Source organism: Oryctolagus cuniculus, chromosome X, assembly GCF_964237555.1.
Source record: "Oryctolagus cuniculus chromosome X, mOryCun1.1, whole genome shotgun sequence".
Lineage (NCBI taxonomy): Eukaryota > Metazoa > Chordata > Mammalia > Lagomorpha > Leporidae > Oryctolagus > Oryctolagus cuniculus.
Genome location: NC_091453.1, coordinates 119,850,901 through 119,922,989, shown reverse-complemented (window position 1 = coordinate 119,922,989; position 72,089 = coordinate 119,850,901).

The following is a 72,089-nucleotide window of genomic DNA, read 5'->3' as shown; positions in this document are numbered from 1 at the left end:
TTTTCCTGTGGTTTAGTTGGCAAAATATAGCATGTATTCATATCAAAATAATATAATATTCTCATTCACTACTAATAAATTATTATTATTTAACTGGATATTTGAGGTTGAAAAAAGTATTTTATGTCTTTTACCATTTATAAACTTGGTTCAGCCAACCAAAATAAGTCAAATCAGCAGTCATGCAGCCAAAATGAGTGATAATGGCTTAGAAGAAATATATTACTAGTAGGCAATGTCTTTATTTTTCTTTAACTTTACCTTTTGTCTTATGTTGGTTTTTGATTATGGTTATTCCCTCTTTTGTTACCATATCAACATTATCATTATAACCTCTCATTTAAAATAAAACAACATGAATATCCTTAAGGAAGCCATAAATTCCGTGTGGCTGTTTGACCCATCACACTGTGAACTTTCATATAACTAATTCAAGAATGTCTGTTTAGACATTTTGGAGTAGATTCATCTGCCATCATTGTATTTATTGTATTGTATCTACCTGCATAACTAATAAGACTACAAAGACAGCCACCCAGAACTCATTACACTTCTGTTTTAACAATACTGAATTAGGAAAAAAAACACTTCATTAAATGAAGGGAAAGGTGTCTCTATTGGCATCCCTATTGCTTATCACGTCTATGATTCCATAAATGTTTCCAATCCCTCCTCACTTCTCCCAAGGCATCTCTGTCTTAGGTTCAAGCAAGCTGTAAAATATTCAGTTTCTTACCATCTGGAGCTACCAGTGTTTGTCGTTCACCAATAGACCGGAAAACCCCAAAGGATAATATGTTAATAAAGTAGAAAACGAACGTGTCCTCAACCAATCCACACAACAATTGAGAGCACCGCATGAAGAATAAACTGCTCTTCTCTCTCTAATATGATCTGCTAATTAAGAAGATGGTAGGGGAAGAGATAAATGACCTTCATATTGCACAACAAATTAAAACTCCAGCCAAGTGCTAGCATTCATTATCTAGCTTCTTCATTCACTATTGCTTTTTTAAAAATATGAACACATTATATATACGTATATATATATACATGTCTAATTTTTTGCTGATGAATCTCAGTTAGTTCTAAAGTTCTTTAGATAGAAAAAAATTTGGGACAAAATTGCATTTTAGTGCCTAGATGAGAATACATAATTTTAGAAGAGTGTTCAACAAAGCTAGAGTTTTTTATTCAAGTCAGGATGAATGCATCCATTTGTATTCCCCTGTGCACAATTCACTGAACTTCATTTGAAAATGTCAAGGATAAATATTCTTCAAATGCTTCCATTAAACAGATGATAACCATAGTAACAGTGTGTAGTTTGATTTTACGTATATCTCTGAATTCCCTCTTAAAAATAAAATGATATTCAGAATGATGTTTCAAATGAGAAGCATTTATATGTTTTTTCACACCCTATTTGGATAGGGATATTTAAAACAAAGACACAATATACTTTCTAGTGCATTACATTTCACAGTTCCTATTGTAAAAAGGACTTTTACAGTAGCCTTTTTATTGTAGCATATTATATCTTGAAATCAACCATCTTTTCAATTGGAAATATAGAGAGACAGCTCTTTTCCAAAACAAAATATTAGCTATCTCTCTTACACATGCAATACAGAAAATAGATAAGATAGATTTATTGTACTTTAGGTCTAGCCACAGTATGTTGAAGTGGGAAGAGAACTTACAAATAATTTAATTCTCTATAATTAATTTTAGAGATAAGAAATGAGTTGGCAACTGTTGGAACCTGGTGGTAAATCATCACCTTATTTCAAAAGAGGAAAGTGATATACAGAGAGTAATGATCAAGCCATACAAATTTAGAGACTACCTTATGTTTTATATTATATTCATGATATAAAATGGAAAATTATGAAAGACTCTCTGTATCTCCTGAAAGATACAGAGCAGGACATCACAAATGATGGAGTGGCTTCTCATCAAAAAGAGGTGCTGCTTTTAAATTCCTCTACAAAACAGCTGACTTCATTAGTCAACATTTGCACTGGTTACTGAAGCCCTTTCTCAACTATCATCTCAGATAATTAGCACATGTCAGGAATATTCTAATTGAGGTGAAATGTGTTTTATTCCTTCTCTTCCATCCTGATATGAAGCTAAGACATTGCTAGAAATGTAATCTGAAAATTCAAAAAGCAAGATTTTAATCTGCAGAGCTACCAAGCAAGACTTCCAAAATCCATATGAAATCTGTGAAAGAATTTTTTTTATTTTTTTATTTTTTGACAGGCAGAGTGGACAGTGAGAGAGAGAGAGACAGAGAGAAAGGTCTTCCTTTGCCGTTGGTTCACCCTCCAATGGCCGCTGCGGCCAGCGCGCTGCGACCGGCGCACTGCGCTGATCCGATGGCAGGAGCCAGGTGCTTCTCCTGGTCTCCCATGGGGTGCAGGGCCCAAGCACCTGGGCCATCCTCCACTGCACTCCCTGGCCACAGCAGAGAGCTGGCCTGGAAGAGGGGCAACCGGGACAGAATCCGGTGCCCCGACCGGGCCTAGAACCCGGTGTGCCGGCGCCACTAGGCGGAGGATTAGCCTAGTGAGCCGCTGCGCCGGCCCGTGTGAAAGAATTTTATCAGATCAGATAAGATGCAGAATACATGGACAGGGCTACAAGAGCTGGCAGCACCAATAAAAGCCAAAGAAGAGTTCTCACATTGAAAACCATTGTCGTTTTAAGAAAAAAAAATAGCATCTTGCTTAAAACTGAAGCTATCTGACCAAGGAATATTATTCTGTGGAGACTATTTTTAAAATTAAACAATATATCCATGTGGTACATTTTTCTGGATGAAATGTCAGAATGGATAAAAGCTCCAGTTTTTCAGTAACTAAAAAGTGTTGTCATGGGTAAAACAATTAAAATAATTTTTCAACAACTGGGCCTTGCCTCTCATATACTCTTTTTAGATAGTGCCTATGGAACACCTGGGTTTTTTGTTTTGTTTTGTTTTGTTTTGTTTTTTTTGTTTGTTTTTTGTCCTAAGGATTCGAAAACAATGCCACATATCAACTGATAACTATTATTTAAGCCATGACACTCGAAATGAAAAATTGTCTCTACTGATTTTCAAAGCAATTAAACACTGACCTTTGGAGCCAATCCTGTCATCAGGGTCAGAGAATGTGATCGTGAGTTTCCCTAACCCAAGAATACCTGAGAAGAACAAAGCGAAAGCAGAAACTGTGAGCAGAGTCTCCATCTTCGCTGGAAGCTGATTAACCTATGGTGATTTGTTTCTTAGTATCATAGTCCACAACTTCATTCCACCTGGATAAAGTGTTGAGGGCATTTTGAAAAGGTCATGGAAAAATGGCGCAAAGAAAATTTGAAACCCATGCACCTTTTTTTCATAATAGACATGTTCTGTGACGTTTTTGAAGCATTCAAAAATATGGAAACCACGTTAGAAACTGTGCCAGTTATCCTTGCTTAATGTTTTCTCTATACAAAGACTCTATGCTGTTATCACATTCTGAAGGGAAACGTTCTCTGGAATGTAAATCTAGTCCAAGTATATGCCTAACAATCATATCTTATTTATACGTCGAAAAGGGTTTGTGCGCTGATAACTGATGACTAAAATTCTTCTCCCTGAACATTTTGCACAGTAGCATAGGATCGTAGCAAAACCTCTGCAGTGCTAGAAAGAATTCTGGACTGAGATCTCAGAGAGCTGGGCAAGTCCCAGGGCTGGGGGAAATGTCCTTGGAATCTGGACAAGTCACTTCTCCATTTTATTACTGCAGAGTAATATATATTTTTTTATTTTTTAAGGATTTATTTTATTTATTTGAAAGACAGAGTTACAGAGAGAGGTAGAGAAAGAGAGAGAGAGAGCTTCCATCCGCTGGGTCATTCCCCAGATGGCCACAACGGCTGCTTCTGGGTCTCCCACGCGGGTGCAGGGGCCCAAGGACTCGAGCCATCTTCTACTGCTTTCCCAGGCCACAGCAGAGAGCTGGATCGGAAGTGGAGCAGCCGGGACTAGAACCGGCCCCCATATGGGATGACAGCACTTCAGGCCAGGGTGTTAACCGGCAGACTATCATTGCAAGTGGTACTTGTGAACTTTTGATTTACACAAGATCATCCAGACAGCTTGTTTCAGTTGCAGGTCCCTGGGACCCACCCCTACAGACTGCTTTGATCAGATTGACTATGACCTCAGAATCTGAAACATAATAGGGAAACATCAGCAATAGATGTTAGCAGTCTGCACTTTGAAAATCATTGTACTAAAATGTTTTATTGCTTAAAAGTTCCATAATACTAAAAAGGAGAGTCAAGAAGTAATGACACTTGGGGCCGGCACCGTGGCTCATTTGGTTAATCCTCCACCTGCGGTGCCCGCATCCCATACGGGCTCCAGGTACCAGTGCCGGTTGCTCCTCTTCCAGTTCAGCTCTCTGCTGTGGCCCGGGAAGGCAGTGGAGGATGGCCCAAGTGCTTGGGCCCTGCACCCCATGGGAGACCAGGAGGAAGCTCCTGGCTCCTGGCTTCAGATGGGTGCAGTGCGCCGGCCGTGGCGGCCATTTGGGGGGTGAACCAAAGGAAGGAAGACTTTTCTGTCTGTCTCTCTCCCTCACTGTCTAACTCTATCTGTCAAATAAATAAATAAATAAATAAGAAGTGATGACACTTAAAGACCATAGGAAATAAAATCATTTTAATTTACTGTACTGTGCCATAAGCAACTGGGAAGAAGCAAACTTGTACAATGTGCATTTATCTACCAGACCAAATCCTACTGACAATACACAACACGTTCACACAATAACCTCCTCATGGATTAAATGACAACCACCTTTTTTCACTGCAGAATGCTAAATGTAAATATACCGACCAACCTGTGTCATAGCGCAGGATTAAATGTAAAGTCCTAATGTGAATATAATACTCCATGCCACTAGCACTTTCTACATGATTAAGGGATTTAATTTTATTTAGCAAGGGGGCTGATAGCTTCTTTTCTTTATGGGCTCCTCTGGACCAGGGAGATAATTTCCAGAGACTCCTGGGCAGGCAGTGTTAGTGGTACTACCCTTGACCACAAGGCAAAATGAAACCACATAAGCTAACCTGAGAGCATGGCCTCATTAGCTCTACACATCTGGGTGGTAATAACAATTTAATATATGCAGATGACAATCACTTTAGAAACTAGTCCTTTTATCTGAAAAAGAGACCATCGCGATATTTTACTGTCTGTACTCACTAAGGGAAGGAGATTCATGTCATGCTTATGATCTTGATCAATGTCAAAACAAATCTCATCCTTTAACTTCTATATAATCCCTTTTTTCACTAAGCCTGTTATTTTTCTGTTTGTGTGAATCCTGCTCATAGGTCTAACTTAAACATCCAAGGTAGGACTGGCCTCTGCTTCCTTTAAACTTCTATAGCACGGAGAGTCATTTCCAGTTAGCAATTTAAATCCTTATGATCCTTAATTTACTTATCTCTGGAAAACCTTGATTGAACTGGGGGATATTTGTTGTTTTGAGTTGCTTCTTAAATGGTGCTATTATTGTTATTTATGTTATTTATGTTTCATTTTTTGCTAGGTTTTGAGGTCGCTAAAGGCAGGGTTTATTTTGTATTTTATCCTATCTGTAGTATCTTGTTTAGAATCTAGACTATAATTAGAATTTTTTTTTTTTTTTTTTTTTTTTTTTTTTTTTTTTTTTTTTTTTATTTTTTGACAGGCAGAGTGGACAGCGAGAGAGAGAGACAGAGAGAAAGGTCTTCCTTTGCCGTTGGTTCACCCTCCAATGGCCGCCGTGGCCGGCGCGCTGCGGCCGGCGCACCGCGCTGATCCGATGGCAGGAGCCAGGAGCCAGGTGCTTTTCCTGGTCTCCCATGGGGTGCAGGGCCCAAGCACCTGGGCCATCCTCCACTGCACTCCCTGGCCACAGCAGAGGGCTGGCCTGGAAGAGGGGCAACCGGGACAGAATCCGGCGCCCCGACCGGGACTAGAACCCGGTGTGCCGGCGCCGCTAGGCGGAGGATTAGCCTAGTGAGCCGCGGCGCCGGCCTAGACTATAATTAGAATTTAACAAATGTGTTTTGAAGGAAATGAACTAATGATGGATTAAGTGAATACAATTATCAGAGGTAAAATTCTTTCCAGAATTTTTTTTGTTAAAAGTTAACATTGAACTTAAAATATTCCCACGCAGCCAATGGAGTGAAAATATTGATCAGAGATAGGGCTGTCATGAAGTCAACATGCCCTCCGCAAAAACATCCAGGGCATGACTTCCTTCAAAACTTGGTGCTGAGGACACATAATTCCAAACACAAATATGAGAATATTCTCCAAAGCTAAGTGAGCAAATGTGAGGTAAAGTGATTTAACTTTCATTTGACTGCTCTTCAAACTCGCTCCAGAGTGACAGTTCTACTGCACGAAGCATTGCGGCGCATATCGCGAAGCCTGCAGGGAAAATTCCTACAATTGTCCTATCTCTGGAGGCGGCAAAAGTTAATTCCCCTGAGGCCCATTTAACTGCCACACAGCTAAACATTTAGCAGCATGGTGCTGGCAAAGCCCTTCAAATATACTACTTATTTTCCCCTGAACTAGGAGAAAACTATTTTGATGCTAAGGGCTACTTTTGTGGTTAGTGAAAACTATAAGGTTCAAATACTGTCATTTTGTTATATATTAAACATTAATTTCTTCAGGAATTACACACTAGTAGGTGGGTTTAATTGCCCCAAAACACATAAAAACTATTATGAAGAAACTAACAAGAAGAAAAAATTTCTACTTTGAAACTGTATTTTCCCCTTTACAAGCTTTGTTAAAAGAAGAGAAAAACATACATTGAAAGATCTCTATCTGTCACACACACAGAGGCACATGGGGGAACAATATGAGACAAATAAAACCCAAAATAAATTTGGAGATATTGATTTCCAGTTTAACATACAGATTGTGAGATCTGAAAGAGATTTGGAAATTAAATGTGAATTGTCTAATGTTTTAAACAAATTTATTAGGACATATTCTGGAAGTTTTTAAAAATTATAACTTTTTTAGGTAGTGAGGATTTGAATGTTGCTTTCATGTTGGTAAAATGGTAACTTCTAAAATTTATTTTACACAAAGAGTTACATCAGAGATGAAATGTACTATATTACTTTAATTCAGAAGGTATGGATAAATACCATATACATGAATGTGACTATATATGTATGTAAATATATGCATGTATACTTGTATATATGTACATATACACACACTTTTTATATAAACATCACTAAATTACAATTTTGATCCTCTGTTACTCAAAGTGGGAGGATTTCTTTTTCCATTTGCAATTTGAAATGGTAAGTACATTATAAATCCTAAAGCCTAGACAAATTATTCCCTGAAGTTAGTAGCTACTAGTTGAAAGTAACTACAGATCATATCTAGAATAATGCAACTTCAACTTTATGGTAAGTTTTATATTTAATATTGAAGATTTGTTTAATTAACAAGACTGGGACATCCATCAGAAAAAAACAATCAGGAGCCTCAGGGAGAGCGACATGGCAGAAGTTCTGAGCTAGGATAATTAGGGAATTCAAATGAGTCTCGAGCCCTAGCCCTAAAATGGCCTAAGTTACTCCAAAATTTTAATCATTGTCATCATATTCATCTCTGGACTGGTAGTTTTCAATTCATGAAAAACGAGTTTAGGAACATGTATTTGCAAATTACTGAGGACAGTATCCTACATGGACACAATGCTGTGGAAATTTTAGTTTTAAATAAAGATTAACGTTCAGATTGATAAAACTACAAGCTATTGCAGTCATACAATCCACCCTAAATAATATGAGGAATATACAGTCACAATTTATTGTGCAATTAATAAGTGTCTTACTCTGTGCTAGGAACAGGCAGATGGATGGTAGGACTTAACTGTCACTCAATAATTTTTATATGCATAGCTATAATACACACACACATATATTCCACAAAGGTACTTCAAAAATTTCATAAAAATGGAATTAAAAGATTTTTTGGTGCAAAGATTTTTTTCAAAATTTCATGGGTAGATTTTTCATTTGCTATGAACTTTTGAATATCCTGAATGTATGTTTTGTCTATATTTATATACAATTACTGTAATAATTATTGAGCATCTTCTGTGTGTCGAGAACTATAATAGAATAGACTCAGTAACAAGCAAAAGTGACATATACTGTGCCCTTGTTGAGTTTGCAATAAAACAAGGAGAGTAGGTGCTAAACTGAATATTAAAGAGGAATATTCCAAGAGATCAGGAAAGCTTTCAGGAAGAAAGAATTCACCTACATGTGAACTTCAGCCACATCTGCAATCTTATAAACATAAACATGCTGTTGCCCCACAAGTACTGATAGGGTGTGCATAGGGATTGTTTTCTTATAGTTTGGATGGATCAACAATGAGCCTTCCTTCAGTGAATCTCTTAAATAGACATACATATTTACAGGGTACCCAGAGTAAATTAGGCTGTGACACAGTGCGAGAATAATTACTTTAACTCAAAATTAAATCAGAAACTTGTTCCTCTTTGGTTCACTTTAATTGAGTTAATTACTGAATAGTTGAGTTTGTGGTCAAGCTGGGCACACAAGATGTTAGTGAACTTGCATGCATTATCATTTTTCAAGTCTCTAACCAAACTCTAGAAGTAAACAAGACAAGTATTATTAATATACTTTAGCAATGAGGACACCCAGACACAGTAAGTAATTGACACCAGGTCAAAATCATGTCTACTTATTATGAATTGTGGGCTCTCAGTTGACTCACAATGTTATTCATATACTTTGTATCACTACATAAAAGAAAACCACTCAGTTCTGGGCACTTTAAAGCTTTTAGTTATGTTATATACCAAAGACATTATGAGATTAGATTTTTCAATTCAAAAATAAAAATTGCATTAATATTCATAAACTTGAGATATTTACTTAATAGTCAGCATTACTCAGCAAGTAGTCATGCAATATATGCTTGTTTGATCTTATCCATCAAAATAATAAAATTATGCTCTCTTTACAGAGAAAATATTGATTTGAATCTTCCGGTTGTTAACGACAGAAAAAAAAAAAAGAATTCCTATATATTTAAATAACAAAACCAGTAATCTTTCTGCTGCTTAAGTATGTGTCCCAAATGAGTGCAATGGAAATTTAATTAGCAAATATCAGCACTGAAATGTGTGACTAGATCACTGAAAACATCTAATGTGCAAATATCTATAACATCTGTGTCTATAATATCAAGGATCTACAATACAGAAGACCAACAGGAGGCATAGATTTACAAGAGAAAAAAGGGCCCTGTTCATTGCAAGAATTCTAAAAAGAATGGGACTGTCATTCCAGGTTGACTGCACTAAACATAAGTCAGTCTGAAAGATGATTCTTATGTGTTGTACATGCACACATGAGTGCATCTATACATGTTTTCCTATTTTTATTGATAACAGTAATAATCATTGGAAAAAGTTTGGAAAGTAAAGTGAAAAATTAAAAATTGTACAAATATTCAGAAATAACTGCTACTAACTTTTCACTGCATTTCTTCGCAAATTCACAATTACATAGGTGATATTTCTTACACATTTTATAATGATTATTTCCTCATCATCATTTATTATCTGGACCATATTTTAACCACTCTACTATATTTTATTTACTAATTCCAATATTGTTAGATGTTATGTATTTCCAAGTTATTTTTCTTTTCAATATTTGCCAGTTTGATGATGGAAACAATCTCAGTGATTCACATTTTGTTTATTTGATTAATAGTGATATTAAACATGATTCTACTTTTTTTTTTACTATTTTCATTTCTTTATTAGCTGTTTTTTGAGCATGATCGTTATTTATTTTGTTAAAGACAGTATAATAACTACAACAACAAAATCAAAAGAAAATCACTCAGAAAACATATTTGTAACATATTTGGCAAAAATATTGCGATGGTATCATGAAAACCCTTACTGCTTGATGAATTAGAATTTTTTCTTCTGTAGTAGTCTTGAGTAACAAATGTCTACTTTTCAAATTCAAGCTCAGGGGTATGATGATAACAAGAATCCATTTAGAACCAAAGTATGCAAAGCAAGTCATTGTGGCCATCTTCTGTAGGCAGACAATATCAACTGCTGAAAGCTGATCAATTCACACAAATTGGAGCTTTTCCCCATCAGTAATTCAGCCTGCTGACCTTTCATATTCATATTAACAGTTAAAGTCAACCAGAAAGTACTTATGAATCAGAATTTGATTTTATATCAGTGACTCATCTTAGAAATTTATTTCTGACACTTCAGGACTGATGTGTTGGAAAGCAATGAAAAAGAAATCCTTCATCTGCCATAAGCACAAAAATCTTTTCAATGATGAGAAATTTTCTGTACTACCATTGTATATGCTAATAATAAACATAATTCATATTAATCCCTAACTTTCACTTATTTAGTTTTGCAGCAAATCAAAGATAGAAAGAGGAGATACTTTCACATCCTTTTTATAAATAAAGAAATTAGGGTCCAAAAGACATTGAGCAAAAACACAGTATCATGCAGTTATTTAGTATTCGAGCTCTACCCTCTTGTTTTCCTATCTTTTTCCCCTCATTTTCCTTAACACTACTATTTCATCTTCTCTTCTATATCATTTTGTCATTTTCAGAGCTCTTAGATTCTATTATTACCACTTTTGACCTACAGGTGATGTTCAAGTGCAGCTCTCTGCCATCAATCTACAGAAGATGCAATTTCTTACTATTATGTAGAAGAGAGGGATTTTCATTTGAAAGTATTTTAAATTTATCTATTTTAATTGATGCGTAATAGTCATCTTACATTTATAAGTTCCTGTGTGATTTTTGTACATGTATAGAATATGTACTGATCAAATCAGGGAACTTAGTATTTCCATCTTGTTATCATTGCTCTGTGTTTGAGATTTTCACCCCTCTCCTCTAGTTTTTCATAAAAAAAATTTAACAGGCTATTGTGAACTATAGCTGCCCTACTGTGGAATATAAGACATATTGCTTTCTATCTTTTGGTACCTGTCCCTGTCTCTCTCTCTCTCTCTCCTCTTCTCTCCCCTTTCTTTTCTCTTCTCTCTCTCTGTCCTCTCCCCCTTTCCTTGCATCTGGTGACTATTTTCTATGCTTCTATGAGATAGACATTTTTATATTTTCCATATAAGTGACACCATGGGTTATTTGTCTTTCTGTGTCTGGCTTGAGATCTTCCTAAGGCAACTAAGAGAACTGAAATATATTTTCAAATAAGGTATGCAAATGGTAAGTCTCTGAGTTAGCCTGACTTGATGTACTTTGCACTCTAAATCATCCATGGTATTGTTCATACAGATCCCTGTGCCTGGAATGAAGGCTATCATTCATTCTTTCACCTTCTTCCCCTCTTCCTCTCTCTGACCTGCTTTCTTCCCTACTACTTAACTTCAAAGGCCCACCTCATATGCCATCAATGTTTCCCATTATCGCCAACAAACAAAATGTGATAGTTCTTGCATCTGACCAAATATGACTATAACTTTGTCTTTTATTTCATATTTGTATAAATTGTTTTACTCTGTTACATTATTATTAAAGTTTTATGGTTCTGTCTGGCCTATATAAGTGTTCAATATCATTGGAGAAAATAATGTCAGATAGACATCTATACAAGTACTAGCATAGATTACTGACATTGATATATGAGCACCTACAATGAGTACGTTACAACCCCAGAATAACCAGTGAGTATTAAAGAACCTACTTCATTCCCAATCCTCGTATGCACTTGTGAACTATTTCTCCAAAGACAGAAATAATTTGTAGTGAGACCCTTCAGAAACTGATCACATTTCCAGAATGCATCCAATTTTGATTTAATGACCTCTTCAATTGCTATTTCTATAAATTCAGTGATAGCAGTGTGTACCATTGCCTAATCTTAATTGAAATTTTCTGCCTTTTTAAATATGTTCAACATGTAGGTTATGTAGATAGCAGCAATAGAAACAAAAATAATCCGCTTGTGTCAAAATGACATTTAGAACTGAGGTCAGAGTCTACTCTAGGTTTTACTCTAGGACACTGCTATTTTATGACTTCCTTAACATAGATATTTCACTTTAGAAAGATCCAATATTTTCAGTAAATAGTGATCGTGTTGAAAATAACTGATAAAATGTCAAGTGTGATGGAGTTTCAAGACTATAAGCAAGAAATTGCATACAAAGACAAGATTCCTCCTCCTTTCTGGAACTTTGTCAATCACCTCTATGAAAGTAAAAAGATATTTTCAAAATTAGGAATTTCTAAGTGCTTTTGTGTAAAAGTAAAAAAATAATATTTTTTCTGTAACCCAATCCCGTAAAATGAAATCTTCAAGACTCAGTATAATCTATTTATCACACAGATAATTGTTGAGTTTTATGATTTATGAATACATTTTAAATCCTAATTATAATGGAAAATGATATTTTGGCCATCTAGAGCCATCAAATAAGGGTAAATATGTTCAGTTGTGCAAGCCTAAGGATAATAGTAACCTTCCAACCTAGCTAACACACTTATGCCTCATTATTCATTGGTTTTCCTTAACTCTACCCTTATATTCCTTTTTTTATTTAGTAAATATAAATTTTCAAAGTACAGTTAATGGATTGCAATGGATCCCCCCCCCCATAATTTCCCTACTACTCACACCCCTCCCATCTCCCGCTCCCTCTCCCATTCCATTCACATCAAAATTCATTTTCAATTCTCTTTATATGCAGAAGATCAATTCAGTATACATTAAGTAAAGATTTCATCAGTTTGCACCCACACAGAAACACAAAGTGTAAAATACTGTTTCAGTACTAATTATAGCATTACTTCACATTGGACAACACATTAAGGAAAGATCCCACATGAGAAGTAAGTACACAGTGACTCCTGTTGTGGACTTAACAATTTGACACTCTTGTTTATGGCATCAGTAATCTCCCTAGGCTCTAGTCATGAGTTGCCAAGGCTATGGAAGCCTTTCGAGTTCGCCAACTTCGATCTTAATTCCGACAGGGTCATAGTCAAAGTGGAAGTTCTCTCCTCCCTTCAGAGAAAGGTACCTCCTTCTTTGATGGCCCATTCTTTCTACTGGGATCTCACTCCCAGAGACCTTTCATTTAGGTGTTTTTTTTTTGTTTGTTTTTTTTTTTTTGTTGTTTTGTTTTTTTGCCAGAGTGTCTTGGCTTTCCATGCTTGAAATACTCTCATGGGCTCTGCAGCCAGAAACGAGTGCCTTAAGGGCTGATTCTGAGGCCAGAGTGCTATTTAGGACATCTGCCATTCTATGAGTCTACTGTGTATCCCGCTTCCCATGATGGACCGTTCTCTCCCTTTTTGATTCTATCAGCTAGTATTCGCAGACACTAGTCTTGTTTGTGTGATCCCTTTGACTCTTAGACCTATCCGTGTGATCAATTGTGAACTGAAGTTGATCACTTGGACTAGTGAGATGGCATTGGTACATGCCACCTTGATGGGATTGTATTGGGATCCCCTGGCATGATTCTAACTCCACCATGTGGGGCAAGTCCGATTGAGCATGTACCAAACTGTACATCTCCTCCCTCTCTTATTCCCACTCTTATATTTAACAGGGATCACTTTTCAGTTAAAATTTAAACACCTAAGAACAATTGTGTGATAATCACAGAGTTCAACCAATAGTACTAGAACAAAACAAAGAGAAAATACTAAAATGGATGAAGTCCAGTCAGGACAAGAGCTGATCAAGTCACTGTTTCTCATAGTGTCCATTTCACTTCAACAGGTTTCCCCTTTGGTGCTCAGTTAGTTGTCGCTGATCAGGGAGAACATATGATATTTGTCCCTTTGGGACTTGCTTAATTCACTCAGCATAATGTATTCCAGATTCCTCCATCTTGTTGCAAATGACCGGATTTCATTGTTTTTGACTGCTGTATAGTATTCTATAGAGTACATGTCCCATAATTTCTTTATCCAGTCTACTGTTGATGGGCATTTGGGTTGGTTCCAGGTCTTAGCTATTGTGAATTGAGCTGCAATAAACATTAATGTGCAGACAGCTTGTTTGCCAATTTCATTTCCTTTGGGTAAATTCCAAGGAGTGGTATGGCTGGGTTGAATGGTAGGGTTATAACCCTTATATTTCTAAATAGGATGTTCATACACCTTTTACAAATTTCCTCTGTCTCTTGCTAAAAACCTGGCTAGTATGGACTATGAGCTTCATCAAAGCTTGCATTGTTTCACTCTATTTTGTCTAGTATGGTGCTAACAGTATAGAACTCTCTGGCCTCCAGTAAACATAAAATAAATGTTAAAGAAAAGGAAAAATAAACAGAAGGGCATGAATAAAATTCAACATCAATTTCTAATTTTAAAAACATAAAATAAGAAATAAAAAAGCCTGATATTTTCTTTTTAAAAGATCCCAGTCATTAGCCATCTTCACGCTGAAAATAAAAGTAGGCATGTTTCTGTTTATAGTCTATTTAAAATGTCATGGAGATAAATGTAAATGATACAAGAAATCAAACAGGGCATCAATTAGAATTATTTTCAAATCATGCAATTATACCTTTATAAAACCCTGATAAAAATGTCCAATATTCACTAATAAATAAATGCATTAGAAGTTCATCTTATAAATTGGCCAAATGATCCTACTTTTCATGTAGAAATGAAAGTATAAATTTGGAAATTTAAAAATAATATGTGGTGGGATATTCACTTTAATAAACAGTAATATGTGTATTTATATATATTTCATACATATATATAAAATAACTCTCAACTAATAAAAAAAATTGAAAATCACATCATGTATCTTTTCTGAACATAGGGAATAAATCTGGAAATTAACAACAAAATAAACTCCAGATATTATACAAAAATCTGTAGAATCAGCCACAGGCTCTGAAATGAACTAATGATCATTGAATAAGTCCGAAAATGAATGAAAAAACTTTCTTGAAACCAATGAATATGGAAATACAGTAAAAGAAGTGTTAAGAGGAAAGTTTACAATATTAAGGCCCTACATAAAAATGGAAAGGTGTCACATAAATAATCTAACAAAAATCTCAAGGACCTAGATAAGCAAAACTAAGCCAAACCTAAAATTAGTAGGAGGAAAGAAATGATAAAAATGAAAGAAGAAATGAAAAATAAATTTTTAAAAAAAACAACACAAAAGATTAATGAAAAGATAAACAAAATTGAGGAACTGTTAGCCCAGCCACAAAGAAGACTCAAATCAATGGACTCAAATATGAAAAAGCAGCTATTAAAACTGATACGACAAAAATTAAAAAAAAATAATTAGGCACTGTTATGAACAACTATATGCCAACAAATTGAACACGTAGAAGAAAAGGAAAATTGCCTGAAACATAAAATTTATCCAAATTGAATCAAAATAACACAAAAAAATTAAAAAGACCAATAGTCAACAATGAAATTGAATCAGCAATAAAATATTCCAACAAAGAAAAGTGTAGGGCCAGATGGTTTCATTGTTTAATTTTACTAAATGTTAGGAAGAATGAACACCAATTCTTTTCAAACTATTCCAAACATAGAAAGGGAAGGAACCATTCCAAATTCATTTTATGAAGCTGGCATTGCCTTACATCTAAAAGCAGAAAAGGGTACAATAAAAAAGTGAATTATAGGAAAATATTTCTGATAAACTTAGACGCAGGAATCCTCAACAAAATACTAGCAAACTGAATCCTACAACATATAATTCACTCTGACCAAGTGAGACTTACCCTGGAGATGCAGGAATGCTTCAACATATGCAGATCAATAAACGTTACACATCACAGCAACAGAATGAAGGATAAAAATCATGATCATCTCAATCATGCCAAGAAAACATTTTATAAAATACAGCATCCTTTCATAATATAAATTTTAACATACTAGGTATGGAAATAACACGCCTCAACATAATGATGGCTAATATGACAAGCCCACGGCCAGTATCATATTGAACATGGAAAAGCTGGAAACATTTCCACTAAGATATGGAACCAGAAAGAATGTCCACTCCCACTACTCTTACTCAATACAGTTGTGAAAGTTTTAACCAAAACAATCAGGCAAGAGAAAGAAATAAAAGGTACAGAAATTGGAAAGGAGGATCTCAAATTATCCCTTTTTAAGTATGGCATTATTTTATATTTAGAATAACTAAAATACTCCTCCACCAAGAGACCATCAGAACTAAGATAATTCAACAAACTTACAGAAACCAAAATCAACATACACACATCAGTAGAATTTTCATATATTGACAATGATCTTTGCTGAGAAAGATCTTACAATAGCCACAAAATTAAATGCCTTAAGATGAATTTAGCCAAGAGGTAAAAGACCTCTTCAATGAAAATTAGAAAACACTAATGAAAGAAATAGAAGATTCACAAAACTTTCCATGTTCATGGAAAATTAATAATTAATTAATTAATATATTATAATATAATATAATATATATAATAATATAATATTATAATATAATATATATAATATTATTAAAATTTTACTACTCCCCATAGTGGAATAGCCTTTTGTTAGCTAATTTTCTTTTTTCCCTTTAGTGATTACTATCATATCTCTTTTTAAAAAAAGATTTATTTATTTATTTGAGAGGTAGAATTACAGACAGAGAGAGGGAGAGAAAGACAGAGAGATCTTCCATCTGCTGGCTAACTCCTCAAGTGGCCTCAAAGGCCAGAGGTGAGCTGATGTGAAGCCAGGAACCAGGAGCTTCTTCTAGGTCTCCCTCGTGGGTGCAGGGGCCCCAGCATTTGGGCCATTTTCTACTGCTTTCCGAGGCCATAGCAGAGACCTGGACAGGAAGAGGTGAAATAAGGACAGGAATCGACGCCCATATGGGATGCTGGTGCCACAGGCAGAGGCTTAGCCTACTACACCACAATGCCGGCACCAATCACATCCCTTTTTAAGCCTTACCTGAGAGAAGTAACGCCATATTTTTTTTTTAAAAAGCATTACTGAAATGAAATTATGCATAAAGTAATTTTCCTCTACTTATTCTGTACTTTTCCCTCAAAAGTGATATTGCTACTATGAGAAGACAATCAGATGCTGCACATTGAATTGCAGAGTGCGTTGCCACACATCTGCCTGTGCATCACACAATATACTGACTGTAATGGTGGGTGACACAAAAGTGTCATGTCTGCCATGGCAAAGCTTAAAACAAAGGGCATTTTTAACCCACTGACAGCTTGTTTCATTCACCTGGTGTCCCACAGAACTTTCACAGGGGCTTGTTACCAGGAAAATACAGATTCGAAACCAGCAATAGCAACAGTACCAACAGCCTGTTCTTTTTGGAGAGATGTTTAAATGATTTACTGTTTGGGACAATCTGTTTCTAAACCTAACTTGGTGGCAAGATCATGTGTATTTATAAAACAAGGCTAGTCATATTTAGGACAATTGAAAAAAAGCTGGAAAAAAAGCAAACGACACTGAAGAAACCTCAAACATCTCTTTTTATTTACTTATTTTTACTTTTTGATTTATTTGCAAGCATTTCATAAATACAGCTTTAAGGACATAGTAATTCTTCCCATTGAGCTGCCTTCCCACCCACACTCCCACCCATCTTCATTTTCCTTCTCCTGTTCAAAGTCTTGTTTTTTACTAAGATCTATTTTCATTTAACTTTATACACAGAAGATTCATTCTATTCTAGGTAAACAGTTCAACACTTTGAATAACAAAGAAAAGGAAAAAGAAAAAGAAGAAGAAAAAAACCTGTTCCTCAACAGTCCAGACAAGGGCTATTCAAAGTCATTGCATCTCAAAGGTAATTTCATTTTTTTGAAACTTAATTATCCTTAAAGAAAACACAAGAGTGATACATCTTTTATTAAAGATTTATTTATTTATTTGAAAGGCAGAGCTACAGAGAGGCAGAAGGAGATGGGGAGAGAGAGAGAGAGAGAGAGAGAGAGAGAGAGAGAGATCTTTCATCTGCTCATTCACTTCCTAAATGGCCACAAAGGTCACAGCTGGGCCGATCCAAAGCCAGGAGCCAGGAGCTTCTTCTGGGTCTCCCACCTGAGTGCGAGGGCCCAAGGACTTGGGCTGTCTTCTACTGCTTTCCCAGGCCACAGCAGAGGGCTGGATCAGAAGTGGAGCAGCCAGGTCTTGAACTGGCACCCATATGGGATGCTGGTGCTGCTGGCCACGGTGCCAGCCCCAGAATGGTAAATTTTTTGCAAGCGCTTATACATAACTAAAACTTACGAGCCATGGAATATCCTCCACTTAATACACTAAAATGAAAAAAATCTTTAAGAACAAATTTTACTATTAACTCTCATAATAAGACTCTTTGAGGACAGAGGTCCTGCATGGGAACTTAGTGCACAGTGACTCCTTTTGTTAATTTAACAATTAACACTCTTATGTATGACATCAGTGGTCACCCGAAGATCTTGACATGAGCTGCCTAGGCTATAGAAGCCTTTTGAATCCACAAATGCCTTCAATATTTCAACAAGGCCATAAGCAAAGTGGAGGTTCTTTCCTCCCTTCCGAGAAAAGTACATCCTTCTTTGGTGGCCACTTCTTTCCACTGGGGTTTCACCCACTGAGGCCTTTCATGTAGAATATTTTGTTGGCACAGTGTCTTGGCTTTCCATGTCTGAAATGCTCTTCTGGTCTTCTCAGCCAGAATAGAATGCCTTAAGGGCATATTCTGAGGTCAGAGTGCTACTTAAGGTGATTGTCATTCTATGAGTCTGCTGTATGTACTGCTTCCCATGTTGGAGTATTCACTCCTTTTTAATTATATCTATTATTTTTACCAGTCACTTAGTCCTTATTTATATGATCACTTTAACACTTGATTCTATCTCTATGATCACTTTAACACTTGATCCTATCCATATGTTCACTATAATTTTTAAGATGTTGTTTTTACTACCCAGCTTACAGGGATTTGGTGTCCTATGGCAAGTTTTTAAACTGTATCCTTAGAAGTAAGTCCATAGGAATGTATGCAGAACTATACTGCTTTACAGTTACAAACTTCATACATTTCATAATTACAACTTTAGGATCATGGTGATTCTTCCCACTATGCCTGCCCTCCCACCCTTACTCCCACCCCCTTTCTCTTCCCTCTCTTATTCTCTATCTTATTTTTTACTAAGATCTATTTTCAACTAATTTTATACACACATGGTTAACTATTTTAAGTAAAGTGTACATCGATTAGTATGAACAAAAAAAGACAAATAAAATGAGGAAAAAAAAAAGTTCCTCAACAGTCAAGATAAGGGCTGTTCAAAGTCATTGGTTCTCAAAGTGTCAATTTCACTTCTACAGGTTGCCTTTTACATGCTCTATTAGTTATCACATGTCAGGGAGAACATATAGTATTTGTTCCTCTGGGACTGGCTTATTTCACTAAGTATGATATTATCCGGTTTCATCCATTTTGATGCAAATGGCTGGACTTCATTTTTTTGTTTATTTGCTTTCTTTTTTTACTGCTGTGTAGTATTCTATGGCATACATATCTCATTATTTCTTCATCCAGTTTTCAGTTGATGGGCATTTGGGTTGATTCCATGTCTTTGCTATTGCGAATTGAGCTGCAATAAACATGGAGGTATAGATAGCTCTTTCATATTCTGATTTCATTTCCCTTGGGTAAATTCCCAGGAGTGGGATGGCTGGGTCATATGGTAGGTCTATATTCAGATTTCTAAGGTATCTTCATACTGTCTTCCATAGTGGCTGAAACAGTTTGCATTCCCACCAACAGTGGATTAGTGTACCTTTCCCCCCACATCCTCACCAGCATTTGTTGATTTCTGCATGAGAGCCTTTCTAACTGGGGTGATGTGAAACCTCATTGTGGTTTTGATTTGCATTTCTCTGAGAGCTAGTGATTCCGAACATTTTTCATGAGTCTGTTGGACATTTGGATTTCCTCTTTTGAAAAATGTCTAAGTCCTTTGTCCATTTCTTAACTGGGTTGCTTTGTTGTAGTTGACTTTCTAAATTTCTTTATGTACTCTGGTTATTAATCCTTTGTCAGTTGTTCAGTTTGCAAATGTTTTCTCCCATTTTGTCAGTTGCCTCTTCACTTTGCAGATTGTTGCTTTTGCAGTGCAGAAGTTTCTCAATTTGACGTAATCTCACTTGTTAATTTTGGATTTGATTTCCTATGCCTCTAGGGTCTTTTACAAGAGCTCTTTGTCTATGCCGATGTCTTGTAGGGTTTCCCCAATGTTCTCTAATAATTTGATGGTATCAGGTCATAGATTTAGATCTTTAGTCCATTTTGTGTGAAATTTAGTGAAAAGTGTAAGGTAAGGGTCTTGATTCATGCTTCTGCATGTGGCAATCCAGTTTTCCCAGCACCATTTGTTGAAGAGACTGTCCTTGCTCCAGGAATTGGTTTTAGGTCCTTTTTCAAAGATAAGGTGGTTGTAGAAGCTTAGATTTATTTCTGGCCTTTCTATTCTGTTCCATTGGCCTATCCATCTGTTTTTGTACCAGTACCAGGGTGTTTTGATTATAACTGTCCTGTAGTACATCTTGAAATCTAGTATTGTGATGCCTCCAGCTGGCTTTGCTTTTGTTGTATAAAATTGCTTTAGCTATTCAGGGTCTCCTGTGTTTCTGTATGAATTTCAGTACCATTTTTCCTATATCTGAAAAGAATGTCTTTGGTATTTTGATTGGTAAATCAAAATCTGTGAATCTGTAAATTTCTTTCAGTAGTATGGACATTTTGATGATATTGATTCTTCCAATTCATGACCATGGAAGATTTTTCCATTTTTTGTATCATATTCTAATTTTTTATTTAATGTTTGGTAATTCTCGTCATAAAGATCTTTGACATGCTTGGTTAAATTTATTCCAAGGTATTTGATTTTTTTGACAGCTATTGTGAATGGGATTGAGCTTAGTAGCTCTTTCTCAGCCATGGCATTGTCTGTGTGTACAGGCTGTTGATTTTTGTTTGTTAATTTTAAAGCCTGCTACGTTTCCAAACTCTTCTATGTGTTCCAATAGTCTCTTAGTGGAATCTTTTTGGATCCTCTGTATATAGAATCATGTCATCTGCAAATAGGGATAGTTTGACTTCCTCCTTCCCAATTTGTATCTCTTTGATTTCTTGATCTAATGGCTCTGGCTAAAACTTAAAGGGTAAGACCCCTGTTGGGTGAAGCATCTCTTTATTTTGAGATATTTTTGTAAGGGAAGTAAATATTCAGATGACAAGGGATGTATATAAACAATTGAAATCAAGAAAAAAAGAAATAACAGTATGCATTTAAAAAGACAGAATTCAGAAATTATCCTTCAGTGCATACAATGGGGTTAAGGAAAGTGCTGAAATATAGCAAAAGATGATGTAGACTGTTTCCCATTGTAAATGCTGCCATAATGGCTATGTTTTAAATAAACAAGAGTATGAATGTCAAAGCCTTGACCCTCAGACTTTGTATTTTGTAGATGGAAAGAAATGTGGCAATCCTATTTCATTAGACCGTAGACCCAGAAACTTGCATAAGATGCATTTTGTTTTAAAATTTTGTTTTAGGGCCGGCGCCGCGGCTCACTAGGCTAATCCTCCGCCTAGCGGCGCCGGCACACCGGGTTCTAGTCCCGGTCGGGGCGCCGGATTCTGTCCCGGTTGCCCCTCTTCCAGGCCAGCCCTCTGCTGTGGCCAGGGAGTGCAGTGGAGGATGGCCCAGGTGCTTGGGCCCTGCACCCCATGGGAGACCAGGAAAAGCACCTGGCTCCTGGCTCCTGCCATCGGATCAGCGCGGTGCGCCGGCCGTAGCGCGCCGGCCGCGGCGGCCATTGGAGGGTGAACCAACGGCAAAGGAAGACCTTTCTCTCTGTCTCTCTCTCTCACTGTCCACTCTGCCTGTCAAAAAAAAAAAAAAAAAAAAAAAAAAAAATTTTGTTTTAAAATTAGGCCTTGTTTCTCAGCTTCATCAGCAGTTCTATGTGAAGATTGATAAATCAATTGATAAATCAGCTTTTACTTGTTTTATTAATATAATTTGGATATCTTGTTTTTATGGTTTTATGATTTAGCTGGGTAAATGAGCTTTGTGACAGATAAGTTATTTATAAAAATTAAACAAAACACACTCTAAAAAAAGAAAGACTTTATTTTACTCTTATCTTTCTTTTTTTAAACATGGCTTCTTAGATTTCTATATAATAAAATGTTAGGAACACTCTTTTGAGAAAAACTCAGCACACTACTGACAAATTATTTTTCTTTGGATTTTTCAAATTTTTTCCTTAAAAGTTGCTCTGCATCTTTCTTTTATTTTTATTACATAAAATAATTAGCTCACAGCTTATTTGTATTGATTTTGTGTGTAGCCTTTATGACTTTTTAATCAGGAAAATAATCAAAAACACGCCAATTACTGAGGCCTAATCGGCAATTGAAATTGGAGAAATTTGATCAGAAGACAGAAAAGCTTTATGTGGTTCAAATGCCACCTATGGGGAAACTACAATGAAAGATCAAAATTATAAATGTTTGAACATTTTATTGGATTAATGTTTGTTAAATTCAAGAGCATGTGTGCCCTGCTTTTATTTTATAATTGGTGTTTATTTTTAATAACTATGTATAGATAAGCTCTGTGCAAGCTTTGATGGAGGAAGTGATATAGAATGTTAATTTTCCTTTTGCTTGTGCCTTTAAGCAATTTGAGTTTATGAGGTAATTAATAGAAATTAAAGCAAAATATGGAAATTTCATTTTAATGAAGCCAAACAGCTAGCTTATGAAGGAGCATGTTTGCAGAAATTAATTTAACTATCTCTTCAATTCAACAACTTCTTTGGAAGAAAGAGCTCTGAGGCACACACTCTGTGAAACCACAGAGTTTCTCACAAGGGGATCATCTGGAACAAACTCTTTGGACTCTTTCTGAATTTGATGGCAAGCTTTTTGATGATAAATTCCAAATTTTAGATAGCTTTGTATTACCTACAGTGCCTTGCACAAGACTGAACACAATTCCTGTGATCAGTATTTAAAGTTTTTCAGATGTCCTTTGTATGCTAGCTCCATATTAAAGTTAACATGACACACCAATTTTAAGAGAAAATAACTTGCCACAAAATTATAGAATTCTGATTCATACAAATATTGAACAAATTAATACTTACCTAGTCATATATGCATAGGTATTTTCCTTAATATGGTTCTGTTATTTTGTGAATAAAAGAACAATAATTTCTCAACGTGTTTTTTCTCCACTAAGTATCTTATGTCTTGCAAAATAATGCATAACCAAAGATAACTATCATATTAAACTGAGTTAGATGGCCTTTTTTCTTACTATCATATTTTCAGAAATTTGTATGAGAGACATGTCTAATGAGTGACCTAATCTATAAATGGTACATTATCTTATAGAAATCATAATATTGTAGAGGCTATTGTCTCAATTTCTAAATGTTTACCTATGCAATAATCTAAATCAACAAAAATAAAAGTGAGAAAATTTTAAAATGAATATTATGCCCACTGTTATTTGATGTGAAATCCTTAATCAATGTTATTTTGGATGTCTTATTCTGGTAGATTAATGGAGATAATATAGCTATTGTTTCTCTTCATAGTATTTTGATAATCAATGAAGCAAATCGGAAATTTACTATGCTATATTTGGAACATTCTCTTTCAAATTTCCTAACACAGAGAAAATCTTTTTTTTTTTTTTTTTCGGTAGAAACATTGGGACATGACAGAACAGTGAATAGTGGCTTAATGTTAGAGAAAACTACTTGCCACAAATATTGTTTAAACATTGCTGGATTCAATTGTCCAGAAGTCCTTACAAACAATATAGTTATTTTATACCTTACAAAGAACAATGCAAATGTGGACTGAGTATGATAATTATATTCACATTGTCAGATAGCTTAAGAATATCTTGCTTAACTTGTGACTTGAGGTTTTCTAATGACCATGGGCCATAGAAAAAATTCAATGAGAAGCTATGAAATTCCTAGCTTCCTCCCTAAAACTTCTTTAGAGAAAAACATCAGAAAATGTTGTTATTACCAAAATGCCGTCTTTGTCCAATACTGGGTTCTTCTGATACCAATAGCCAGCTGTGTCTCATTGAGATCCTCTGTCAAGCCTGTGGAAGCATTTTCAATTGTTTTGAGAGAAAAACTGACAAGAATAATAAGCAGGATGGAAAAATAAATAAATGATAAAACAATTTTCAATTGGAGCCACAGTGTGTCAAGCCGGGAGGTATAGGTATAGAGTTCCCTAACTAAAGATACATTGATAGCTGGGCCATGCTACTAGTTCAGCAGCATTTATGACCTTCACATTAAGGTGCTGTGCACTGTGAGAATGTTTTAGCAGAAACTGTTACCCTGGTATGCAGAAGGAAGGATGGGTCCCTGCAGTTTATGAGACTTAGTTTTTAATGCCAACTCTGTAGTCCATAAACTGTACAGTCAAATTCTACTTATATCCTTTTTCCCCAACACTGAATTGTGAGGAATTGAAAAGATGATATCCAAGATCCTTTTTCTTCAGATACTATGCTGGAGTGATTCTGATGTTTTCCCCTGTTACCAGTTTTTTGATATTATGAGGTAATGGCTTATAACTTAAAGTAATCAATAGCAAGAACAAAAATAATAAAGTGAAACATGTTTAATTCCAAGTAAAATTACAAATGCCTGTATAAAAAAGACACTTATTTGAGTTTGGTGTGGCATAATGTGAAAATTCTCAGCACATTATTTGAAAAGAGCATTGAAATGTTAAAAAGTGAGAAAGATTTTGATCTGTATACAGGAACTTGACATATTAAGGGGCTGAAAAAATATGAGCACACATATGGACATTTGAGGTAAAGACATTTAGGTCATGGCATGTAGGCAAAAATCAAGATATTAAAAAAATATGAGGTTCTTAACGTGCTGTCTCTGGAATCAAACAGTATAACTGTTACATATACTGGGTCTGACCTTGAACCACTCACTTATCCCTTCTGAGCCTCTAATGCTTCATCTTAAAAATGCAATTTATTGAGAAGATCTTTTTGAAGAATAAATTAGATAATACATGTAATGGGCTTAAAAGGTTAATGGCATATTGTAAGTAAGCACTAGCAAAATGAACTTGTATTATTATCACTGTTAATACTATTTAGAGGGATGATATTGAAAAAATGGGTTGCAGCCAAATTATAATTGCCTCTGAATGCCATGATACATGAATTGACTTATGTTCTATATAATAAGAAGCTATTCATTGTTTTGAGAAATGAAGCAAGGGAAATAAAAAAAATGACAAAATAATGACAGTGAAGAAATGCTTTGTAGTAAAGTTAATTTTTTAAAAAAAGTTTTTTTTTAAAGTCAGCCACTCTAAACAGGTGTCCAATGAGACATTTAATTCAAATATTAATAAAATACATCTCAATCATAACATAAGTCCCAATTCTTTGTTTTTCAGTTACAATCTATGTTAATAACAGTATTTGATGCATACCAGTGAAAGGCCATTATTTGTATATCAACAGTGGTTCTTATAAGATATGTAAATGTAAAATATTATAAAAGAAAAAAATTGATGATTGACAAATTCAAAATCAAGAATCCACATTAATGACAACAGACCTCAAGAAATGGATTCATATTTCACTGTGACCATCATAAACACCATATTTGATGACAAGTGCATTTTCATAAGGAAGATTATTTGTTTTAAAAAGGTTTCATTCTGACAAAAAAAATGTTGTTAAACATTGTAAGTGTTCAGTGTGTTATTCTACCTTGAAAACATCTTTAATTCTTGATCTGTCCCAAATAAATTGATATCATTCACTAATCTTTCCAAGTATGTTTTTAAAAGAATTTGTATTAAAAGGAAAAATCATAAAGAAAACTAACAGTTTTCATTGAATAATAGCTACTTTGAACTTTGTAGTGCTCTAAAATTAAATGTCAAAATATAAACCAAGCAAGTCACATTTGAAGCACTTAAGAACTGAAGAAAAGACGTTTCACTTATTACTGGGGAAAGGACAAGAAAGGAGAATTCATTAAAATAAATTCTAAAAAGTTAACAGAGGTACAGGGAAATATTATTTCCACCAATTGTTAACAATACCTAAATAATAGTTTTAGTACATACAGACAATTTCTTAGTGTTTTATGTGAGGGTAATTAAAAAAATAGTAGAAAATGGGAATTAAATTGTAAGCTTATTTTATTGCAAATCCACACATAGTTGTTAAAAATGATATGCAACTGTCTATGATGTTAATATTTTAATTCAAAAGCATTTTACAAAAAAATTCAAGAATGGCTTCCAATAATAATATTATACCTGAACTTGCTACAAGGAAAAGCAGGCTTTCAATTTAAACTATTTATTTTCTTTTTTTTAAGATTTATTCATTTTATTCGAATGGAAGAATTACAGAAAGACAGAGGGAGAGAGAGAGAGAGAGAGAGAAGTTTTCTAGCTACTGGTTCACTCCCCAGAAGGCTGCAATGACCAGAGCTGTGCTGATCCGAAGGCAGGAGCCAGGAGTTTCCTCCAGGTGTCCCATGTGGGTGCAGGGGCACAGGGACTTGGGCCATCTTCTACTACTTTCCCGGGCCATACCAGAGAGCTGGATTGGAAGTAGAACAACCAGGACTCAAACTGATGCCCATATGGGATGCTGGCACTGCAGGTGGCGGGTTTACCAGCTACACCACAGCGCCAGCCCCAATTTAAACAATTTGTAAGCAAAATTTTAATACCAAAGATTCTCATAGAAACATTACAAATGACAGCATGAAACAAATCTCGTGGGGCTGGCGCTGTGGCATAGCAGGTAAAGCCAGCGCCTGCGACGCCAGCATCCCATATGGGCTCCGGTTGGTGTTGTGGCTGCTCCACTTCTGATCCAGCTTCCTGCTAATGCTCCTGGAAAGCAGTAGAAGATGGCCCAAGTCTTTGGGCCCCTGCACCCATGTGGGATACCAGGAAGAAGCTCCTGTCTCCTGGCTTCAGATCGGCCCAGCTCCAGCCATTACAGCCATGTGAGTAGTGCACCAGTGAATGGAAGACTCCTCTCTCTCTCTCTCTCTCTCTCTCTATCTCTCTTTTCTGGCTCTCTCTCTCTATATATAAACTCTTCCTTTCAAATAAATAAATAAATAAAATCGACAGTGACTCTAAGTATAGCTCTATAATGTACCCTTAAACTAGCAGAACACATATAGTTTTTGATATCTCAAATTTTCAAAGACTGTTACAGTGGCTATGTCTATGAACTTAGGAAGTGCTTAAATACTAGCTAAATTCTAGCTCCGTGCTTCTCAGATGAGGTGTATGATTGTGCACATGTTAAAACCTTTTATTTCACTGCAATTATAGGAAAATGTGTGCTCCTTTTTAATTTAAAAATTGGCAGACTGCACAGACATAAAAGGTTACACTATGTTAGGAGCAGAGAGAGGGGAAACCCAATGGTGCAGAACTCTAACTGAAGGTAAAAGATCATAGGAAGCTACGATCAGAAGCAAGCAGTAGGGTTAACTTTTTAAAGTCCTGCAGTACCGGAGAGTGAAATCGTCTAGGCTTCATTCATGAATCTGGAACCTAGAGTTTTACTGTCTGCCTGTGTTTAAGGGCAGCCATATCTGTCCATCTAAGGTAGCCTTGTGGCACCAGAAGGGAGCTGAGACACTGTCATGTATTTGGGAACCCAGCTCGTGCTGCACACAGACATGGTGATTTGGATTGTGTTATATAAAGAGCTTCAAAACTGCTCAAGTGACTCTCTTTGGAGTCCTAAAACCTAAGAGATCTGGCAAAGACAACAATGCCATTTCCAAATTTGGAGGGATATATATGATTTCAAACAAAACAAAACACAGCAACCTCCCAGTTGGGAGAGGCCACCTTAAAATATTCTAAAGCATTGTTTCTCAGCCTTTTGACTAAGATCAAGTGCAAAAGCAGTAAAGTGCAAAGTAGAATCTCGATTCATGATAGAAAGAGAAGTAGTAGTCCCTTGACATAGGAAAACCTAAACAGGATGGTAAGGATATTAGCGCAAGCTGTCTTCTTGGAAAGATAGTCATACTCATAAATTTTAGATTTTAATAAAAATTTGTTGATAAATCTTTAAAATGGCATAAAATTCACTATTTGAAATTGTGCAATTCATTGTGTTTTTGTGCATTTAGGGAATTGTGAAAACATTGTCATTTTTCACATTTAGAATATTTTCATCACTGCAAAATGAAACCCTGTGATCATTAACAATCACTCTATTTCCTGCCTCACTCCTCAGCACTAGAAAATCAGCACTTTCCTTTCTTTCTATACATGTATACCTATTCAGGACATTTTGTATAAATGGAATCGCAAAATATGTGGCTTTATGTGTCTGACTTTCATTTAGCACATTGCTATCAAAGTTAATTCATGTTGTATGTAGCGTATATCAGTATTTCATTTCTCGTTGTTGTAAAATAATATCTCATTTTGTAGATTCCCCTAAGTCTGTTTAACCATTGATTCATTAATGGACAATTGTATTATTTGCATTTTTAATATAATGAACACTAATGTTATGAATATTAAAATGTAAGTTTTGTGTGGATACTTTTCATTTATTTTTGGTCTATACCAAAGGAGTGGAATCATGTGGTAACTCTCTAACATTTTTAAAAACTGCCAAAGTGTTTTCCAAAGAGGTTGTACCATTTGACAGTCCCATTACTAATACATGAGGGTTACAGTTTCTCCATATCATTGCCAATGCTTGTTAGTGTCCCATTTTTTTATTCTAGCCATCCTAGTGGGTGTTTAAAGATATCTCATTGTCGTCTTGATTTGCATTTTCTATTGATTAATATTGAGCATCTTTTCATGAGTTTATTGACCATATTTCTATCTTGATGGAGAAAATATTGCTCATTTTTAAATTGTGTTAGTCATTTACTGATGAATTAATAGGGTTCTTTGTATATTCTAGATACAAATACCTTATTAAATAGAAGAGTTAGTAGTATGATCCCCCATTTTCAGGATGTCTTTTCACTTCTTATGGTTTCAGTTGAGGTACAAAAGGTTTTACTAATGATGAAGTTCAATTTATGTATTTTTGTTGCTTATTTTCTTGATGTAATATTTAAGAAACCACTGCTAACCTATGTCACAAAGATTTCTACCTATATAATCTCCTAAAAGCTGTATAGTTTCAGCACTATAACTCATTCTGAGTTAATTTTTTAAAGATTTATTTATTTATTTAAAAGGTAGAGTTACAGACAGGGAGAGAGAGACAGACAGACAGACAAACATGTCTTCCATCTGCTGGTTCACTCCCCAGATGGCCGCAATGGCCAGAGCTGGGCCAATATGCAGACAGAAGACAGGAGCTTCTTCCAGGTCTCCCATATGGGTGCAGTGACACAAGGACTTGGGCCACCTTCCACTGCTTTCCTAGGCCATAGTAAAGAGCTGAATAGGAAGTGGAGCAGCCAGAACCCGAATCAGCCCCCATATGGGATGCCAGCACTGCAGGCAATGGCTTTACCCTCTGCACCACAGCGCCAGCCTTGAGTTAATTTTTATATATCATTTGAGGTAAGGGTCCAACTTAATTGTTTTGCAAGTACTTATACAGTTATACCAATACTTTTAGACATTTTTAAATGGTAAAAATATAAGGAAAAGTGGTAAAATAATAGAATGTGAAAGTGCAATATCATGGAGCTAAAAATGGAATAAAGCTCCATAGTCCAATATAAAACTGGAAAAGAGAACATATGGAGAGATCAGTGATGTCAGTAAATGGTTATAAATTAAGTATGCCTATCAAAAGGCACATATTCACATCAGTCCCCAAATATTTTCTGCTATACACTACAACATTCATATCTTAAGCAATAACAGATTAAAAAAATCCAAGAAATTATTAACAGAAGAATTCAAAGCAACATTAACTAATTCAGCAAAATGGAATTGAAAGTGGAAAGGCATTAATGGGATCAAAGGCAGAGGTTCTACACTGAAAAGTGAAAAATCCATAATAATCATAAACTGGTATGGAGCAAATAATACATAATTGAACAATATGAAATAAAACCAGAAATATTTGCTAACAATAGAAAAGTATCTCCTATTTTTTCACCTGCTTATAAGTTATATCTTTGTTGCCATATTAGGTATAATTGCATATGATCAGAAAGTAATTCCACTTTATTGTGGCATTGGGAATATATATATGACAAAATATATTTGAAACAAATCATAACACTTAAGATATTATTTTTCAACTTTCAAATTTGTAATGTCTTCAGAGATGGTAATATTCAAATGGTGCTGGCAACAATGCCTAGTCAAGCCATCTTGGAGCCTCTGGCAAAAGGAAAAAATTAGAACTTCCTTATTTGAAATTTTATTTGTTCATTATGGATTTTTGCAATAATTTTGTAATTTATTAAAACACTACATTTAAATACTATTTGAATATGTGTCCAAGGTGAGTAGCTTCCTTTTCTCACTCTAGTACCTAGTATCACTCCACCTAGTAGAGTTCACAACTTTTAATTTAATATTTCACATCTGGAAAAATGAATCTAACTAGTAAATATGAAATAAGGAGAAAATAGCGAAATATTTTTCACAGTAAATCATAACTGCAATGTTACATTCATATATAAAGGAACCTAAAATAAAAATCTAATCAGCTACATGAAAAGACATGCAATCAAAGATATGCTATAAAATCTGACCAATATATGGCCGTGAAAGATTAGTCAGCTGGAGAGGAGTTCAAAACAGTTGTTTCCAAATTTGGGAATTTAGGAGGAAGGATTCATGAGCTTTTCCTAGAGAACATATTTAACAAAACATGTAACAGAATTGCAGATTTCTAGGGTATGTAGACATGGGGTCATGGAGTCTACATTATTAAATAACTCTGAAAAAGGTTCTGTAGACAAAATATTAGATATTTGTGAACCATGACTTAGAATAAATTTGATCAGGCTTTAATTGCTTCACACAGACATGTATGCTAGAGAATTTTTCTTTAATAACAGAATTTTACAAATGAGAAAATTGGACCCCAGAGTGATACAGTCTAATCTTATAAACAAAATCAAGAGAGAAATGCAAGAATCTGTTTTAGTATTTTCATTATAGGTCTTTTTGGATTTTGTTAAACATGAAATTTGCCTCTAGACAGAAAATATAACAAACCAACTGAGTTTTTAAATCCACATTTTCATAAATTGGTCCTTCACAGACTGAAGACAACCTATATTAGTTTAAATCTGTATTCTGCTTTTGGAAACAATGCACAATATAGTTCAGATTTCTATGAGAATTTCAAGGGAAGCCATTTCAAAATTTGCTCAAAATATCTATATTCAATAGCTGTTAACAATGCACAGCTTCCTTTAAAAGTTTTTTTTTTTTTTAATGAAAAGCTTTTAAAATGATTAGAATGGTTTCTTGATTCAGACACTAAAAATGAAATCACAGGATGTTTTTCAGAACATCTGCAAACCAGTCAACATACAAATGGAATACTTAAAATGGTTCTTCCGATATTGGTAATTGTTTTCACCGTGTGTTAACATTCTGTCTGCTATCTCTTTTCATTCCAGCTGACCCTATACAAGTGCCTACTAACTCCTAGCCGCATCTGCTCATACACAAAGCAGACACATTTTATTGAACAAAGGAGAAATGATGATTAACAATGAGAAAATACTCAGAGACATGCTGGATCAAACTCAAAAACTTTCAGCGTCACTGTTACATAGAAAAAAAAAATGATGACTGGCTTGCATAGATGACCGCAGGAAAACGTGCTGTAAAGTACAAGTGTTATTGTGAATTGAGCTTGTTAAGCCTACATCTCCTGTTCCAGATATATTCCAGGAGCAGCTACCTCAGTGGGTGCAAACTGCTGCCGTAGAGCAAGACCGTCTGGGTCTTTTTACCCCATGATGACGCACAGTTGATATGCACCCATTAGTGTTTGCTCAGAAACAAATATTCACTCATGTATTCATTTAAGAAATACTCACTGAGTACCTACTCTGTACCAGGCACTATCCAAATAATTATAGTTACAGCAAAAATCTGTCCTCATATAGCTTATGTTTTAGTGGTCTGGTTATCATTATCTCTGATGTAAGGTAAATGACATTTAATTTTATAAAACACATATTTCAATTTTCAAATATATTTAATTGGTGTTCATAGGAGCTTGAAATCGTACTAAGGGGTCTGTGACAAGAAATGACACCCAATAGGAAATTCAGTAAGATGATGCCACACTTTGTAAATTTAAATCCCAAAATGCATGACAACACTAAATCAATCAATTCTCAGTCTTCAATTTCAGTTAAGGTAGTCAAGATGGTAACTAACATTATTTCATGCCTCACATATATAACTAAATTATAATATGGATATTAATCATGCTAGTGGAATGTTCATGAATAATGGTATGTCATGTTTCAATGGAAGTGAGAAATAAGGCATTTTTGGGTAAAGTGCATATCCTTTTGTAAATACCTATTTTGGGATTTTGGAAATATCTTAGGTGGGGAGGCCTGAACATTACAACAGATATATCTGCACAACGGAAATCTTAAGAATCAGGCAACATGAATTGTAGCCATTTGATCATGTTGTCCCAGTGGGGAAAGACGCTTGAAAGCAAATTGTCCAAAAATCCCCGCAGAGATAATACTTTGGTTCAAAGTATTGCGTGTTCAAGATAATCACTAGATTAAAAATGAGTTCTCTTAGTTACATATTTTGAAATTAATTGATCATTTTAGTGTACATTCTGCTTGGTTTATATCATTTCTTACTCCTTAAATAGAACAAAGAAAATGTATGTATATGTTTTTAATATGCAGTTTTTGTGTCTGTCTCAAAATATGAAGTGTCTGGCTTCAAAGAACAATATTTACTGGTTACTTGAAGTTTCTGAAAAAATATAGATCCCAAAGACTCTATTATTGTAGTTATGTGATATGACTTTTAAAGAATTATTGACATTGACTGTATTCTTTTTGCTAGGAAGTCCATTCTGATTTTATTTCTCTTTTTCTCTAATAAAAATTAATAATTTTTATCACAGTAAAAAGTAAATAAATTTTAAAGAAAAACCAATAGAAGTGGTTTGTATTTTATTTTCTAATTTTTAAAATTCTATTTACAAATAATGTTTAATTTATTTATTTATTTGGAAATGCTCTCAGATTTTACTCCTTTTCAAATAGACTGACATTGATGACATAAATCACTAGAAAACATTGAGCACTTGTATGAACCTCAGAAAGGGAACTGGGGCCAGTGCTATGACATAATAGGCTAAACCTACCCCTGTGGCACTGGCTTCCCACTGGGCACTGGTTTGTGTCCCTCAGCTGATCCCTGCAACACTTCTGATTCAGCTCTCTACATATGGCCTGGGAAAGCAGTGGAAAATGGGCCCAAGTGTTTGGGCCCCTGCACTCACGTGTGAGACCTGGAAGAAGCTCCTGGTTCCTGGTTTCGTATCGGCCTAGCTCCAGCTATTGTGGCCATTCGGGGAGTGAACCAGCCAATGGCAGACCTTTCTCTCCATCTCTCGCTCTCTCTCTGGCTGTAACTCTGTCTCTCAAATAAATAAATAAAACCTTAAAAAATGAAAGGCGTAGATATGGTGTAAGTGGATGGACTGTATTTTTTTTCCATTTTTATGTGTTAGATTTTTAGGTTTCCAATTTGCAACACTGTCACTAATACAGAAGAGACTTAGTTGGATGAATTGTATTTTCTTTATTCATCAAGGGAAAATATAAATACATGAAAATGATGTGTACTGCAATAGTTTTTATCCAATAGTTTGTGGATTTGTGTTAATTTTCATCAAGACCGGAATTCTCTGTATTATATCTCTTTCCCCAAAATTGGCCTCATCCTTTTTCTTTTTTTTTTTTAAGTTTTATTTAGTAAATATAAATTTCCAAAGTACAGTTTATGGATTACAATGACTTTATCCCCCCATAACTTTCCTCCTACCGCAACCCTCCCATCTCCTGCTCCCTCTCCCATTCCATTCACATCAAAATTCATTTTCAATTATCTTTATAAACAGAAGATAAATTTAGTATATATTAAGTAAAGATTTCATCAATTTGCACCCACACAGAAACACAAAGTGTAAAATACTGTTTCAGTACTAGTTATAGCATTACTTCACATTGGATAACACATTAAGGACAGAGATCCCACATGAGGAGTAAGTACACAGTGACTCCTGTCATTGATTTAACGATTTGACAGTCTTGTTTATGGCATCAGTAATCTCCCTAGGCTCTAGTCATGAGTTGCCAAGGCTATGGAAGCCTTTTGAGTTCGCTGACTTCGATCTTATTCAGACAAGGTCATAGTCAAAGTGGAAGTTCTCTCCTCCCTTCAGAGAAAGGTACCTCCTTCTTTGATAGCCCATTCTTTCTACTGGGATCTCACTCCCAGAGACCTTTCATTTAGGTGTTTTTTTTTTTTTTTTTGCCAGAGTGTCTTGGCTTTCCATGCATGAAATACTCTCATGGGCTCTTCCGCCAGATCTGAATGCCTTAGGGGCTGATTCTGAGGCCAGAGTGCTATTTAGGACATCTGCCATTCTACGAGTCTGCTGTGTATCCCACTTCCCATGTTGAATTGCTCTCTCCCTTTTTTATTCTATCAGTTAGTATTAGAAGACAATAGACTTGTTTGTGTGATCCCTTTGAATCTTAGACCTATCAGTGTGATCAATTGTGAACTGAAATTGATCACTGGGACTAGTGAGATGGCATTGGTACATGCCACCTTGATGGGATTGTATTGGAACCCCCGGCACATTTCTAAGTCCACCATTTGGGGCAAGTCCGATTGAGCATGTCCCAAATTGTCCATCTCCTCCCTCTCTTATTTCCACTCTTATATTTAACAGGGGTCACTTTTCAGTTAAATTTAAACACCTAAGAATAATTATGTGTTAATTACAGAGTTCAACCAATAGTATTAACTAAAACAAAAAAAAATACTAAAAGGGATAAAGTCTTAAATTGTACATCAACAGGACAAAGGCTGATCAAGTCATTGTTTCTCATAGTGTCCCTTTCACTTCAACAGGTTTCGTTTTTTGCGCTTGGTTAGTTGTCACTGATCAGGGAGAACATATGATATTTGTCCCTTTGGGACTTGCTTAATTCACTCGGCATGATGTTTTCCAGATTCCTCCATTTTGTTGCAAATGGCTGGGTTTCGTTGTTTTTGACTGCTGTATAGTATTCAATAGAGTACATGTCCCATAATTTCTTTTTACAGTCTACTGTTGATGGGCATTTGAGTTGGTTCCAGGTCTTAGCTATTGTGAATTGAGCTGCAATAAACATTGATGTGCAGACTGCTTTTTTGTTTGCCAATTTTATTTCCTTTGGGTAAATTCCAAGGAGTGGGATGACTGGGTCGAACGGTAGGGTTATCTTCAGGTTTCTGAGGAATCTCCAGACTGACTTCCATAGTGGCTTGACCAGTTTGCATTCCCACCAACAGTGGGTTAGTGTCCCTTTTTCCCCACATCCTTTTTCTATACTCTTTTACTACAGTACTAACCTCCATGGCATTACTAAATTAATCTGGAATTGTATGTCAACACACATTTTTAAAAAAATAAGTAAATTTTTGAATATAATAACTTTCTAAAAATGTCACCTGAAATAATGTTCCTAAGGAAATACTTTTCACTGAGTGGGTATATTAAAATGTTATTTCTTAACTGTGTTGTCTAGAAACTGGTACGAGGCATAGTTCCTTCAGGAGGATTGATTCACCAGCGCATGGCAAGGGCAACCTTGGTCATCTTGCTCTAATGTATCTCTGTAGATCCCCAAAGTCTCTCCTGTTAAGAACTAGGTTCCCTGTGATTTTTACCAAAGAAGTGAAAGTATATCTGCAAGATATGAAGTAATTGTGTGAAAACATTAAGAATCCTTAGAAATAAAAAGTTACTTTTTTAAAATCAGAATTCTCTGGCCAATATAAAAACCATCTGAGAGAAGTAGGCCAGATTGTTTTACCAGCAAAAAACTCGATTAGCTCCCACGAACTCAAGCAGCATGGCTACTTGTCTTCCAAGCATTTGCTCTGGAATCATAGAGACAGTTAGAACTGAATGGCACAGAGAGTGGCCAATTTTTTTAGAGAACAAATCTGGGACACAGACATAACAAAAAAAGGAAAATATAAACTGTAATAACCAATTATACTTATATATGTTATTACTTTGAGATAAAATATTAAAAATGGCATTTTTAGGAATTATATATTATTCTGTAATATTTACTTTTGTCACATAAGTACTAAAATTTATACCAAAAACAATTTTGGAGCAGGCATTTGGCACACATGTTAAGATACTGCTTGGTATGCCCACATCCCATATTTTATTGCCTGGTTCAAGTCCTGGCTACGCTGCTTCCAATCCAGCTTCCTACTAATGTGCACCCTGAAGGCAGCATGTAATGGCTCAAGTACTTGGGTTCCTGCCACCCATGTGGGAGAACTGGATTTAGTTCCTGGCTCCTGACTTTGGCTTGACCCAGCCTCAGCTGTTGTGGGCATTTGGAAAGTAAATCAGCAGTTGCAAGATCTCTCTTTCTCTCATCTTTATGCCTTTAAAAACAATTTTTTAAAAAGTAAACAAATGGGGCCGGCACTGTGGCTTAGCAGCTAACGCCACAGCCTGCAGTGCCAGCATCCCATATGGGCGCCGGTTCGTGTCTGGGCTGTTCTACTGCCAATCCAGCTCTCTCCTAAGGCCTGGGAAAGCAGTAGAAGATGACCCAAGTCCTTGGGTCCCTGCACCTCCATGGGAGACCCGGAAGAAGCTCTTGGTTCCTGGCTTCAGATTGGTTCAGCTCCAACCCTTGCAGCCAGTTTTGGAGTGAACCGGTGGATGGAAGACCTCTCTCTCTGTCTCTCTCTCTCTCTCTCTCTCTCCCTCTCCTCTCTCTGTGTAACTCTGACTTCCAAATAAATAAATCTTGAAAAAAAGTGAAAAAAAAAGAGCGATTGGACTAGTTAGCAGTGGCAATTAGTTTCGATGTATAGAAATTAAAATTTAAGGTATGAGAAAAATGTATATATTCTTACAAAATACTGTGTTTTATACACTTATTTATTTTTATTGTAATTCTCTTAAGCTATTATTTAAACTGAAGCTTTTGTAGGCCATATTTTTGTATGTATATTATGGTTACTCATTTATCTTTATTATTATTTTTATTGTAATGAACAAATAATAATTGTATACATGTATGGGCTATAATATGTGCAATGTTTAAATCGAACTAGTTAACATATACATTACCTCATTACCTATCATGATTTATGGTGGAACATTTGAAAGGCTCTTAAAAAGGGGACATGAATATTACAAGAGTAAATATATAGTAGCAATATTTATAAAAACAATCATGGCATGTTTCTTTTGGTCCCAAGCTGTCCTTATTCTTTCTGTTTCCATTTCCAATACTGCATATCTGAATGGCCTACAGCCTCAGGACATCCTTCTTTTCTTTTGTATAGTGGTAAAACTGAATGAAGCCAAATATACAATTATTTTGATTTGCAAATCTGCTCTTACCAAGCTCATACTACACTATGTACTGGCTAAACAACATCTCAAAAATGTTTGAGGAGGGAATATATAAGAGTTTATTCACTGAGTCACATTTTTCAGGTTTTAAGAATAAACTCCTGGCCAGCGCCATGGCTCACCTGGCTAGTCCTCCGCCTGCGGCGCCGGCACCCCAGGTTCTAGTCCCAGTTGGGACGCCAGATTCTGTCCCAGTTGCCCCTCTTCCAGTACGGCTCTTTGCTGTGGCCTGGGAAGGCAGTGGAGGATGGCCCAAGTGCTTCGGCCCCTGCAACCGCATGGAGACCAGGAGGCAGCACCTGGCTCCTGGCTTTGGATCAGCGCAGCACAGGCCGTGGCAGCCATTTGGGGGGTGAACCAACGGAAGGAAGACCTTTCTTTCTGCCTCTCTCTCTCACTGTCTAAATCTATGTAAAAAAAAAAAAAAAAAAAAAAAAAAAAAAAAAAGAAGAAATTCCTAAGTTTATAGCATACAAGAATAATGCAAAAAGTTCATGGAAATTGGAATTAAGAATAAGTTTATTTTGAAGTACATGCATAGCTTTTTCCATAATTTGTACTTCCATTTATGCATTTCCATACTATCGCCATGAGTTTCCAAGGCTATGGAAGCCCTCTGAGTTCTCCGATTCTTATCGTGTTTAGACAAGGTCATAGTCAAAGTGGAGGTTCTCTCCTCCCTTCAGAGGAAGGTACCTCCTTCTTTGAAGACCTGTTCTTTCCACTGGGATCTCACTCACAGAGATCTTTTGCCAGAGTGTCTTGGCTTTCCATGCCTGAAATACTCTCATGGGCTTTTCATCCAGATCCGAATGCCTTTAGGGCTGATTCTGAGGCCAGAGTGCTATTTAGGACATCTGCCATTCTATGAGTCTGCTGAGTATCTCACTTCCCATGTTGGATCACTCTCCCCTTTATTTATTCTATCGGTTAGTGTTAGCAGGTACTAGACATGTTTATGTGCTCCCTTTGACTCTTAGTCCTTTCATTATGATCAATTGTGAACTGAAATTGATCACTTGGAATAGTGAGATGGCATTGGTACATGCCACCTTGATGGGATTGAATTGGAATCCCCTGGTATGTTTCTAACTCTACCATTTGGGGCAAGTCAGCTTGAGCATGTCCCAAATTATACATCTCTTCCCTCTCTTATTCCCACTCTTATGTTTAACAGGGATCACATTTCAGTTAATTTTCAACACTTAAGAATAACTGTGAATTAATTACAGAATTAAACCAGTCATATTAAGTAGAACAGACAAAAAAACTACTAAGAGGGATAATGTATTAAGTTGTTCATTAACAGTCAGGGCTATGCTGATCAAGTCACCATTTCTCATAGTGTCCATTTCACTTCAGGAAGTTTCCTTTTTGGTGTTCAGTCAGTTGTCACCGATCAGGGAGAACATATGGTATTTGTCCCTTTGGGACTGGCTTACTTCCCTCAGCATGTGTTCCAGATTCCTCCATTTTGTTGCAAATGACTGGATTTCGTTGTTTCTTACTGCGGTATAGTATTCTAAAGAGTACATATCCCATAATTTCTTTATCCAGTCTACCGTTGATGGGCATTTAGGTTGGTTCCAGGTCTTGGTTATTGTGAATTGAGCTGCAATAAACATTAGGGTGCAGACCGCTTTTTTGTTTGCCAATTTAAATTCCTTTGGGTAAATTCCAAGGAGTGGGATGACTGGGTCGAACGGTAGGGTTATCTTCAGGTTTCTGAGGAATCTCCAGACTGACTTCCATAGTGGCTTGACCAGTTTGCATTCCCACCAACAGTGGGTTAGTGTCCCTTTTTCCCCACATAGGCCGGTGCCGCGGCTCACTAGGCTAATCCTCCGCCTAGCGGCGCCAGCACACCAGGTTCTAGTCCCAGTTGGGGCGCCGATTTCTGTCCCGGTTGCCCCTCTTCCAGGCCAGCTCTCTGCTGTGGCCAGGGAGTGCAGTGGAGGATGGCCCAGGTGCTTGGGCCCTGCACCCCATGGGAGACCAGGAAAAGCACCTGGCTCCTGGCTCCTGCCATAGGATCAGCGCGGTGTGCCGGCTGCAGCACGCCGGCCGCGGCGGCCATTGGAGGGTGAACCAACGGCAAAGGAAGACCTTTCTCTCTGTCTCTCTCTCTCACTGTCCACTCTGCCTGTTAAAAAAAAAAAAAAAGGATTCAATGAGGTTTCACCTCACCCCGGTTAGAATGGCTCACATGCAGAAATCTACCAACAACAGATGCTGGCGAGGATGTGGGGTCAATGCACTCTTTATTACATTATTAACTGAGGAAAATTGGGTATCTTTTAAAGAATGTTTAAGATTAGGAAACAAAAACTGTCAGAATTAGGGTCTAACATTGTGGCACAATGGGTTACACAACCTCCTACATTACCAGTATCCCATGTCAGAGATTTAAATCCCAGCTGCTCCACTTCCAATTCAGCTCCGTGATAATGTGCCAGGGAAGGAAGCAGAAGATGGTCCAAGGGATTGAACTCCTGACACTGTCTGGGAGACCCGGATGGAGTTTCAGGCTCCCGGTTTCAGCTTAACTCAACCCCTGTCCAATGTGATCATTTGGGCAGTAAATCATCGGATGGAACATTTCCCTCTCCCTTTCTCTCTGCATTCTAAAAAAAAAAAAAAACTTATTAAAATGTCAAAAGGAGCCAAATCAGGATGCCTAATGATTTCTCATAGAAATTCTCACAAAAATGGCCCTTATTTGATGAGATGCATGAGAAGGAGCACTGTCTTCATGGAGAAAGACTGGTGAAGGTGTACTGGAAACTATTATGCTAAAGTTTTGACTTTCTCAAAACAATCTCCTAATAAGTGGATGCCATCACTCTCTAGCCTTCCAGAAGGGCAACTAGGAAAATGCTTTGAGCATCACACAAATTGTTGTGATGACATTTACTCTTGACCAGTCTGCTTTGTTTTGATTGGACCACTTCCAACTCTTGGTAACCATTGCTTCTATCATGGTTTGTCTTCAGGATCTGGTAAAACTTTTTTTTTTTCATTTCCTGTCCTAATTCTTTGAACAACTGCTTCAGAATCTTTATCCTACTTGTTTAAAATTTCCATTGAAAGCTCTAGTCTTCTCTGTAGCTGATTTGGGTACAATAGTTTTGTCACTCATCAAGCAGAAAATTTCCTCAACTTTAATTTTTCTATCACAATCATGTAAGCTGACCATTTGAGATGTCTGTGTTATTGGCCATTGTCTCTCCTGTTCATTGTCATTCCTCTCCAAATGGGTACAAGCAAGATTTTTTTCCCTTGAAAATTGATGTGGATGGTCTGTACTGCAAGCTTCATATTCAATATCGTCTGATCACTTCTTAAGGCCAATTATCCATTTGTAAACTACTGATTCTTCGGGAAATTTTCTCAACAAACTTTTGGTATAGCATCAATGGCTTCTCCGCTCTTCCACCCAAACTTTTCGATAAATTTGATGTTTGTTCTTGCTTCAGAATTCATGGCGCTTTGATAGGAGCTTTTGTGAAACTAATATATTAATTCTTCTTAGTGTTTCAAATGATATTTTGTTGAGACATGAAAAAAACAAATTAGTACAAGTTTACTATGATGAACAGTTTTTGAAATCCTTGTAGTTTTTTTTTTTGTAACACATTTTTCCCATGAATATTTGGAAAAGTTCTGGTATATAATATTACCTATGTACCAGTGCTGGTAACTCTCAAAAATTTTATAGAGGAATAAATCATATATATTATCAGATAATTTCCATTTTGAATATTATATAATAATTTTTAAAACTACTAAGAAAAATAAAGTGAGAATTGTGGATTAATGTGTGTGTTTGTGTGTCCATAAAGTATAACTACATATTCAGCTCAACACATAACTTGAATTGTTTCCCACTATGCTTTGTCAGCTTTCATATTCCTGCCAATTCTTATGTACATGAAATCTTCCTTTTTACCTCAGGCTTTGAGAATCCTACTGATCTAAATTGAGAAGTGCAATTAAGCTAAAAGCATGGTCTGGAAAGCCTTACTGCTTTGTTCCTGCATCAGTGGAACTCTTCCTGCATCATTGTTAAGCACATGCACAATCGCAATTTTCTTACTAGCTCACTGCATTATGTCTGCACTCCTTCCCTGACCTGTCACAGATGATTTTATACATACTGTAAGACAACAGAACTTTTCAGAACATTCTTTCCTGTTCTATCAGTCTCTTCACACACTTCAGCCCCTGATAAATAAAAAAAGTACAGTGTCTACATTAAGGATTTCATTATCCTCAGTTTTTAAATTCTCACTCATGACTGCTTTGCAAAATTCTGTCTCTCTTCTCTGTTGTCTGCTCACACTTTCTTTGCTCTTCCAAACCCTTTGTTTTCTCTAAGTCTTCCTAGTAGTCAACATGTTATGCTCTTGGTTTTCACCTTAGATCGATCTGAATTTCCATGAGGTCATTCATACCCACACATAATGCTAGGTATTGCGGAGGATGGAGATAAATGGTGTAGACTTGGGTCGTGTTGAGATGTAGCCGCGATGCTGGCATCCCACATCTATTGGTACCAGTTCAGGTCCAGCTGCTCCTCTTCCTGACCAACTCCCTGCTAATGGCCTGAGAAAACACTTGAAGATGGGCCAGGTGTCCATTGGGAGACCTGAGTGGAGTTCCTGGCTCCTTGCTTCAGCCTGGACCAGCTCTAGCCATTGCAGTTGCTTGGGGAATGAACCAGCAGATGGATGATCTCTTTCTATCTTCCTTTCTTTCTGTGACTCTGAATTTCAAATAAATAAATAAGTAAAAAAAAAAAAAAGAGGTGTGGACTCTAGTCTTCTTAAGTTACAATTCCTTCTTCTCCAGGTTCCTACTTCTATAACCTTTAGCAAAGTTACTTAACCTCTCGCAGTGTTTTATTTTTCCTCAAGGGATAGTAATTAGAGTAACTTGCTAAAATCTTGTCAAGATTTTATGAGGTGTGCCAGGTTAATCCCTTAGATATCTGGTACAAAATAAGTGATAATTATATTGCAGCTATTTTTAGTATGGTCTTCCTATTGTCTCTATTCTACTGTACTAGGTGATATAGGTCAAATTTGTGATTTGAAGGTATTGTATGACGAGTTTATAGCAATTTTGAAACATGATCTAATCTATTCTCCTTAATGTATTACCAATGATATTTCCTAAATTAAAATTAATAACTTCAACTCATACTGATTGAAACAATATAAGAACTGAGCTAATACTAGACATTTTAGTCTTCATCGTTAGAAAAAATCCAGTGGGATCAGTGAGAATTAGATCTATTAACAGAAATATTATTAATATCTGTATGACTTTGAGTAAGTCGCTTAAGCAAATTAAATTGTAGTATCCTCACATGATAAACAGGGGAAATCTATTCCCAAATAACTTTGTCGATCTCTTATTATGTGCCAGTTGTTGCAACAGATAATTACATATATATACAATATTCTGTATTCAATATTCTATATAAGTATTATGTAATAAGAATTATTATACTCATTTTGTAGGCTCTACTTATAAACCTGAGTTAAGAGGATCAAATGGGTGGCAAATTAGCTGCGGCTCACTAGGCTAATCCTCCACCTGCGGCGCCGGCACCCCGGGTTCTAGTCCCGGTCGGGGTGCTGGATTCTGTCCCAGTTGCCCCTCTTCCAGTCCAGCTCTCTGCTGTGGCCCGGGAGTACAGTGGAGGATGTCCCAGGTGCTTGGGCCCTGCACCCCATGGGAGACCAGGAGGAAGCGCCTGGCTCCTGCCATCGGATCGGCGCAGCGCCAGCCGTAGTGGCCATTTGAAGGGGGTGAACCAACGGAAAAGGAAGACCTTTCTCTCTGTCTCTCTCTCACTGTCTAACTCTGCCTGTCAAAAAAAAAAAAAAAAAAAAAAAGGAAAGAAAAAGAAATACCCCATAAACTAGAATTCAGCTCTCAAACATAGCATTATTTTAATTTCATTGTAGTTTCACAGTAAATCTGAAACACCAGAAGCATTGCTAATCATTTCTAGATATAGATATGATGACTAAATTAGAAGCTAGAACATTGATGGAATATTATTAAAAGGAAACTTTAACAGTGGATAAATGTCACTATTCTAGAAAATTATATGTATACCAGTAAATCCTTGTATCACAAATTAAACTATTTAATGTTTATAGATATTTTAATTTTTAGAACTTTTAATTTTAGCATAGATTCTGAAGAAGAAATGTATCTCTGAAAATTATATTTGTAATTAACTTGAGAACAGAAGATTCCTAGAAAACTTTTTATGAAATTGTTTTCCTTATTATGGAGCTACATTTTCACTGTTTACCAACTAGGAATTTCTTCTTAGAAGTTGATGACATACATGACAAACCAAAACCATTATGCTTAGTGAAATGAGCCAGTCCCCTAAAGACAAATATCATGTTTTCCTTGATCTGTAGTAACTAACAGAGAACAAACACAGTAATGTATGACAGCGAAATTGACATTTTGAGAACTGATTATTGTTACAGCCTTTCTCTCTACTGTTGATGCACAGTGTCGTTTTTCTTCTATTTGTCGAATTCTTTACTTAGTGGGAGGTTAAGCTTAGAATTATAAAATACACTGAAACTATGTCACTGTAAAAATCAAAAGAAAAAATGAAAAGGGAAGGAAGGAGGATTGGAACATGGATGGGCAGGAAGTTAGTGTGGGAAGTATCTCCATGCTCCTAAATCTATATATGAAATACATGAAATTTGTTTACCTTATATAAATATTTTTCTTTAAAAAGTGCACCACTGCTCACTAGGCTGATCCTCCGCCTTGCGGCGTTGGCACACCTAGTCCCGGTCGGGGCACCGGATTCTGTCCCGGGTGCCCCTCTTCCAGGCCAGCTCTCTGCTGTGGCCCGGGAGTGCAGTGGAGGATGGCCCAAGTATTTGGGCCCTGCACCCCATGGGAGACCAGGAGATGTACCTGGCTCCTGCCATCGGATCAGCGCCGTGCACCTGCCACAGCGCGCCGGCCGCGGCGGCACTGGAGGGTGAACCAACAGCAAAGGAAGACCTTTCTCTCTGTCTCTCTCTCTCACTGTCCACTCTGCCTGTCAAAAAAAAAAAAAAGTGGTATGCGTTTTCCAAAAATATTCAACTATTTTTATCGAAAAAGTGTCACTTCTTTTTCCTTTTAAAAATGTTTTATTTTCACTTTTATTTGAAAGGTGGAGAGAGAGAGAGATCTTTTTCATTCTTTGATTCATTCCCCCAAGTACCTGTAACAGCCAGCGGCTGGGCCGGAGCCCCAGGGACCCCTCTGTGTCTCTGCCCCTCAGCCCCTCAGGCCTGGCTGCCAGGTCTCTGCCCCCAGGACTGCGCGTCAGGGAGTGTGCAGGGCGGGCTTGGCAGGATGGTAGAGGGCTAGACCCGAGTGGGCCGGCGCTCCCTGCCAGAGTCCCCGCCGCACAGCTGAACCACTCGTGTTGCCCGGGCCCCCCCCCCCCCGAGGTGGGGGCGGGGCGCAGGGGGTGTGGGGTCGCTGGGTCCCCGGAGCGGGGATGCAGAGTGAGGGCGATGCGAGCAGTACCAGTGTAGGCGACAAGGCCTCGCCGCACAGAGCCGCGCTCGGGCGCAGGGGCCCACAGCCCCATGGTGATCAAGGACCAACGTGGATTGTGCTCCCTCTGGGGATGCATCCAGGGTCGTGGGAGGCGGGTGGGGGCGGCTTGGCCTCCTCCTGCAGTTCCCGGATTCTCCGGGCTGGGGGCGCTCCTGCGCTGTTCAGGGAGGAGGCTTCTGGGAGTCAGGGAGGTAAGGAATTCCCCTTTCCTGAGATCACAGCACACAGGCAAAGGTTTTCATATAACTGGGAGTGAAGTTCTGAATCCGGGGCTGCCGTCCTGCTGTAATGGATAAAACCACCGCCTGCAACACTGGCATCCCAGAGAGGTAATGGTTTCCGTCGGCTGCTCCACTTCCCATCCAGCTCCCTGCTAAGGGACTGGGAAAGCAGTTGAAGATGGCCCAAGCCTGTGTGTGTGTGTGTGTGTGTGTGCAATGGACACTGAGCAAAGCTGGGGGGTCCCTGTGAACCATGTGAACTGGGACTCAGACACTCCTAGAACACAAGGCAGGCAGGCAGCTGCTGCATGTGGCCTGCTCCTAGCTGGGAACGTGAGCACCTGTTCCTGCTCACACCTGGGGGCCTAGGAGCCATGTGGCATTGGCCCTGTGGCTGCCTTCTCCGTCCCGGTTTCCTTATTACAAAACAGGGCTGAGAGCAGCGCCCATGTCTCAGAGGGTTCACGGGGATCCACACGACCACAAGATATGCTTAGCCCTGCCCCGCAGTGAATGTCAGGGCTGTGGGTGGAGTAAAGGAATCCAGCACCCAGAGTTGAGTTCCACCCCGAGGAACCTCCCCTCCAAGTGTCACTTTTAAACTTCATGAAATGGCCCATTTCAAGATATGAGAACATGCCCAGTTCTTTTTTATATAAATTTATTTATGTAAACATAGCAGGTTTTATATATACGGTTTTAAGAACATAATGATACTTCCCACCTTCTCCCTTCCTTCCCACCCTCACTGCTTCATTTTCTTTTAAATTTTTGATAATATACATTCAATTTACTTTATACTCACAAGTTTATTCCTCCACTAAATAAAAAAATTTAATAGGTAGAAAGACCACAAGCTCAAAAACCTACAATTAACTAAATATCAATTTTAAGAATATTGATATGTTAGAAGAATTAGGAGATAATTTTTTTCATATTTTCTTCAGTTTTGGAAACTAACAATCTCTCAGCTCTGAATTTGATAAAGGCAGTGCCTAGATTAGCTAGGGCCATTTATGTATAAAAAACAATAGCAAGGACAAGAAGGATATATTATTATGTAGAAGGTATAAATCAGTGAAGACAAATTTGTAAATGTCTACATACTAAATAATCTGTCATACACATATTTTATGCTCTCTCTATATTAACTTCAACATATGAAAGAAACCATATGGAACTTGTCTTTGGCTTATTTCACTGATCTCATCCACTTTATTGAAATTGCCAAGATTTTGGCTTTTTAAAGGCTGAGTGATATTTCATCATGCTTATATACCACATTCTCCTTATGCAGTTATCAGTTGATGACCATATAGGCTAATTCCTTATCTTTGCTGTTGTGAATTATGCTGCAATAAATAGGATACTGCAGACTTCATTTCCTTTGATTATATTCCCAATAGGGAGATAGCTGGGTCAGATAATAGAACAATTTTTAGCTTTTTTGAAGAAACCCCATACTGCATTCCATAATGCCTCTATTAATTTGCATTCTCCCCAAAACTACTAGGTTTTCCTGTTTCCCACAACCTGGCCAACATGTGAAATATTTTTGACTTTTGGATAATCGTCATTCTAATTGGAGAGAGATGGTACCTCATTGTGGTTTGTATGTGTGTTTCTGTGATAGCTAACAACACTGAGAATTGTTTCACTTGTTTCTGGGCTATTTGTACTTCTTCTCAAAGCCTTTGTCCATTTCTTAACTGGATTGCTTTTCTTTTTGTTGATGTTGAATTCCTTGCATCCCTTATATAGTAGGGGCATTAATCCATTATCAGGTACATATATTGTAAATGTTTCCTCTCATTCTATTGGTTGTCTCTTCACTTTGTTTGTGGTTTCCTTTGATATGCAAAAGCTTCTTAGTTTCCAAAAATTCCTTTGTTTGTTTTTGCTGCTATTGCCTGTGCAGGCAATTAAACAACTATGTTTTTCTCTGGTAGGTTCATAGGTTCAAGTCTTGCATTTAGATTGCATTTATCCTTAATCCTTTTTGTACAGAGTGGAAGGTAGGGGGTCTTTTTTCTAACTTCTGTGTGGAAATCTAGTAGTATGAAAACCATTTATTCATTTATTGAGCAGACAATCCTTTCTTTGGGAATGCTTTTAGCATCTTTGTCAAAGGTATGTTCATTGTAGACATACAAATTTATTTCTGGGGTTGCTATTCTGCTTCATTGCTTTATGTGTTTATTTTTATGCTAGTATCACGCTGTTTTGGTTGTGATAGTGCCCAAGTATGTACTTTTTTTAAAACATTTATTTTATGTACTTAAAAGACAGAGGTACAGAGAGAAGCAGAAACAGAGAGTGAGGTCTTCCATCCGCTCCTTCACTCCCCAGATAGCCACAACGGCCAAAGCTGCGCCAATCCTAAACCAGGAGCCAGGAGCTTCTTCTGCGCCTCTCACTTGGGAGCTTCTTCCAGGTCTCCCACTGCTATCCCAGACCATAGCAGAGAGCTGGATGGAAGAGGAGCAGCTGGGACTAGAACCGGCATCCATATGGGATGCAGGTGCCTCAGACCAGGGCTTTAACCCGCTGTGCTACAGCGCTGGCCTCTGAAGTGTGTCTTAATATGTGGTTATTGTAATGCTTCCAGTTTTTTTGTGTTGCTCAATATTACTTTGTCTATTCAGGATCTTTCTGGTTCCATTTGAATTTTGGAATTTTTTTCTAGTTCTGTGAATAATGCCATTGTTATTTTCGTGGGGACTCCACTGAATCTGAAAATTGCTTTCAGTAGTATGAGATTTTTTTTTATTTTTTTTTTATTTTTTATTTTTTGACAGGCAGAATGGACAGTGAGAGAGAGAGACAGAGAGAAAGGTCTTCCTTTACCATTGGTTCACCCTCCAATGGCCGCTGCGGCTGGTGCGCTAATGCCGGCGCACCACGCTGATCAGATGGCAGGAGCCAGGTACTTCTCCTGGTCTCCCATGGGGTGCAGGGCCCAAGCACTTGGGCCATCCTCCACTGCACTCCCTGGCCATAGCAGAGAGCTGGCCTGGAAGAGGGGCAACCGGGACAGAATCTGGCACCCCGGCCAGGACTAGAACCCGGTGTGCCGGCGCCACAAGGCGGAGGATTAGCCTAGTGAGCCGCGGCGCCGGCAGTATGAGAATTTTTATATTACTCCTTCCAATCCATGAACATGGGAGGTCTTTACATTTTTATGAACCTTCTATTTCTTTCATTAGCATTTTGTAAGTTTCATTGTAGAGGTCTTTGACATCCTTGACTAAATTCATCCCAAGGCATTTAGCTTTTTGTACCTATTGGATTTACTTACAAGTTCTATCTCAACAGGATCATTGCTGACATATAAAAATGTGACTGATTTTGTTTGTTGGTTTTGTTTTCTTTAAGTTTGCTGAATTCTCCTATTAGTTTTGATGGTCTCTCGGTGGTAGAGTTTTCTGTTACCCTAAATGTAGAATCATGCCATCCTCAAAAAGCGATAATTTGAAATCCTGCTTTCCAATTTATATACTTTTTTGTTTCTTTCTCTTGCCTAATGTCTCTGGTTAAAACTTCCAATACACTGTTGAATAAAAGTGGTGAGAGTGTACATCCTTTCTGGTTCCAAATCTTATTGGAAATGTTTCTAACTTTTCTCCATTCAATATGATATTTGTTGTGGGCTTGTAATATATAGCCTTCATTACGTTGAGGTGTGCTCCTTCTGTGCCTGATTTGTTTAAGGTTTCTATGATTTTTTACTTTTTTTTAACTTTTATTTAATAAATATAAATTTCCAAAGTACAGCTTATGGATTACAATGGCTTTTCCACCCCATAACTTCCCTCCCACCCGCAACCCTCCCATCTCCCACTCCCTCTCCCCTTCCATTCATATCAAGATTCATTTTCAATTCTCTTTATATACAGAAGATCAATTTAGTATATACTAAGTAAAGATTTCATCAGTTTGCACCCACACGGAAATATAAAGTATAAAGTACTGTTTGAGTACTAGTTATAGCATGAATTCACATTGAACAACATATTAAGGACAGAGATCCTACATGAGGAGTAAGTGCACAGTGAATTCTGTTGTTGACTTAACAAATTAACACTTGTTTATGGCGTCAGTAATCTCTAGGCTCTAGTCATGAGTTGCCAAGGCTATGGAAGCCTTTTGAGTTCGCCAACTTCGATCTTATTCAGACAAGGTCACAGTCAAAGTGGAAGTTCTCTCCTCACTTCAGAAAAAGGCACCTGCTTCTTTGATGGCCCCGTTCTTTCCACTGGAATCTCACTCGCAGAGATCTTTCATTTAGATGGTTTTCTTTTTTCTTTTTTTTTTTTTTCCAGAGTGTCTTGGCTTTCTGTGCCTAAAATACTCTCATGGGCTCTTCAGCCAAATCCGAATGCCTTAAGAGCTGATTCTGATGCCAGAGTGCTGTTTAGGACATCTGCCATTCTATGAGTCTGCTGTGTATCCCGCTTCCCATGTTGGATAGTTCTCTCCTTAATTCTATCAGTTAGTATTAGCAGACACTAGCCTGGTTTATGTGATCTCTTTGACTCTTAGACCTATCATTATGATCAATTGTCAACTGAACTGGATCACATTGGCTAGTGAGTTGGCATTGGTACATGCCACCTTGGTGGGATTGAATTGGAATCCCCTGGTATGTTTCTAACTCTACCATTAGGGGTAAGTTCAATTGAGCATGTCCCAAATTGTACATCTCCTCCTTCTCTTATTCCCATTCTTATATTTATCAGGGATCATTTTTCAGTTAAATTTAAACACCTAAGAATAATTGTGTGTTAATTACAGAGTTCAACCAATAGTATTAAGTAGTACAAAAAAATACTAAAAGGGATAAGGGCAAGGGCAAGGGCTGATCAAGTCATTGTTTCTCATAGTGTCCATTTCACTTCAACAGGTTTTCTTTTTGGTGCTCGGTTAGTTGTCACCGATCAGGGAGAACATATGATATTTGTCCCTTTGGGACTGGCTTATTTCACTCAGCATGATGTTTTCCAGATTCCTCCATCTTGTTGCAAATGACTGGATTTCATTGTTTTTGACTGCTGTATAGTATTCTATAGAGTACATGTCCCATAATTTCTTTATCCAGTCTACTGTTGATGGGCATTTAGGTTGATTCCAGGTCTTAGCAATTGTGAATTGAGCTTCAATAAACATTGATGTGCAGACAGCTTTTTTGTTTGCCAATTTAATAAGGTTTCTATCTTGACAATATGTTATATTTTATCAAATGCTTTTTCAGCATTGATTAAAATAACCATATGATTTTATGCTTCATTCTGCTTATGTGATGTATGTTTATTAATTTTCATATGTTGAACCATCACTACTGCTTAATATCTAATCAAGAAAGTGAAACAATTCAAGGACCAAGAAATTATAGATAACAATATTTTATAATATAGAAAGTTCATAAATCAGGAATATTTTGATGATACCCCAGTTTTTATTTGTAGGCCTGTGATTCTGTTTCATATTGGCCTTTCTTTATAGATTGAATGAAAATTAAATACTGCATTTCCTTCTGACAATACCTAGTATAACCACATAAGTATATATTTGTGGGCAATTAAATCATACTCCCTACTAGTATGCCATAATATTCTTCATGGGGCCACTGGGACCTGGGTTTGGTGTTCAGTAATCTATAATTGCAATTTTAAACACTTGTAAGATAATGGGAAAATTTAAGCATTCCCAATAATGTCACTCAATACAGTGTATATTCACAAACTGTTGAAATCTTTACTTAATGCATACTAAACTGATCTTCTGTAAAAAAAAAAAAAAAAAAGAAATTATCAATTCCCAACTTGACTCTCACTGGGATTAAACATGACAATAGGTCTGATCTGATTTCATCATCATTTAAAAAAATCATCTATTATTTTTCACTTTTTGTTTCTGTGTGGGAGCAAACTGTTGAAATCCTTACTTAATGTATACTAAGCTGATCTTCTGTATATTAAGATAATTGAAAATGAATCTTGAGGTGAATGGAAGGGGAGAGAGAGTGGGAAAGGGGAGGCTTGTGGGTGGGAGGGACGGTATGGGGGGGAAGCCATTGTAATAATTTATATTCATTAAATAAAAGTTAAAAAAATAAAAAAATAAATTAAGAAAATAAAAAAAATATTTTTCACCAAAAAAATGCATTGTATGTCTTAAAAATGTGTAAATACTACATGTAAATTCAAACATGCAGTTTTAAAACTGTAAACAAAAAAAATTTTAAAAAAAGGAAATTCCTGCTGATCAAGTGTCACATAGCTTAAGGCTCATTTGGGGGAAGTAATGGCAATGCCTAATTTATACTCTTAGGGTTCATCTCAATATTAACCTTTTATGATTCCCATGGGGTTACCAGCTTAATAGAATAAGGTGAAGTCAGTAAACCATATAACTCAATAATATACACATTTCCCACTGTTCCCTCCTGAGTCTAAATGTTTCTTTCAATCTGAATGAGGTAGGGAATGATTTCTCCATATGGTCTTCCCAGCTCACATTTATTTTTAATGAGAACTCTGCCAGTTAGTTTATTTTTGTAATTAATGATATTTTGCTACAGAAAAAGTGATGCCAATCAATAAAAATAAAAGAGAACCAGTATGTGCATGTTGGCAAATCAGCATCCTCATATGAGTATGTGAGCATTTAAGAACCACAGATCACAATCCCTTTTTCCAACATTCATGACTAAATAAAGTTTGACTGAAATGCTGTCTAATATTTTCTGAAGGTCAGCTGAAAGTGAGTCTGTGGCATGGTCAGATAAGAGAACATTTCCCATAGCCATGCTATGCACATCATTAATCAGAAAGGGAAGAACTTAGAAGAAGTCATCCTGGAAATATGAGTTATGTGATCTAGAGAAGAATGTATAATCCCATTCATTAGAGTGTGAAAGTTTCCATATATCTGCTACTCCTAAATCAGTAATAGCTGAGGATAAAGCTTTATGAACTTTTTAAATAAAACGCTATTCTTGATAATATATGCCAAATCTCTTCAAAGCAAGATCCAAGGCCACAGTAAGTCACCATCCCAAATTGTTTTAGTAAAGGCACTATTTTGAACTTTGAGAGAACTATATGTATTGTCATGTAAATTTGCTTGAAGTCAAGTCATTTATAAAAGTAAAACACCACCAAATATATTGTATTTTTCTAATCTCTCCGACAACTTTATGGTGTTGGGAAGGTTGGCAATGGGACAGAAGAATAAATAAAAACCATAGTGAAGCCCTATGCTATGCCATGTTTTTTTGTATGTTATTTGATTTTTTTCAGTACACACACCTGCAACTATGAAGTATGGATTCTCATTATTTCCATTTTACAGATGGGGAAGTTGAGTTGAAGTTAAATAATTTGTCTGATATCCAAAAATATTAAGTCACAGACTTGTGTCCATATAAGTACAAAATAGTTTTTTCTTTACCCTATGCTATTTCAGTTAGAGTATACTTAAGAAATGTGTTCGCTGCTATATTTTATTTTAGTAATACACGTGCATTTTTCCAACTGCAACATTTAGCTCCTGAAGAGCAGTACTTTTTGACAGTTCATCCTGACAACCTCACATCTTACTCAATGCTATGCAACTAGTCATGCTCAGTGGAGGGAAGATAGTGAATTGAAGTAATAAATACTGACCTGAGATATTGACAAAAATATAAATGTAGTATGATGGATGAACATATTTTTGAAAATTGATCTTCAGGTATAAATACGGGGTTACTCATCCTGCTATCAGTAGCACATTTCCTCTGAGCTGTGTGTATTTTGTTTTGGGAGGAACCTCCAATTGATCTTCCATCTTAGCACCATTGGTAATATGGATAATGAGAAAGATGTGGCCATTAGTCAAACAACAATTTTACATGACTCTTAGTGACATTTCTCTTTCCCCCATATTCCAAGTATATCTGGAATACACACCCAAATGATGTAAGGGAGTTTCTACAGACTTAGGAATAGCTGAGTTATTTTTGAATTCTGGTTTCATGATTATCATTAAGAAAATCTTATACCTGTTAGTACTGCAATCCCCTAAACTGCAAAAAAGAGGATTTCATACAGGTTACCTCTAGAACCCACACTTCCAAGACGAACAGAGACTAGGATAGAACAATACAAGATCATTGACAGTTTTGGTCAAGGGATGATTCAAATTGGGTCCTGATGATGACTCTTCTGTCTGGGTCCTAGAGCTCTCTCAATCAACTGAAGGGTGTTGCCTTTAAAGATCTAGTATTTTAATAATTAATTTCCAAATTAGTTACTCTGACACATTATGGTCTTCAATCCAGAGAACTTTTACAGTAGCACTGGGAAGGAAAAATTAGTAGACAAAATAAGCCAAAGAGCCATGAGAATAGTTCTCTTTTTTTTTTAAGATTTATTTATTTATTTGAAAGTCAGAGTTACACAGAGAGAGGAGAGGCAGAGAGAGAGAGAGAGAGAGAGAGAGAGAGGTCTTCCATCCAATGGTTCACTCCCCAAACGGCCACAACGGCTGGAGCTGCACTGATCCAAAGCCAGGAGCCAGGAGCATCTTCCAGGTATTCCACACAGGTGCAGGGACCCAAGGACTTGGGCCATCTTCTACTGCTTTCCCAGGTCATAGCAGAGAGCTGGACAGGAAGTGGAGCAGCCATGTCTCCAGCCGGCGCCCATATGGGATGCCAGCACATCAGGCCAGGGCGTTAACCCACAGTGCCACAGTACCGGTCCCTAGTTCTCCTTCTTTTAAGATCAGCCCAGTATAGTTTGAGTTTAGTAATTACACAGAGGAAGCCGTTAGAGAAAGTTAGAACAGCTATCATACCAATATTCTTTTCTTTACCTTGTCTGGCTGCCTCACTTGCTCCAGGAATTCACATAAGTAACTCTTTAGAAGGTATGTAGAAGTTCATCTCTCCCACTTTGCCTATCAATTTTAATTAGATTTGGCATTGCTTTGTGGTTTTGATATTTCACAATGAAATCTATATTAGATATGGGCATCTAAAAAAAACTAAAAGCTTTTTTAAGAAGAAAGATGGAAGTTTATGCAAAAATAATTATTTTATAAACTTGTAAAATATAACTATTTTTATTGGTTTTATATGATTTCTTCTATAATTCTTGTCACTTTATTTTTTTAGTTTTTGAATCTATTTGTTATACTGTCTGAATTCTGACATGCCTTTTGATCTTGGGTTGCCTATCTGCATTTAAATGTAAAGCAAAACATAAACTTACTGAGAGCAGTATTTGTTCTCTTCCTATTAAGAGAACCACAGAATATCACTATCTGAAGAGCATTATTATGATATTAGTCAGTTTCTCGGGAAATAAATCAATTGACTGTAATAGTGTGACTTAACCCGATGTTGGGCTAGAAGAAAGGACTCGGTGTCTCAGTGTGTGCTTTTTCAATTATTGCTTTTGTCGCCCACTCAGGATTTGCCACCAACCTCCTCTATGTTAGCTATCCCAATGTCTGGAGTTTTTAAGTAGAACTTTCAGAAGCAAACTAGTCGGTCTCTTCTTTGGGAGCGGGGGAAGGTAGTTGACATTTTCTGCGGAGAGTAGAAGTAAAGACCTGTATGTTCACAAGTTCTAAACACAGATTTTCAGTGTTATCCCCTGTTATCACTCCTGCTTGCCATTGCTGTGTTCTGGACACCTTACAGTACCAAAGGGGATGCATCACTGTCTAATCCTTTGTGTGGCAAATCCCCGTGTCTCCTTGTATGTCTGTGCCATAATGGTATTTTATGTTATAATTTGCTCTCCTTTCTTAAACCCACCCACCCCCTTTCCATCACTTTCTGGTTTCTTTTGAAAATGTCCTCCCACCACTAGAATAACAACTACACGATGGCAAGGATTTTGTCTATTCTGTTTACTGATTTATCCTCGGTTTTGAGAGCAGTGCCTAACATACAGCAGGCACACAAGACACATTTGCAAATTGAATGGATTTTTGAATCTCCTTTTTAACACTATCACATTTCTTTTTTTAAACTTTTATTTAGTAAATATAAATTTCCAAAGTACAGTTTATGGGTTACAATAGCTTTTTACCCCCCCATAACTTCCCTCCCACCCGCAACCCTCCCATCTCCCACTCCCTCTCCCATTCCATTCACAAAAAGATTCATTTTCAATTATCTTTATAAACAGAAGATCAATTTAGTATATATTAAGTAAAGATTTCATCAGTTTGCACCCACACAGAACATAAAGTGTAAAATAATATCACATTTCTTAATTTCTTTATCCGCAGGTTTTATGCAAGTTGTATTTCTTTATTACCACTTCAGCAGTGTTTCTGAGAAAAGTGAGGTGGTAAACATGAGAGATTAACCCCAGCACGTGAATAAGAAGACAACTAAATTAGACTTTATGGGTGTTGTCTGGAAGAACATCTAATGACGACATTTCTCAAACTTCTTATGAGTTGTATCCTTAGACTAATCTAGTCCTTGCTTCCCTCTAACTATCCAACCCTCTATTGTTTTTTTAAAGATTTATTTATTTATTTATTTATTTGAAAGGCAGAGTTACAGAAAGAGAGAGAGAGAGGTCTTCCATCTGCTGGTTCACTCTCCAAATGGCCACAACTGCCAGAGCTGGGTCTGTCCGAAGTCACGGGCCAGGAGCTTCTTCCAGGTCTCCCATGCAGGTGCAGGTTCCCAAGCACTTGGATCATCTTCTACTGCTTTCCCAGGCAATAGCAGAGAGCTGGCTTGGAAGTGGAGCAACTGAGACTCGAACCAGCACCCGTATGGGATGCCAGCACTGCTGGCGACAGCTTTACCCACTATGCCACAGCACCGGCCCCAATCTTTTATTCTTAATACTGTAACATTCATTCATTTAGACACTTATGTATCTGTCCATTCATTGATTCCAGCTGCTTACTTATCCATTGTAGAAACACATACTGAGCATCTACCTTATAAAATATCTATCAGGTGCCTCAAATATACTAATTATTCCACATAAGCAACACTGACTCTTGGAGTTCTCACACTCCCAGAAACGAGGTCAGAAAATAATTAAGAAATCCTTTACTCGGTATACTAGTTTAAATATTAAACTCATTCTAAACACCTTCAAGTACTCAGGACAATATTTAACTAAATTCCTGAGCATCCCATGGCCCAATCATGTTAACACATAAAATTAACCATCTTAGGCACTATCCAAGCTTCAGGCATAAACCTGGGAAGTGGAATTGCTGTTTTTACCGTGTGGGTTCTTTGTAAAATGTATTAATTTGGAGAACATGATCATTTTGTTCTTACTGCACCATTTATCATAGAAATGTTCTAGGCCTGGTTAGCATTTGCCTTGGCTCTGAATTCTGCTAGCTATTACTCACAAGAGTTCCTCAGACTTCCTGTCATTAATGCACTATTCCCTCCAGGCTCTCAAGCTTTGTCTCTCTTTCAGTGCATTATTCTGTGCTTTATGCTTCACAGCCTGACAGATTTCATGCAGGAGACTGAACCCAGCAGCCAGTGAGAGAAGACAGCTAGGAAAGCGGCGCTGATGAAAGGATGGGCCCAAAGATAGGAAGAGCGCCAGAGACGCGAGTTGCTCTAGCATGAAGAAAAGCACAGTGAACGACCACGGGAAAAGATCAATGATCAGTATGAGAAGGTTCAAGAAATTCAACTTCATTTATGGCCTACTTGCTGGGTGGAAGGGATTATGGGAGGCACTTAAAGTCATTATATAATTGAAGACTCACAACCAACCTATGAGGGAAGTGTTGACATTATGTATCTGCAATTTTCCCACTTAGGAAATGCAGGACCACTCTGTAGATAAATGAAAAGGCAAGACAATGGGTGGAAGCAGTGTAATAAAATGCAAAGAACAATGAACTTCTCCGGAGACCTGGGTTTTATTCTCAGCTTCACCAGTTTTGCTGCCACAGTGCTATTTTACTCAATGTTCTAACTTCTCTGAACTTTAATTTCTTCATTTGGAGGAGTTTGATAATAAGCCCTGCTTGCATCACGCTGCTGCTGTGGATAATGTACAAGAAGCTATGGTACTATAGTAAATAAGCCTGTGAGCTCTAAGGCACGAGACTTGGATCCAAACCTGGATCCGTAACTAATCTCAGCCAAGTTATCTACCATCTCATCACTTTAGTCCCCTCACCTTTAGAATAATAACAGAGGGGCCGGCGCTGTGGTGCAGTGGGTCAAAGCCCCAGCCTGTAGCATCGGCATCCCATATGGGCACTGGTTCGAGTCCCAGCTGTTCCACTTCTGATCCAGCTCTCTGTTGTGGCCTGGGAAAGCAATAGAGAATGGCCCAAGTCCCACCCATGTAGGAGACCTGGAAGAAGCTCCAGGCTCCTGACTTCAGATCTGCTCAGCTCCAGCTGTTGTGGATATCTGGGGAGTGAAACAGCAGATGGAAAACCTCTCACTCTCTCTGCCTTTACATCTCTGTAACTCTGCCTTTCAAGTAAATAAATAAATCTTTTTTATTTTTTAAAAGATTTTATTTATTTATTTGACAGGTAGAGTTACAGATAGAGAGAACTAGAGACAGAGAGAAAAGTCTTCCGTCCATTGGTTCACCTTCCAAATGGCCGCAATGGCAGGAGCTGTACCAATTCAAAGCCAGGAGCCAGGTGCTTCCTCCCAGTCTCCCATGCGGGTGCAGGGCCCAAGCACTTGGGCCATCCTCTATTGCTATCCCACCCAACAGCAGAGAGCTGGACTGGAAGAGGAGTAACCAGGACTAGAACTGGTGTCCATATGGGATGCTGGCACCACAGGCAGTGGATTAACCTAGTGTGCCACAGCGCTGGCCCAATAAATAAATCTTTTTAAAAAATAGTGATAATGTACATTGAGATTTAATGCTATAACTAGTACTCAAACAGTATTTTTCACTTCATGTTTCTGTATGGGAGCGAACTGTTGAAATCTTTACTTAATGTATGCTAAACTGATCTTCGGTATATAAAGAGAATCGAAAATGAATCTTGATGTGATTGGAAGGGGAGAGGGAGTGGGAAAGGGGAGGGTTGCGGGTGGGAGGGACGTTATGGGGGGGAAGCCATTGTAATCCATAAGCTGTACTTTGGAAATTTATATTCATTAAATAAATGTTAAAAAAAATAGTGATAATAGAAATGTCCCCAAAGTTCATGGAAGAATTTTAGTTCATACATGAACTAGTAAAGTGCTTTGGGTCAAGTCTATTTTATATTGTTAAATCAATCTTCTTGTAGTAATTCATTTAGCAGCCAGCGCCGCGGCTCACTAGGCTAATCTTCCGCCTGAGGTGACGGCACACTGGGTTCTAGTCCCGGTTGGGGTACCAGATTCTGTCCCAGTTGCTCCTCTTCCAGTCCAGCTCTCTGCTGTGGCCCGGGAAGGCAGTGGAGGATGGCCCAAGTGCTTGGGCCTTGCACCTGCATGGGAGACCAGGAGGAAGCACCTGCCTCCTGGCTTCGAATCGGTGCAGCGAACCGGCCATGCACACTGGCAGTAGTGGCCATTTGTGGGTTGAACCAATGGAAAAGGAAGACCGTTCTCTCTGTCTCTCTCTCTCTCTCACACACACTGTCTAACTCTGTCTGTCAAAAAATTAATAAAATAAAATAAAATAAAATAAAATAAAATAATGATAATTCATTTAGCTATTGGAAGAAAAACATTTTAAACACCATAGAAGTATAAGAAATTATTCATATTAAATTACCATAATGTTTACATATTTAATCCATGAATGATTTTGTAGCATCTGATAAAGATTATTCACAAACACAATGGTAATTAAATGAGACCTCCCTCCCAAATATCAGTTTACTCAAATATGTCACCATGTAGCCATGGGTTGGAACCACGAATGTTGGATCCAAGGTTAGCCAATGCAGGGAAGACACTGAAAGAACATTCCTGGAGCTGTAGGTAGGTGGGGCATTCTTTATTCAGCCAGCAGCAGCAACAGCAGCATAGGTGACCATAATACAGAAGCAGTGGGTCACAAGAGCGGGCTATTTTTATACAGGATCTACATAATAGTGACCATCAGCCAAGAAATCACTGTATCAATTGCTGGGTCCACTGACCAGCAGAAAATTTATCAGGCCTTCTGGACCCACTGACCAAACAGAAAATGTATCTATCACTGAGACCTGCCTGATTGCCATAGAGGTACAGCTAAGAGGGCATAGCAGCATGCAATCTCAACACATGATAAATAACATCCAAAATTTTTCTACCTAACTGAATCCTGCCCATTTTCTTTGGCACTGAGAGATGTACTGTGTAGCAAGGAACTAGTAAAATACTAAAATCAGAACCTCTAAGTCTTGGACAGAATTTCTGAGAAAGACAGTGATGTAATAGTGTACTGGCCATACCATATGCCTGGCAGAAGCTAAAACAAACTAGAGAAAACTCCACAGATCCAATGACAGCACATGCTCAGAGTTATGATAATAAAACTTCAGATAATGATGGCTTTGAATGTCATGTAATGATTTTATGTGGTAAGTATGTAGAAGAAATACTTAACATTCCTTTCAATAGTTTTCAGTTTGGAAGTCTAAGGACTGAAGGCAAGAGCAAATCTTATGATATGTCAAGCATATCTTACTTTTATTTTACTCTATAATGTCAGCTTTCTACAGGGGAGATAGAACTGGAAGAGCAACTACATGGCGAAGTCATTGTGTAGAGAGAAATATGTACTGATTCATAAATAAATTGGTCATTATGGGATATATATACATACTCACAAACCCCCACACACACACACATATGCCCTTGAAAAATGAGCAGTTAAAAATAATCACAACTTAATGCAATAGGACCAATATTCCCCAAATATAAAATTTGTATACATTCTGTATTTAGTGGAGGGTTAAGGTTGTGATTATAAAGACAATTGAAAGTATGTCATTGTAAAAATTAAAAGAAAAATAAGAAAAGAAAGAAGGAGGATGGAAGTGAGGGAGGCAGGCACAAGTAGGGTGGGAAGTATTATTACACTCTTAAAAGTGTATCATTGTGCTCTTAAAATTGTATATATTAAATACATGAAACTTTTCCCTTTTATAAAAAAAATTCAAAAAACAGAAAGATTTAGGAGGAGTGCAGAGGAACAAGTGTGATTATGTACATGGGTAACTATGCTCTCCTTGTTTTCTTGTTATAGCAGAAGAACTGCCTCTACTAAGTATGAAATGATTGCATTCCATCTTCCATCTTTATAAGGAGTTAACTTATTCAATATTCAAGTTTGTTTATCTGCAGTTGCAACACTGATCTGTCACATTGGCATAAAAATATTCACATCTTTTCCATGTTAACCTTTACCTCCCTTCAGATCCCACCAGCTACTGCCCCATAGCTATCCTCTGTTTTAGCTGAAAATTACTCCACAGGCAATTTCTCACTATAATTGGGATTCTTTCTGATTCTACTAGTCCTTTGAAACTGCTCTCATAAACCCATCATTAACATTTTTTATATTTTTCAACTTTCTGATCTATGGCTACTTCCCATTGTGCCCTGAGCAAATTCAGCCATGTCAATGGATTTAATTACCCTCAATTAAGTAATTTCTCAGTAAGAGTCCCTTTAAGTATCTGAATATCCAGACGTGCATGGTGGGAAAGAACGTGATGTTTGAAAACACATATTTCAATTGGCAAACATTGTTTAATATAGAGTGTTAAATACAAACACTGAAAGAACTTGAGTATCAAGCAAATAGAAAAGAAAGAGAAAGAAACCATTGCAAGAGTCTTGAGTTCTGGAATGAATGAAAATGTCATCATTTTAGTGATTCCCTTTCTGGACATTTCACATAAACGGGATTACATATAATATTTTGAGTTTGACTATTTTCACCTAGCATAACATTTTTTGAAACATTTTATGTAATACCATGTGTCAGTCTAGGTAAATTTTTACCAATTTTGTTGATTCTTTCAAATATTCAACTTTTGGTTTCACTGACTAAGGTTTTCTATTTTCTACTTCATCCATTTCTGCTCTGATATTTATTATTCCTTTCCTGTGCCTTATCTGAGACTTAATTTTCTCTTTTTAAGCTTTGTGTGCCTGAAACTTAGATCATTTTAGAGAAGTTTCTTCATTTTTATACAAGATTTTAAAGATATGACTATACTTCTAAATAATTCCTTTAGCTGTAGTGAATCCATGATGTTTTTATCATTTGAACATATTCAAATTGTGTTCTAATTTTCCTTGTGATGATGCAATACAGGTTTTTTAATTTTTATTTGATTTTGGTAATTTTTATTTGATTTTGTAAGTTTTATTTGACTTTGATTTGACCAGTGAACATACTTTGAATAATTTCTATCATTTCTAATGTATTCATTTATTTTGGTGCCTAGCAGATAATAATTTACTCATGTGACTCTCTATCCAAGTTCATTAAAAGTATTTCATTGTGCTCCAATTAAGGGCTTCACCATTTCACTTTGCTACGAGGTTCCTGGTGACTTGATGCCATTTATTTCTCTTGCGTTATGTACCACCATTTATCTGATTCCTTTTAAAGTTCTATGATCTGTTCCTTGCATGCATGCAACCCTTGTCCTTTCTTTCTGGTTCATCTTTTTGCCTCCTCTACTTGCCACCCTTGCTCTTATTCACTGTTTAAGCCTCACATTAGACATCATTTTTTTCTTAATTTTGTATTAACCTCTTAAATGGGAACTTCACTTATTGGAATTAAAGCACCCTATTCTTTACCTAAAATAGTCATCTAGATCACCCATTCATTGTTAAGCATCTTCAATTCTTAAATCAATCTTGCTCAATGTTGTATGCCCAGTCCACATCACAGTGCTTAGAAGATGAAAAGCTTGCCATACCTATTGACTAAATCAACAAGTAAAGGGACAAATAGTGAAATTTAACCCATCAATATTGAAAACTATATATTGACTAAGGATTTACCAAGCAAACACAGAATAAATGAGAACAGTAACTGAGTAAAATCAATTCAAAGAATCCTAAAAGGGAAAGAAGAGGAGAGTTCATAAAGATAAATGTTTCAGGAAAAAGATGCAAGTTTTCCAAAAGTAGAAATAGAATCACTCCCACATAATAAAAGCCATGTCTGAAAATTCACAGCAAAAATAATGATCAATGATGAGAAAATGAAAGCTTTTCCTCAAAGATTACAAACAAATTTAAAAAGTCCATTCTTGCCACAAGCATTCAGCATAGTACTTGGGAGTCCTAGTCAGAGCAAGAAAAATAAACAAGAAGTATTGTTCCAATTTGTTCCAATTTGCACATGACATAATCTTTTTTTTTAAGAGGGCAAGTTTTTTTTTTAGGTAAAGTATTTTTTTTATTTTTTTTTTAACTTTTATTTAATGAATATAAATTTCCAAAGTACAGCTTATGGATTACATTGGCTTGTTCCCCCCCCATAACTTCCCTACCACCCACAACCCTCCCCTTTCCCACTCCCTCTCCCATCCCATTCACACCAAGATTCATTTTCAATTCCCTTTATAGACAGAAGATCAGTTTAGTATATATTAAGTAAAGATTTCAACAGTTTGCACCCACATAGAAACACAAAGTGAAAAATACTGTTTGAGTAATAGTTATAGCATTAAATCTCAATGTACAGCACACTAAGGACAGAGATCCTACATGAGGAGTAAGTGCACAGTGACTCCTGTTGTTGACTTAACAAATTGACACTCTTGTTTATGGCATCAGTAATCACTCTAGGCTCTTGTCATGAGTTGCCAAGGCTATGGAAGCCTTTTGAGTTCACCGACTCTGATCATATTTAGACAAGGTCATAGTCAAAGTGGAAGTTCATCAAACAGGTCATCAAAGAAGGAGGTACCTTTCTCTGAAGGGATGAGAGAACTTCTACTTTGACTATGACCTTGTCTAAACATGACATAATCTTATATATAGAAAACTCTAAACATTCCATTTAGAAAGAACGCTTAGAACTAATAAGCTTATTAATGTTGCAGCATACAAAATCAACATTAAAAACCCACTGCCTTTCTATATATAATGATGTACTATCTGAAAAAGAAATTAGGAAACATTTAAATATAATAACAACAATATAACAAAATTCTTAGGAATAAACTTTCCGGAGGAAGTGAGAAAATTATATAATGAGAACCACAAACCATTGCAGAAGACAATTGATGACAAAAGTATATAAAAAGGTACTCTATTTCCCTGAATTGGAAGGGCAAATATTGCTAAAATATCCATACTACTCAGAATGATCTACAGATTCAATGCAATCCCCAGCAAAATTCAAACGATTTTTTACATAAATAGATAAAAGAATCCTCCCATTCACATGGAAACCCAAAGACCACAAATATTCTAATAATTTTGAAAATGAAGAACAATGCTGAATGCATCATACTTCTTGATTTTAAAATATATTACAAAATTACAGTAATCAAAAGAGTGTGATGATGATTGAAAAACCAGTCTAGAACAATGGAACACAACAAAGAGCCCATAAATAAATGCATTTATACACAATCAATTGGTCTTCAACTAGGACTCAAGAATATGTAATGAAAAGCTACAAAGAGTGAAGCATACAGATAGAGTGTAAGGGAGAATAAATTGAGATATGGGGTGGATTGGAGAACTGGCCTATGTTTAATAGAGAAAAGACAGAACAGTAAAAGAGAGTAAGAAGCAATATTCAAAGAAACAAACAGCTAGAATTTTTACTGAGAAACCAACTTTAATCATTTTTCTCATTAAATCATCTCTAGAGATATTCCAAGGGATCTTCAGAGCATCAGACAATGAAATCAAGGATGAAACAAAATTACCTATAATTTTTCAACAATTGATAAAAAATAAATTCATAGTGAATAGGATCCTGACATGTAATAGATGTGGTATTATAAATCTAAGAAGTAGTAATGGAGTATTTTACTAAATAGTACAATGGTTATTTGCATGAAGAAAAGAGGTTTTTAACTCAAATCATTCACAAATATTAACTCCTGTGAGATTAAAGACCTATGTGTAAAAACCAAATTTAATGAAATAAGCAGCAGACCAGCATTATGGTTTCAAATAGGGAATGATCTCTTTAAAAAGGTGTACAGAAGCTCAAACTCTGCTACAGTATGTATAGATCTTCAAAATTTACTCAAGCTGAAACAAATAAGTCACAAAATAAAGTGTATGAGGGAATGTCAAAGAATAAATGGTAAATGGATTTAACAGATAAGTTTATTTTGGTGCAAATCCATGCAGAGTTTTTTTTTTCATAATATGCATTTTATATTCTTTGATGACCTTTGCATGTGATTATACAATATTCAGAATAGAAAACCTATAGATTAATGATTGCTCAGGACTGGGGAGGTAAGAATTTTGAGAGTATTATGGGTTGAGTAGTACTTGTCTCCCCAAGACTCATGCAAAGTTAAACTCTGAAGCCTCAGTGTTTTAATGATTAATGGATTAAGGGCAGAGACTTGATCATTATGGCATCTGAGAGATGAGTCTAATGGAAGGCCTTTTGTCAATGTGGGCATGCCCTCAGAAAGTGGTTCTTGGAAAAAGGTTATTTCTGTAGTTTATGTTCAAATTCTATCTCGTTATGCTTCCTAGATCACCATATGACCATCCTTCTGTACCCACCATAAGTAGAGTCTACAGATACAAGACAAGGTACCACCCAGTACTGAAATGTGACCTCCAAATTGCAAGTCAAATAAATTTTTTTCCTGTCCAAGAAGCTCTTCTCGGGTATTTTACTTATAGTGACAAAAACCAGACGATTTGCTGACAGGTATGAAATTTCTTTGAGGTGAAGAAAATATAAAATTTTTTATGGTGATGATTGTAGATATTCATGATTCGTGATTACATGAAACACCATTGAATTTTATACAATAAACAGGAAAATGGCATGGTATGTGATTTATGTCTTTATAAAGCTGTAAAAGTAAGTTCAAATGATAAATGATATGCAGTGCTGACAGCACTGAATTATAACACTGTGTTGAATAAAACATAACATAAATCAAGAAAATTGACAAGTCACAGATTCAGAGAAGTTATTTAATATGCACCTAACTAGAAAGGACACACCTAAAATTCAATTAATACAACCCAAGAGAAAAAGGACAAAGGATATGTACAAGTGAATGTCAGAATGCTATAATGGAAAATAGGCATATGAACTAATGTCCAATTACACTAAAAATCAGGAAAATGAATTAATACTCTAAATCAGAGTGACAAAAATGAGAATGTTTGACAATATCGAACTTTGGCAGGATGTAGAAAAAGAACTCTCATGTAGTGCCAGCAGAAGTATATGTTTCAGCAATCATATAGGAGAGATTTTTATAAGACCAAATAATTTAAAAATGCATGTATCCTATTATAATCTGATAATTTCACTTTTAAGGTATTTTTCATGTATTATATAAAATGAGAGGTAACATTGCTACTAGTAGTGTAAAGTTAAAAATAACACAGGGGCATGCATTTCACCTAGTGATTATGATACTGGTTAGGATGTATCTAATATCACAGAACCTGGGTTTGATCCCTGGCTCCAATTCCTGACTCTGGCTTCCTGGAAATGCTGATCTAGGTGGCAGTGATGATGAATGAAGTAACTGGATCCCTGCCACTCACATGGGAAACCCAGATTGAGTTCCTAATTCTTGGCTTGGGCTTGCCCCAGCCCCAGCCACACTGTAGGCATTTGGAAAGCAGGCATTTAGAAAGATCTCTCTCTCTTTCTCTTTCTCTTTCTCTATTTCACTTTCTCTTTTTCTCTTTCTTTCTCTCTCTCTCTCTTTCTTTCTCTTTTCTTTCTCTCCTCTCTCTCTCTCTGTCCCATATAAATAAATAAATAAATTCCTCAAAATCCACAAATTTCCTTTGATAGAAGAATGGTTATATGCATCCTGGTCTTCTCTGTAGAATCATAAACAACCTTTAAGAAAAATGAACTATATGCACATATATCACAATAATAAGCTTTAGGAAATAATATTTTATGATAAATGCAAATAGTGGATGGCCATAAAGAGGGTAGTATAATTTACATAGAGGTTTGAAATATATAAAACACATTATGTGTTGTTTATTGATGTGTTTGGATGCTCTAGGATGTACTGTGATCAAAAACAAAAATGACAACAAAATGATCTCAGAAGCTTAATGTTCCAAAATTTTATTTCTCACCTGTGCTATATATCATAAGAGGGCCTTCTACATATTATCCTTATCCCAAGGCTCAGAAATACAGAACAATCAGTATATGGAAAATCATAGATTTCCATGACTGATAGAAAAGGAACTATTGTGTATCTCAGAAGAAAAACTTAGTGATCTGTCCTGGGAATGCAACATGTCACCTTCAAACTTAACTTATTGACTGGAAATAATAACATGATCTCATTCAACCACAAGGGGGCCAATAAGTACCATGCTGTCATACACCTAGAAGTCTGAAAGCAAAAATAGTTGGTGAATAGAACTATCAAATTAGATATGTGTAGACATAAAATTCAGGGTACTACTAGGCATCACAGAGAAGAAATGAATACTGAAAGAGTACAAGGGAACTCCAGTCCGGTTCCAATGCTTTAGTTTTTGGAAAAGGTAAAGGGAAGCCTGAATGAAATACGACAACATACACAGATTTGTCAAAGTGGGATGGTAAGGACACCTGTGTTCATTCATTATAATATATGCCAGTCTGTATGCTGGAACTATTAATGAAATTTAAAATATGCGAAAAATAAAAAATAAATTGATAAGTACTTAGCATATTTAAGAAGGAGAAAGAATAAAAAAGAGAAATGCAAACTAACCTCAAGTATAGAGATCACTGAACTATTTTATATATAAATATATAAAAATATATAAATATATTTCACATATATTTATATATATTTTAAAACTTAACCAGAACAAGTGACTTTCTATAAAAATACATAGCTTCCTCAGCCATGGCATTGCCTGTGTATACAAAGGCTGTTGATTTTTGTGCATTGATTTTATATCCTGCTACTTTGCCAAACTCGTCTATGAGTTCCAATAGTCTCTTAGTAGAGTTCTTTGGATCCCCTAAATAAAGAATCACATCATCTGCAAAGAGGGATAGCTTGAGTTCTTCCTTCCCAATTTGTATCTCTTTAATTTCTTTTTCTTGCCTGGTGGCTCTGGCTAAAACTTCCAGAGCTATCTTGAATAGCAGTGGTGAGAGTGGGCATCCCTGTCTGGTACCAGATCTCAGTGGAAATGCTTCCAACTTTTCCCCATTCAATAGGATGTTGGCCGTGGGTTTTTCATAGATTGCTTTGATTGTATTGAGGAATGTTCCTTCCATACCCAGTATGCTTAGAGTTTTCATCATGAAAGGGTGTTGTATTTTATCGAATGCTTTCTCTGCATCGATTGAGATAATCATATGGTTTTTCTTCTGCAGTCTGTTAATGTGGTGTTTCACATTGATTGTTTTGCGAATGTTGAACCATCCCTGCATACCAGGGATAAATCCCATTTGGTCTGTGGGGATGATCTTTCTGATGTGTTGTTGCATTCTATTGGCCAGGATTTTATTGAGTCTTTTTGCATCTATGTTCATCATGGATATTGGTCTGTAATTTTCTTTCAATGCTGCATCTTTTTCCGACTTAGGAATTAAGGTGATGCTGGCTTCATAGAAAGAATTTGGGAGGATTCCCTCTTTTTGGATTGTTATGAATAGTTTGAGAAGAAATGGAGTTAGTTCTTCTTTAAATGTCTGGTAGAATTCAGCAGTGAATCCATCTGGTCCTGGGCTTTTCTTTGTTGGGAGGGCCTTTATTACTGTTTCAATTTCTGTTTCAGTAATGGGTCTGTTTAGGTTTTCTATGTCTTCCTGGATAAATTTAGGTAACTTGCATGTGTCCAGGAATCTATCCATTTCTGATAAATTTCACTGCTGGCATACAATATCCCATTCACAATAGCTACAAAAACAATCAAATACCTTGGAATAAACTTAACCAAGGACGTTAAAGAGCTCTACAATGAAAATTACAAAACCTTAAAGAAAGAAATACAAGAGGATACTAAAAAATGGAAAAAAATCTTCCATGCTTATGGATTGGAAGAGTCAATATCATCAAAATGTCCATTCTCCCAAAAGCAATTTATAGATTCAATGCAATACCAATCAAACTACCGAAGACATTCTTCTCAGACCTGGAAAAAATGATGCTGAAATTCATATGGAGACACAGGAGACCTCGAATAGCTAAAACAATCTTGTACTACAAAAACAAAGCCAGAGGCATCACAATACCAGATTTCAGGACATACTACCAGGCAGTTGTTATCAAAACAGCATGGTACTGGTACAGAAACAGATGGATAGACCAATGGAACAGAATAGAAACATCAGAAATCAATCCAAACATCTACAGCCAACTTATATTTGATCAAAGATCCAAAACCATTCCCTGGAGTAAGGACAGTCTATTAAATAAATGGTGCTGGGAAAATTGGATTTCACATGCAGAATCATGAAGCAAGACCCCTACATTTCACCTTACACAAAAATCCACTCAACATGGATTAAAGACTTAAATCTTTGACCTGACACCATCAAATTATTAGAGAGTATTGGAGAAACCCTGCAAGATAGAGGTACCGGCAATGACTTCTTGGAGAAGACCCCGGAAGCACAGGCAGTCACAGCAAAAATTAACATTTGGGATTGCATCAAATTGAGAAGTTTCTGTACTGCAAAAGAAACAATCAGGAAAGTGAAGAGGCAACTGACAGAATTGGAAAAAATATTTGCAAACTGTGCAACAGATAAAGGTTTGATAACCAGAATCTACAAGAAATCAAGAAACTCCACAATATCAAACAAAAACCCACTTAAGAGATGGGCCAAAGATCTCAATAGACATTTTTCAAAAGAGGAAATCCAAATGGCCAACAGACACATGAAAAAAGGTTTAGATCACTAGCAATCAGGGAAATGCAAATCAAAACCACAGTGATATTTCACGTTACCTCAGTTAGAATGGCTCACATTCAGAAATCTACCAACAACAGATGCTGGTGAGGATGTGCGGAAAAAGGGACACTAACCCACTGTTGGTGGGAATGCAAACTGGTTAAACCACTATGGAAGTCAGTCTGGAGATTCCTCAGAAACCTGAATATAACCCTACCATTCAACCCAGCCTTCCCACTGCTTGGAATTTACCCAAAGGAATTTAAATTGGCAAACAAAAAAGCGGTCTGCACCCTAATGTTTATTGCAGCTCCATTCACAATAGCTAAGACCTGGAACCAACCCAAATGCCCATCAACAGTAGACTGGATAAAGAAATTATGGGACATGTACTCTATAGAATACTATACAGCAGTCAAAAACAACGAAACCGGGTCATTTGCAACAAGATGCAGGAATTTGGAAAATGTCATGCTGAGTGAATTAAGCCAGTCCCAAAGGGACAAATATCATGTTCTCCCTGATCGGCGACAACTAACTGAGCACCAAAGGGGAAACCTGTTAGAGTGAAATGAACACTATGAGAAACAGTGACTTGATCAGCTCTTGTCCTGATGGTTGATGTACAATGTAATACTTTATCCCTTTTAGTATTTTTTTTCTAGTACTATTGGTTGAACTCTGTAATTAACAGACAGTTATTCTTAGGTGTTTAAATTTTAACTGAAAAATGATCCCTGTTAAATATAAGAGTGGGAATAAGAGAGGGAGGAGATGTACAATTTGGGACATGCTCAATCTGACTTGCCCCAAATGGTGTAGTTAGAAACATGCCAGGGGATTCCAATTCAATCCCATCAAGGCTGCATGTACCAATGCCATCTCACTAGTCCAAGTGATCAATTTCAGTTCACAATTGATCACACTGATAGGTCTAAGAGTCAAAGGGATCACACAAACAAGACTACAGTTTGCTAATACTAACTGATAGAATCAAAAAGGGAGAGAACAATCCAACATGGGAAGCAGGATGCACAGCATACTCATATAATGGCAGATGTCCTAAATAGCACTCTGGCCTCAGAATCAGCCCTTAAGGCCTTCGGATCTGGCTGCAGAGCCCATTAGAGTATTTTAGGTATGGAAAGCCAAGACACTCTGAAAAAAAAAAAAGACCTAAATGAAAGATCTCCATGAGTGAGATCCCCGTGGAAAGAACGGGGCCATCAAAGAAGGAGGTACCTTTCTCTGAAGGGAGGAGAGAACTTCCACATTGACTATGACCCTGTCGGAATAAGATCAAAGTCGGTGAACTCGAAAGGCTTCCATAGCCTTGGCAGCTCATGACTAGAGCCTAGCGAAATTACTGAAGCCATAAACAAGAGTGTCAAATTGTTAAGTCAACAACAGGAGTCACTCTGTACTTACTCCTCATGTGGAATCTTGTCGCTCCCCCATTCACGGAGGAACGACACTAAACCCTGCACTGTTCTTTCGTCTGCTCGGCCCTTCCTGGGTTTGCTGCTGGTCCTTCCCGGGTTGGCTGCCGACCCCTCCACGGAGGTGGAGGGGCACTCCCCCTGCCACTTTCCCCGCTTCCGCGGAGGAGCGGCACACCGCCGGCCGGCTCTCTCGGGGGCTGCTCAGGTGTTCCTTCAGATGTTCCTCGTGCATGTTGTCTCCCTCCTCCTTTATAGTCCTCTTCCACCAATCCCAACTCTGCTGCCCACACGCCGAGCACGCTGCTCTCCTCCAATCAGGAGCAGGATCAGCTCCTGCAGCTTATCAGTCAAATTGGCGAGAGGCAGCTACGTAGAAGTTTACTCCTCCCCAGCACCATATTGTGGGAGAGCAGATGCATAGAATAAGTCTTAATTCCAGTAACTTAGCCTAGTCTCAGTTGCTCCCCACAGAATCTGTCCTTAATGTGTTGTCCAATGTGAAGTAATGCTATAACTAGTACTGAAACAGTATTTTACACTTTGAGTTTCTCCTGTGGGTGCAAACTGATGAAATCTTTACTTAATATATACTAAATCGATCTTCTGTATATTCAGATAATTGAAAATGAATCTTGATGTGAATGGAATTGGAGAGGGAGCGGGAGATGGGAGGGATGCGAGTGGGAGGGAAATTATGGGGGAGAAGCCATTGTAATCTATTAACTGTACTTTGGAAATATTTATTTACTAAATAAAAAAATAAAAAATAAAAAATACATAGCTTCCAAAAATGATTCAAAGAAACAGAAAGCAAAACTTGACTTATAGCCTTGACAAAAATTGGTGAAGATATCAAAGAGCTATATTTCCCTTTTTACCAAATGATCAGGATTAGATAGTTTCACAGGTGAAATTTTCTACACTTTGAGAACTTCAGAATATGATTTTTATTCAGGGTCTTT